Source organism: Mustela putorius, unplaced genomic scaffold (assembly GCF_011764305.1).
Source record: "Mustela putorius furo isolate JIRA1106 unplaced genomic scaffold, ASM1176430v1.1 tig00003869_pilon_pilon_pilon, whole genome shotgun sequence".
Classification (NCBI taxonomy): domain Eukaryota; kingdom Metazoa; phylum Chordata; class Mammalia; order Carnivora; family Mustelidae; genus Mustela; species Mustela putorius.
In genome coordinates this window covers 24,241,671-24,313,759 of record NW_025422021.1, presented here as the reverse complement: position 1 = coordinate 24,313,759, position 72,089 = coordinate 24,241,671, and positions in this window count along the sequence as shown.

Genomic DNA, 72,089 nt, shown 5'->3' with positions numbered 1-72,089 from the left:
AGACATAGGTCTATGGAGAACCCAACATTTTGAGAAAAAGTTTCATCACTTTTTTGCAAGATTTTGTGTTACAAAACAACATAAAACTGTATTGAGAAAAATTTTCAAAACAGAAGAATATAACAAAAGAAGAAACTCTGCAGTTTTTCTTAACAGAGATCTGGGAATTCCACACCCCTGAGCATGAGTAAGTGGATTGATTTCTATTCTTCCTTAACCCACTTCCTCAACAGTGAAACATGAGTTCTGCTGAAAACAATAAAAAATCATTAAAACGTTAAAAAGTATTTGAAGTATTATATTACGGCATTCACTGTAAAGATTTAAAATATATGAATTAGCTCTGTATTTGAAGTTCAAAATAAAATTATATAAAATGAGTTATCAGTGCATGAAAAAAAATGAATTAGGTTTACTTTCTATTACACGAGAATAAAAAATATTTTAGAATCTTTGCATACACACACACACACACACATATATACACATCTATAATTTATTTTTGGTCATATTCATCCAAATTATTGGATTTTGATTAACTACATTGTGGTCTTGAGCTATAAGTGATTTATTTTTTTGACTGTAGATATATCCTCCAGAAGTTTGTTTTACATTCAACACTTTTGATATTTTCACACCATTTAAGCTCCAAGTCGGCATAAGTAGTGATACTCTCACACCGTTCTATCTTAGAACTAGAATTTCACAAAAGAAAAAGATGTACCAACTTCCTGTTTCTCTAAAGAAGTAAAAAGTAAAAAGAATTGGTGATGTGGTAAGCAGATGTTAAGATTATGGATAGAAGGGAGAATGTATTGATATATTAATAGTCCATCCACCAAACATTGTTAACTTCTTCCTTGGCATGATAATCTCAGTTTATTTCCCTAATGATGTCCAGTGCATCAACAGGTCAGAAGACTGGACAGGCAGATCCACACAATAACAAGACATCATCACTGGTGGCAAACTTGGTAGCAACTGATGACAACAGGCCTAGGAAGAATCCCAGAGGCAGGCAAGCAAAACCACTAGGATTGTAGATTGGGTAACTTTACAGTTTATTATCCAAATCACGGCACTTTTAAGAGAGAAATGGTAGGCTAATTACACTAGACAACAAGTGAATCCAAGACTACTGCACAGGGCAACCCATATGGATGATCTTCTCAGCAATAGGCAATAGAGAAAAGAAAGGCAAATGGTTTCACTTATTTGTGGAGCATAACAAATAGCATGGAGGACATGGGGAGTTAGAGAGGAGAGGAGAGTTGGGGGAAATTGGAAGGGGAGGTGAACCATAAGAGACTATGGACTCTGAAAAGTAATCTGAGGGTTTTGAAGGGGAGGGGGGTGGGAGGTTGGGGTACCAGGTGGTGGGTATTATAGAGGGCACGGATTGCATGGAGCACTGGGTGTGGTGCAAAAATAATGAATACTGTTATGCTGAAAATAAATAAAAAATAAATTAAAAAAAAAAAAGACAAATGGTAATATAAAGGAGTCAGAATTCCAACCCACCAAGTTAGAGCACTCAAAAAGAGCTCTCATAAGAACAAAGAGTGCTTTCTGAATGATATTGCTATACTTTGATACCCGACCGAAATCTCAAACTCATCTTTTCATGCTAAGTAGCAAGGTACTTGCTAGAGCTTAAAGATCCTGAACCAAAAATGGAATCATTTTGGAAGAGCTAGATATGGTTTTTCAATAACAAATTTTGAGACTTTTAGGCCTAAATTTAGAACCACATTTTTTTTTAATTTTTAATTTTTTGTAAACATATATTTTTATCCCCAGGGGTACAGGTCTGTGAATCACCAGGTTTACACACTTCACAGCACTCACCAAAGCACATGCCCTCCCCAATGAGAACCACATATTTTTAATCAATTTTTCCCCAAGCACCCTCTGAAATAAACTAGGCCTGAAAGATGTAACATGTTACAGAGGAAAGAAATGATCCCATTATTAAATACATTTGGGAAATTAATGGATTAAACAAAATTAATGCTATTTGTGATTGCAGAACATTAGTCTTTAATACATAAAGTTCATGGACTCTCCAAGGGTAGGCAGTAATGGGCAATTTTTGGTTTTGTTTTTGTTTTTTCTCAAATATATTTGTCTTAAGTCTGATCTCCCAGTAGCAGAGCTTGAGACAGACATTCTTGTGCAAGCGATTTACTGAGAAAGTGCTTTCAGGAGCAAAATACAGTTTCAGCTGAAGAGGAACTTCAGTCTGATCCCCTGGAGAACATAAATTATACCACAAAATCGGTCCCATTTTGTGCAGGTGGCTAGCTTGTTTGTATTCTTTTTTAAGTCAGTCATTGGTTATGTGTTGCCTGGATTTTCAAGGTAGGGGAGATGCTTCCTTCTATGCTAGACAGCTATTATTTAATAAAAGATAATTCTCTAGAAAAAAAGAGAAGTGGTGAGCTGCTGAGAGATAGTTGCTCCTGACAAAAAAGGTGATCTGGGTGAGGCTGCTATCCTCTGACCTAGTAACTATGGTTTTCCCTAAGTATCCAATGAGAGAAGTGTTCTTTTGATACAGTGGAAAGAACATTGCTTTGAGGAGAATATGCATCACACAGTTTCTCTATTTTGCCTTCTGTTATGTTAAGCTTTGGGACATCCGTTCACATTCTGACAGGAAGATCTCAAACCTCATCATCAAATAGTCTCTGAACAAATGAAAACCACAAGCACATGGAGCAGAAATCTTGACATCTGGGATACTGACAGCAAATTCATATAGGAAACTAAGCCCAACTTATAAAAGTCTAAATTTTCAAATAATACAGAATCATCAATATTTTATTTTATTTTTTTAATTGAAAGGGGCTATGGAAATCTCAAAAATTCCAGGACAGTTTTTAGATTGAATGTCTCATAGTTTGAATGTATCAGTAATTAGAATTGCTGTTTGCAAAACAAAAACAAAAACAAAACAATTCCTTCTCAACGAGAATTTATTATCTGTTAAAAAATATTTCCAAGGGCACTTGGGTGACTCAGTCAGTTAAGATTCTGCCTTCAACTCAGGTCATGATCCTATGGTCCTGGGATCAAACCCCACATCAGGCTCCCTGCTCAACAGAAGAGTCTGCTTCTCCCTCTCCCTCTGCCCAACTTGTGCATGCACTCTCTCTCTCTCTCTCTCTCTCTCTCTCTTTCTCTCTGTCAGATGAATAAATTTTAAAAAAACTTAAAAAAAAAAAAAGATGTCTCCAGTCTTAACCTGATTCCCAACTTGATAGTATTTTTACAAAATGAAATATTCAAAATAGTATTCCAGTGTTTTCATTGCATCTACAATACTAATTATTCAAAAACCAATATTATGGGTGCCTGGATGGTTCAGTCGGTTAAGCAGCTGCCTTCAGCTCAGGTCATAATGCAGGGTGTTAAGATCCAGCCCTGCATTGGGCTCCCTGCTTAATGGAAAGCCTGTTTCTCCCTCTCCTTCTGTTGCTCACACTACTTGTGCTCTCTCTCTGTGTCAAATAAATAAATAAAATCTTTTAAAACAGCATTAAATTATACAAAATTTCTAGAAGATGGAAAAATTTAATTGAATCAGAAGATCTTAGATTTTCAAATAAATTAAAAACTAGTATTATTCAGTCAGTTGTACAAATAATAATAAAGTAGATTTCAGTATAATAAACATAATTTTGTATTTTTTAAAAATACTACATTCTTCCACACTAACTACCCAAAATAAGTTTATTTGAGGACATCAAAATTTACCATTATCAAAGATACTATTTTCTTTGTATAAAAAATACAGAATGATATTTACAATATCCTTTTCCTTTTATAAAATATATACTTAAAAGTCATATGTTTCCAATCCATAAAAAACTTTTGACAGGTTGGACTTCTTCATAATTAAGCATTTCTTAATTTCAGAGGGGTGTTAAGATAATTAAATGGTAAGACACAAACTGGGAGAAAATATTTGCATATCACATACCTGATAAAATAGATTATTCAGAATATATATAAAGAACTCTTGAAACTCAATAATAAGAAAATAAACAACTCAATGAAAAATGGGAGATTTTAACCTACTTCACCAAAAAAGAAAGAAAGAAAGCAAATAAGCATATGAAAGATACTCAACATCATTAGTCACTAGAAAAATGTCATTCAAAATTTAAAACCAGGTATGAACATGGAGCAACTGGAACTCCATACATGGGTGGTGGGAATACAAAATGCTAAACCACCTTTAGAATACAGTAGCAGTTTCTTACAAAGTTAAAAACATAACACTTACTACATAACACAGCCTTCCTGTTTATAGGACTAATACAGTATAATAAAAATTTATGTTCACAAAAAACTTGAATGCAATTATTTATAATGGCTTTCTTAAAAATCATCAAAAACTAGGAAATTGAAAAAATGGACCTCTGGGGCACCTGAGTGACTCAGTCATTTAAGCATCTGCCTTTGACCCAGGTGATAATCCCAGGGTCCTGAGATTGAGCAGGGATACTGCTTCTCCCTGTGCTTCTGCCTCCCTCTCTCTCTGTCTCTCATGAATAAATAAATAAAATCTTAAAAAAAAAAAAAGTGACCTCAATAGGACAATGAGTGAGTAATATTGCAATGGACTATTACCTGGCAATGAAAACGTAAAAGCTACTGATACATAAGATAACGTGGATAAATCTCAAATGCACCATGCAAAATGAAAAAAAAAAATATGAATCAAAAAAGGATACATGCTCGATGGTTTTATCTCTATAAAATTCTTGAAAAGGCACCACTGTAAGGATTAAAAAACAGATCAACTGTTGCCTAAGTTTGGGTTGGAGGAAAGAGCTGACAGAGCCATGGGCAAAGTTTGTGGATTGATAAAACTTGTCTATATCTTGATGTGTTTGTGATTATAAAATTCTATGCATTTGTCAAAATCACAAAATAGTACACTAAAAGGTAAATTTTATAATATGTAAGTTGTGCCTTAATAAGAAAAAGTAGAAAGAAGTAATATATATCTATTTAATAAAGTGATTTTTCTTTTTCCTTTTAAAGATTTATTTATTTGAAAGATTCAGAGCACACAAGCACGTGAAAGCAGGGGAAGAAGCAAAGGGAAAGGGAGAATCTCCATGCAGACTCCCCACTGAGCAGAGAATCCCACCACCTGAGATCATGACATGAGCCCAAATCAAGAGTTGAACACTTAACTGGCTGAGCTACCCAAGCAACCCAATAAAATGATTTTTCTTATCAAAATATTGTGATATCTAATTTCATAGTGGTGCTCTAGCTTGAATGGAAATTATATGCCATCTGCTGTACTATCCCATTAATGAGGAAACATCACCTAAAGAAGAGGGGGAGTCTTTAAAACTGACACTGGTTTGGTTAGCCTCTGAATAAAACTTTAGTTCATTCAGTTTTTAAGAGTGTACCACAATCTATATTTTCCTATTTATATGTGAATTACTTTAAAAACTCCATCATACAATTTATTCTAATATTTTAATAGAATCTAGAATATTTTGTCATATTTAAATGATTATCCTCACTAAAAAGTTTTCTTTTAATTAAAAATATCTTACTTGTTGAGCTTTGTTTATTAAGAAACAAAACTGACTAAATTCGAAGACTTCAAAAAATAGTAAATATTAATTCCAGGTATACCTAAACAAATTAACAGTAAATCTTCATAAATAGAAATTGCCCTTAAAGCATGAAGTTAGTTAAAAACATTTTTACTGTTTTGGTGAAGTTCACCAAATCTACTCACAAAGAGAAAAAAAAAAAAAAAAAGATAACCCAAGATGGTTACTTACATAAAATTCAGCTTGAGCTCTCTCAGACTTCTTTGTCAATCAGACTCCATGTAAAGGAGAAACTCTGGAAATGTCCCCAGAGCATGGTTCATGGCCCTCTAGTATTCTGTCCTGGTTTTGTAAATGAAAAATCTTGTCATCTTATCATAGAGTCCCAGAAAATTGTGGCAACTTTATTGCTAAGTGAACCTTAATAACCCCAAGTTTAACTTCAAGAAAATTACTCTTAGAAGCATTTCACAGTCCTGCAGGTTGCTGAGGATACAAAACTTTCCCCTCTCCCAGAGTTATTAACCCACACAACAGATTCCCTGAGACCTTCACAGTACTGGTTCAAAAATATTCAATTACAATAATCACATTTTTTCCTTTTCTTACAAAAGTCGTTCCTCCAGATTTTACATAGCAAAACAAATGGGTCAAAAAGCATTAACAACATTTTCACTTCGCAGCAGGCTAGTCTTTAAAATGAGATTTACTATTTTACTGACACTGTGGAATACACATGAACCCTCAGGATATGTTTTATGAGGTATATGAGATGTACTTGGGATTTTTTTTTTTATATGATTTTGGAAATCTTCTCAGAGTATCATGAATTCACAGAAGTAATGGAAGGCATGCCTACCCAAAGGGCTAAAGCTTTTCTTGAAAACCAATTCTACTCAAGTTGCTTTTATTGGAAGGTCATGTTTCAAATATTGAGTTTTAGCTTTCGGGAATCTATTCTGGAAACTTACAAAGGAGGAAGAAGCAACAATCAGTCTCTGTAGATACTCCACCTACTTGCTAGAAGCTGCAACAAGTTATTGGATTTAAGGAAATGGCGGGTATGTCCACCCACAGGCATAATGAAATCCAGACTGGTGTTGTCAATATCAATCGCATGTTGCAACCTTCCTTTCGAGGAACTCCCTGCACCCTGTAATCCAAGCAACTGAAAATCTTTCATACACCTTGTGAAACAACCTCTGTGGTTCTTCTACTGAGAATATCCTTCCTCCCTATATCACTGGGCCCAAATCCTACTCATTCTGCAAGGGTCACGTCAAATGTACATCACTACATGTAGCTTTCCTTGACCATACATTGGAGTAATTAATCAGATCCCTCCTTTATTGAAACTCCAAAAGCACTTCATTTATAACTAATGACATTTAAAGACTATACATTACAACAAAGTTATTGATATATGTGTGTTTACTTCCATACTTGATTATAATATTTTAAGAGTCACGAAATTTTTTCTGGTTTATATTTAATCTGCTCACCCTTATCGTATACCCAAATCTCAATAAATAGTTGACCAAATGGAAAAAGGGAGGGCTACTTCATTATTTCAAAACAAACTTATTGTATTGGGCATTGTAAATACAATGTTGAGAATAGAGTTCCTGTTCTCAAGACACTTCTATCCTCAAGACAAGACAAAATCTACAGATTTCTTGAAACTGGGGTGCCAGAAAGGTAATAATAAAATATAATGTAACAAAAATTCTGCTAGACATTAACACAAGGTATTTTGAAAACACACAGCAGAACATCATAACTTTGAGTGACAAAGCAATCTTCCCAATAAAAGGACAGTGTAAGCTGCATTCTCACATTTCCCAAGCAAAAACTGAGAGTAAGGACAAGGTTGTGTAGGTTAAAAACATCCAGAAGTAAGGTGGGGTGTGACCCCTTCTGAGGCTACAAGTATTTCTGCCTAGAGAGAAGCACAGAGATAAGACACTGGAGAAACTACCTGAAACAGCCTAGTCCCATTTAAAACGTGAGGAATCCATGGAGGCCATGGGATGGGCTGGCCAATGACTGTCCATCTTTCTACTACCTTCCTTCCCCAACATGTAGGAACATTTTGGGGTCATTCTCTATTCAACAAACTATCTGACACTTGCTTTATGATACAATTTTAATGAAAATTCTATATTCTGTGTATTCTGCAGTGGCTGGGTATAGGGTTCTGCAAATGTTAATTTGCTCAGTTTGGTTAAGGTTGTTCACATTTTCTGTAACTTCTATAACTGAAGGGTCATGTGTTTGTTCTCAAAATTACTGAAAAAGGTATTATAAATCTCAAACTATGATTGTAGATTTGACTATTTCTCCTTTTTTATTTCTCCACTTCTGCCTTTATATATGCTGTAATTAGGTGATTCTTGCATATACATCCAGTATCCTTAGGTCTTCCTGCTGAATTTAGTATCACTAGTTCTTTCACAGACACTTTGAAATGTCCTTCATCATATATGATAATTGACTTAAGTCTACTTTATCATTATAAACATAGTGAAATAGAAGTCTTTTCATCTTTTTACTTTTATATACTTAAAGATGTATATACATAGCACTTAGATCTTATTTTATATTTTCTGACAAAATCTTTTGATGAGACTTTTTTTTCTAATACCAGATGTTATTACTGTGTGGCTGAATTTCAATATATTCTGCTATTTGTTTTCCATTTGCTCATCTCTTCTTCACTGTTTTCTTCTTCCCTTGCTTTCTTTTGGGTGAATCAACAATTTTTTTGGAATTCCATTTTAAATCTTCTACTGGCTTTTGGTTACAACTTTTTGCATTTTTAATTAGCCACTCTAGAGATTAAAATATGCATCTTTAACTAATTAGAATTTACATCAAATAAGTATTTTATCACTTCATGAATAATGTAAGAACCTAGCAAAAGCATATTTTTATTGAGTCTCTCCTCTTGCATTTTGTGCTGTTGGGCATTGGATTTTACCTCTGTATATGTTATACACCCCACAATACATCAATACCTCTGTTGTTTTACATAATTTCTTTTAACTTTTTAAAATGTCTCATTTATTTTTAATTTTTATTTTTTTAATAAAATATAATGTATTTTTATCCCCAGGGGTACAGGTCTGTGAATTGCCAGGTTTATACACTTCACAGCACTCACCATAGCACATATCCTCCCCAGTATCCATAACCCCACCCCCCTCTCCCCAACCCCCTCCAGCAACCCTCAGTTTGTTTTGTGAGATTAAGAGTCACTTATGGTTTGTCTCCCTCCCAAGCCCATCTTGTTTCTCCTACCTTCCTAACCCCCCACATTGCATCTCCACTTCCTCATAGCAAGAAGATCATATAATAGTTGTCCTTCTCCAATTGACTTATTTCACTAAGCATGATACCCTCTAGTTCCATCCACATCGTCACAAATGGCAAAATTTCATTTCTTTTGATGGCTGCATAGTATTCCATTGTATATATATACCACCTCTTCTTTATCTATTCATCTGTTGATGGGCATCTAGGTTCTTTCTATAGTTTAGCTATTGTAGACATTGATGCTATAAACATTCGGGTGCACGTGCCCCTTTGGATCACTACGTTTGTATCTTTAGGATAAATACCCAGTAATGCAATGCTGGGCCATAGGGTAGTTCTATTTTCAACTTTTTGAGGAACCTCCATGCTGTTTTCCAGGGTGGTTGCACCAGTTTGCATTCCCACCAACAGTGTAGAAGAGTTCCCCTTTCTCCACATCCTCGCCAGCATCTGTCATTTCCTGACTTGTTCATTTTAGCCATTCTGACTGGTATGAGGTGATATCTCATTGTGGTTTTGATTTGTATTTCCCTGATGCCATGTGATGTGGAGCACTTTTTGATGTGTCTGTTGGCCATCTGGATGTCTTCTTTGCAGAAATGTCTGTTCATGTCCTCTGCCCATTTCTTGATTGGATTATTTGTTCTTTGGGTGTTGAGTTTGCTAAATTCTTTATAGATTTTGGATACTAGTTCTTTATCTGATATGTCGTTAGCAAATATCTTCTCCCATTTTTTCAGTTGTCTTTTGGTTTTGTTAACTGTTTCCTTCGCTGTGCAAAAGCTTTTGATCTTGATAAAATCCCAATAGTTCATTTTTGCCCTTGCTTCCCTTGCCTTTGGCGATGTTCCTAGGAAGACATTGCTGCAGCTGAGGTGGAAGAGGTTGCTGCCTGTGTTCTCCTCAAGGATTTTGATGGATTCCTTTCGCACATTGAGGTCCTTCATCCATTTTGAGTCTATTTTTGTGTGTGGTGTAAGGAAATGGTCCAATTTCATTTTTCTGCATGTGGCCATCCAATTTTCCCAACACCATTTATTGAAGAGGCTGTCTTTTTTACATTGCACATTCTTTCCTGCTTTTTTAGTTGACCATAGAGTTGAGGGTCTATTTCTGGGCTCTCTGTTTTGTTCCTTTGATCTATGTGTCTGTTTTTGTGCCAGTACCATGCTCTCTTGAAAATGACAGCTTTGTAATAGAGCTTGAAGTCCGGAATTGTGATGCCATCAACTTTGGCTTTCTTTTTAAATATTCCTTTGGATATTCGAGGTCTTTTCTGGTTCCCTACAAATTTTAGGATTATTTGTTTCATTTCTTTGAAAATATGGGTGAGATTTTGATAAGAATTGCTTAAATGTGTAGATTGTAGACATTTTCACAATATTTATTCTTCCAATCCAGGAGCATGGAACAGTTTTCCATTTCTTTGTGTCTTCCTCAATTTCTTTCATGAGTACTTTATAGTTTTCTGAATATAAATTCTTAGCCTCTTTGGTTAGGTTTATTCCTACGTATCCTATAGTTTGGGGTGCAATTGTAAATGGGTTTGACTCCTTAATTTACCTTTCTTCTGTCTTGTTGTTGGTGTAGAGAAATACAACTGATTTCTGTGCATTGATTTTATATCCTGATGCTTTACTAAATTCCTGTACAAGTTTTAGCAGTTTTGGAGTGGAGTCTTTTGGGTTTTCCACATATGGTATCATATCATCTGCAAAGAGTGACAGTTTGACTTCTTCATTGCCAATTTGGAAGCCTTTAATTTCTTTTTATTGTCTGATTGCTGAGGCTAGGACTTCTAGTACTATGTTGAATAGCAGTGGTGATAATGGACATCCCTGCTGTGTTCCTGACCTTAGCAGAAAAGCTTTCAGTCTTTCTCCATTGAGAATGATATTTGCGGTGGGTTTTTCATAGATGGCTTTGATAATATTGAGGTATGTGCCCTCTATACCTACACTTTGAAGAGTTTTGATCAGGAAGGGATGCTGTACTTTGTCAAATGCTTTTTCAGCATCAATTGAGAGTATCATATGGTTCTTGTTATTTCTTTTATTAATGTGCTGTATCACATTGATTGATTTGCGGATGTTGAACCAAACTTGCAGCCCTGGAATAAATCCCACTTGGTCGTGGTGAATAATCCTTTTAACGAACTTTTGAATCCTATTGGCTAGTATTTTGGTGAGAATTTTCGCATCTGTGTTCTTCAAGGATATTGGTCTGTAGTTCTCTTTTTTGATGGGATCCTCCTCTGGTTTTGGGATCAAGGTGATGCTGGCCTCATAAAATGAGTTTGGAAGTTTTCCTTCCATTTCTATTTTTTGGAACAGTTTCAGGAGAATAGGAATTAGGTCTTCTTTAAATGTTTGGTAGAATTCCCCTGGGAAGCCGTCTGGCCCTGGGCTTTTGTTTGTTTGGAGATTTTTGATGACTGTTTCATTCTCCTTACAGGTTATGGGTCTGTTCAGGTTTTCTATTTCTTCCTGGTTCAGTTGTAGTAGTTTATATGTCTCTAGGAATGCATCCATTTCTTCCAGATTGTTAAATTTCTATGAGCATAGAGTTGTTCATAGTATGTTTTTATAATTGTTTGTATCTTTGGTGTTAGTTGTGATCTCTCCTCTTTCATTCATGATTTTATTTATTTGGGTCCTTTCTCTTTTCTTTTTGATAAGTCTGGCCAGGCGTTTATCAATCGTATTAATTCTTTTAAAGAACCAGCTCCTAGTTTCGTTGATTTGTTCCATTGGTTTTTTTTGGTTTCTATTTCATTGATTTCTGCTCTGATCTTTATGATTTCTCTTCTGCTGGGTTTAGGCTTTATTTCTTGTTCTTTCTCCAGCTCCTTTAGGTGTAGGGTTAGGTTGTATATTTGAGACCTTTCTTGTTTCTTGTTTCCTCTCAGGACTGCCTTTGCTGTGTCACACAGATTTTGAACTGTTGTGTTTTCATGATCATTTGTTTCCATGAATTTTTCAATTCTTCTTTAATTTCCTGGTTGACCCATTCATTCTTTAGAAGGATGCTGTTTAGTCTCCATGTATTTGTGTTCTTTCCAAATTTCCTCTTGTGGCTGAGTTCTAGCTTCAGAGCATTGTGGTCTGAAAATATGCAGGGAATGATCCCAATATTTTGATACTGGTTGAGACCTGATTTGTGACCCAGGATGTGATCTATTCTGAAGAATGCTCCATGTGCACTAAAGAAGAATGTGTATTCTGTTGCTTTGGGATGAAATGTTCTGAATATATCTGTGATGTCCATCTGATCCAGTGTGTCATTTAAGGCCTTTATTTCCTTGTTGATCTTTTGCTTGGATGATCTGTCCATTTCAGTGAGAGGAGTGTTAAAGCCCCCTACTATTATTGTATTATTGTTGATGTGTTTCTTTGATTTTGTTATTAATTGGTTTATATAGTTGGCTGCTCCCATATTAGGGGCATAGATATTTAAAATTGTTAGATCTTCTTGTTGGACAGACCCTTTGAGTAAGATATAGTGTCCTTCCTCATCTTTTATTATAGTCTTTGGCTTAAAATCTAATTGATCTGATATAAGGATTGCCACCCCAGCTTTTTTCTGATGTCCATTAGCATGATAAATTGTTTTCCACCCCCTCACTTTAAATCTGGAGGTGTTTTCGGGTCTAAAATGAGTTTCTTGTAGGCAACATAATGATGGGTTTTGTTTTTTTATCCATTCTGATGCCCTGTGTCTTTTGATTGGGGCATTTAGCCCATTAACATTCAGGGTAACTATTGAGAGATATGAATTTAGTGCCATTGTATTGCCTATAAGGTGACTGTTACTGTATATGATCTCTGTTCCTTTCTGATCTACTACTTTTAGGATCCCTCTTTCAATATTTCCTGTAGAGCTGGTTTGGTGTTTGCAAACTCTTTCAGATTTGTTTGTTCTGGAAGCTTTTAATCTCTCTTTCTATTTTCAATGATAGCCTAGCTGGATATAGTATTCTTGGCTGCATGTTTTTCTCGTTTAGTGCACTGAATATATCATGCCTGTTCTTTCTGGTCTGCCAGGTCTCTGTAGATAATTCCGCTGCCAGTCTAATATTTTTACCATTATATGTTACAGACTTCTTTTCCCTGGGCTGCTTTCAGGATTTTCTCTTTTTTGCTAAGACATGTAAATTTTACTATTAGGTGATGGGGTGTGAACCTAATATTGTTGATTTTGAGGGGGATTCTCTTTACCTCCTGGATTTTGATACTTGTTCCCTTTGCCATATTAGGGAAATTCTCTACAATAATTCTCTCCAATATACCTTCTGCTCCCCTCTCTCTTTCTTCTTCTTCTGGAATCCCAATTATTCTAATGTTGTTTTGTCTTATGGTGTCACTTATCTCTCGAATTCTCCCCTCATTGTCCAGTAGCTGTTTGCCCCTCTTTTGCTCAGCTTCTTTATTCTCTGTCATTTGGTCTTCTATATCGCTAATTCTTTCTTCTGCCTCATTTATCCTAGCAGTAAGAGCTTCCATTTTTTATTGTACCTCATTAATAGCTTTTTTTATTTCAACTTGGTTAGATTTTAGTTCTTTTATTTCTCCAGAAAAGGCTTTTATCTCTCCAGAGAGGGTTTCTATATCTTCCATGCCTTTTTCAAGCTCAGCTAGAACCTTGAGAATCATCATTCTGAACTCTATATCTGACATATTACCAATATCTGTATTGATTAGGTCCCTAGCCTTCAGTACTGCCTCTTGTTCTTTTTTTGTGGTGAGTTTTTCAGCCTTGTCATTTTGTCCAAATAAGAGTATATGAAGGAGCAAATAAAATACTGAAAATGTGGCAAAGACCCCAGGAAAATGCGCTTTATCCAAATCAGAAGAGACCCCAAATCATGGGAGGAGAAAGGGGATAAAAGGAAGTTCAAACAAACAAACAAACAAATTTTAAGAAGGAAACAAATTAAAAAATATATAAAAAAGAAAATATATATATATATATATATATACATTAGATAAAATAGTTAAAAACCATTAAAAAAGAAAAGGGTTAAAGTTTAAAAAAATTATTAGAAGAAAAAATTAAATTAAAAAAATTTTAAATTAACCACAAGACTAAAGAATCATGGGGAGAAAGCCATGAGTTCCGTGCTTTGCTTTCTCCTCCACTGGAATTCTGCTGCTCTCCTTGGTAGGTGAACTTTGTCTTGACTGGATTTCTTGTTGATCTTCTGGGGGAGGGGCCTGTTGTAATGATTCTCAAGTGTCTTTGCCCGAGGCGGAATTGCACTGCCCTTATCAGGGGCCGGGATAAGTAATCTGCTCAGGTTTGCTTTCAGGAGCTTTTGTCCCATGAACACTTTCCATAGAGTTCCAGAGGACGGGAATGAAAATGGCAGCCTCCCAGTCTCCAGCCCGGAGGAGCCGAGATCTCAGGGCCCCACTCCTCAGTGATCCCTTTCAGAAAGTCGTCGATTTTCTGTTTCCTGAATTGCTGTTCTTCTTCTCTTCGATCTCCCGTTGGATTTATAGGTTTTTGCAATGGTTTGATGAGCTATCTAGCTGATCTCCTGCTATCTGATGTAGTCTCAGCCTGCTACTTCTCCGCCATCTTGACTCCTCCTAAATGTCTCATATTTAATCAAAGATTTATTCTATTTCTTCCTGCAGTCAAATACTTTTCTTTAAAATATTCCCTTTCAACCTGAAAATCATCCTTTACTATTTCCTAGTCTGTGGATCTTTTAGCAATGAATTCTCTCATTTTTAAACTTTCTTCAGATGTCTTTATTTGGTTTCATTTAGTTATTTACCCCAGAACTTTATAGCTACTATACTGCTGCAATTTTGGCTTCTATAGTTTGTGTTTAGAAATTATCCTTCAACCTTATGGTTACTCCCTGAACACACTGTATCTCTTTTCTCTTGCTGCTTTTAGGATCTTCTGTTTATCTTTGATTTTCAGCAATTTGAGTACAGTGTGCCTAAGTGCAGCTTCCATTGTGTTTATCTGTCTTGGAGTTTATTGAATTTCTTAAATATGTAAGTTGAATTCTTGTTAACAGTTTCAAAGAAATTCTTGGTAACTGTCTCATCAAAATTGCTCCTGGCCTCTTCTTGATCTCCCTTTTTGGGTTTCTAATTACACCTATGTTAGATATTTTGATGGTGCTCCACATCTCTCTCACACACTGTTCAGTTTGTCAGTTTTTTGTTTTCTCTCCGTGCTTAAGACTGAATCATCTTTTAAACTTACTGAGCATGTTGTCTGTTGCATTCAGCTGTTGTAATTTAATGCAAGTAAGTCTTCATTTTAGATGTTGTATCTTTCACTTCTACTAGTATTCTTCACTTCTTTTCTTTTAATTTCAAAACTCTTAAACGTTTCCATCATTTTTTCAACTTTAAAAAAAATTATAATATATTTATGACAGTTATTTTATTTTATTTTATTTTATTTTTATTTTTTTTAAAGATTTTATTTATTTATTTGACAGAGAGAAATCACAAGTAGATGGAGAGGCAGGCAGAGAGAGAGAGAGGAGGAAGCAGGCTCCCTGCCAAGCAGAGAGCCCGATGCGGGACTCGATCCCAGGACCCTGAGATCATGACCTGAGCCGAAGGCAGCGGCTTAACCCACTGAGCCACCCAGGCGCCCCATGACAGTTATTTTAAATTACTTGTTTGTTTATTGCAACATTTACATCAGGTGTTTCTGCTTCCATTGAATAGTTTTTCTCTCCATTATATGGGTCAGTTTTTTCTGCAACTTTCCATATCTCATAATATTATTTTGTGCCACAAATTCCATATTTTAAAATATTAGACTAAACACACACATGTACATATGTGTGTGTGTGTATATATATAATCTGTATGTTAATATATATATTTATCTAAAATATTAGGTTAAACACACACATACCTCTGTGTGTGTGTGTGTGTGTGTGTGTGTATTGTGTGTGTGTGTGTGTGTGTGTATCTCCTTCTTCCTATGGCACAAAGATTATTTCCATGTCTCTTGGTTATTTTCTGAGAAATGGAAAAGATCATATCCACCACTAGCTGATGCTTGCGAAGAGCATGGCTTAGCTTAGGGACAGCATTTTTACCACTGTTTTTTAAAAAATCTATTTAAAAAAATTTTTGAAAACAAACAACTCTACAACTTCAAATCCAAAGTATGGTTGCCATTTTTTAAGAAGTTTTTCCAAAAAATATATATTTAATTAGATGCACAAGGGCATAAAGAGAAGTAGACACTTTTACTACACTAAAGGGGATGTCTTAAATAGTTGATGACTTAGGAATACTAACAAAGTTTCAGAATTATTATAAGTAAAATCTTGATTTTTTCAAAAAAAATAAAACTGGAAAATAGTATATTTTCTTTCTTTTCTAAGATTTGTGAGCATGTGTGTGTGTGTGTACAAATATATATGTAATGTATATATTTCAAGACAACTTAGTTCCCTCTAATAGTTAAGCCATTGACAAATGCTCTCTTACACTAGAGTCATTAGAGGGTCTTTCTCTTCTAAGCACAAGAGTTTCCTTCTTCTTCTTCTATTCCAAAGAATAAGATCTTTTTCATATGTCTATGACAGAAATTAGCTTTTTAATTTATTTTAAAAGTAAAATTTTCCTTTAAATCTTCATCAAATTAGATTTAATTTCCACAATAATGAGAACTAATGTAACAGTCTAATATTCCATCTCTTTTCCAGGGGAGAATTATATATTATAAATTGCCTTTTTCATACAGAAGTGTTAAATAACCATTTTCACTAAAGTTTCCTTAGTTTGGATCAGAACGCTGTATAAAATACAGTACAAAATAACTCATTTCTAAATGAAGATATGGAAAGATATGACTAGGGGGGAAAAGAGATTCTTTTATTACGTTTAACATCCTGGCAATTGAAAAATCAAACATATCACTCAAAACATAAACTTAGAAAAGAAATTCTTTAAAAATATACTCTAAGCTTTTATTATTTCCCATGCATCATTTTGGAGAATATAAATATTAACTTGGTACTTTAAATATAATAAAATAATAATGATTGGTTGCCAAAATGATAGGATAACATGAGATGAAGAGAAAGTTCACAATTTGATATGTCAAATGAGTTCATTTTTGTCACAAATAAGGTCACAATTTAATCTGTATTTAAACTCTATTGGTCATCAAAATAGTCTCTTTGGGCTATATGAGAAATGACTTTAAATAATGGCATGTAGAATATTCTTTTTTATATTATATCTTCATAATTTATATTTATATTTACATATCTATATTTAAAGCGACTTTCTGAAAATTAACAAAAAGATAGACTTGTTTACTTAAATAAACAATACATTTTACCCTTGCTTGCTTCTTAATCTAAAAGATTAAGATCACACTGCCAAAGAAACATCAAGATATTTCACATTTTAAATTCTAAGATACAACTGTCAAAATAGAACTATAGTCATTTAGTGATGATAATATGCCACTAAGTAGATACTTAATTTTGTATTTTAAATGTAATCTCAAAGTTGCATTCCTTTTCTTCATAACTCAAGAAGAACCATGCCTTTATCATTTAATCTTTCAAAAATTTAAATATATGGTGGAAGAAAATGAATGTGTTCTAATATAAAGTAATCAAAGTGACATAAGAATAAAAGAATATCATACCACTGGTCAATGCCTACAAAATATTTTTCTCTGATGATGATTCCAAGAAATCATTATCATGATGTCTAAGGACTAACTGCTATTTTAATCTTACTTGTTTATTTTTTTTAATTTTTTTAAAGATCTTACTTATTTACTTGTCAGAGAGATAGAGAGCACAAGCAGGGAGCAGAGGCAGAGGGAGAAGTAGCCTCCCCAGCCCCCGAGCAAGATGCCCGATGTGGGATTCAATCCCAAGACCCTGAGATCATGACCTGAGCTGAAAGTAGACATTTAACCAATTGAGTTACTCAAGCATCCAAGTCTTACCTGTTTAACTAAATAAAATCCTGGAACTGTGTTGCCCAAAACTGTGTTGCCCAGACTTCTGTTGCCCAAAACATGCACGTGTGTGTGTGTGTGTGAGTGTGCACGTGCGCACGTGTATTTTTTTTTTTTTAAGATTTTATTTATTTGAGAGAGAGAGAATGAGAATGGAGGGGCAGGGTCAAGGGTAGAGGGGAGCATGGAGCCCAACTGGGGGCTCAATTCCAGGATCCCAGGATCATGACCTGAACTGAAGGAAGGCATTTAACTGACTGAATCACCCAGGCACCCTTACTATATACACTTATATGCATAATTTTATCTCAGATCTTCTGCATTATACAGTTTAATTCTATACTATTTCTTAACATTACAAGCATATGGTCATCCCATACAAACATAGTAGGGTGGCATTTACACTAACTACAGTAGTGTGTGATTAAATGTGCCATTTAACTTACCTGTAAATAAGAGGGCTTTATTGGGCTGAAAAATATCTGACCAGTTCCTTCTAGCACTACCGTAAAAATGTGTGTATTGTCCTGCAGTTGGCTGAGGGTTTCCCATGCATAAAACAATGTTACTTTTTGTCCAACACAGGGTTCCTCATTTCCTCTCTTCTTCAGCATTTCCATATCTACATAACTCTTACACCTTTGTCTAAAGACCAGCTTTTCATGGACTCTCCCTCTAAAATCCACTACCACCAAGCATTTGGTGATTTTAATAGGTTTTACTGCCCTTGGGAGGGAGGGCACACTGCATAGCCATCGGGCAGCCAGTCTTTCTATCACTTTTGCCTACTAGATCTCTCCCCAGAGAAACAAATGCATTGTCTTCTTCCCACAACTGCCTACACCTCAACCCTGATATCCCATTGAAGTTTTCTCTCCTCAGTTAAGGCCCTCTTTGTTTATATCCTTTACCCCAGAGATATTTATGAAAGCATTTGCTTCCAAAAAGAATGGCGCTCACTTCCCAAAATGGGTTATAATAATAAACATTTTATTTCTATTTTACTATCATTTGATTTGACATGAAACATCCTTCAAAAACAACCCATTTTAATTTTCATGAATTACATAAAATAATAATAATAATAATAAATCTCTTCCTCATTGCAGTCTCATGATTTTGTTAATATTTGATCATTGCTTCTCTTAATCTCCATCTTTTCAACCTCTATGTTTAGTTAATAGGATTAAGGACATTTCTCATTTCTCTTATTTCAGGACTGAGGTTTCTTTAAATCATTTTTGATTTGTGGCTATGAGAACCAAACACATTTGGTCATTGTGATTACTTTCACTTTGAAGAAAATATACTTCTGTGCCCTTCTTGAATATGACCAATACCAATAAATTAAAATAGGAAGATATATTGATCAGGACTTGGAAAAAAATGGCCTAAAACTCAGTACCTTCTAAGTAACTGCCACGAAGCAAATATATTTCAATATTGAACTCAGTCACTTAACAGTTCAAGATTTACAAATTTAGACAAATGAAATATTTTGCAGCCTATTTTGCATACTTTATTTTTGCAAGTGATTTTTTTTCAACACCTAAGCATTGACCAGGAAAAATTATTACAGGAAACAAGTTATTATATCCAGATAAAATATAAAATGAACTCTACTTTCAGCGGAATATGCTTTAAAAGGAATAAATATTGCAATATAAATTGTTGAATGGGATTAAAACAATGGCAATTCAATTTTAGGCAAAGATGGGTTAAGATTTGCAGTGTGCACCTTTGACGTCACCACGGAAATATAATGCCTTTATTTTAGTCAGAAACAGACAGGTATAAATTCACGGTATATAGATAGCATTGGCATCTATAAAAGCTTTTCAACTATCCCTAAAAAGCTGCTCCACTAGATATAGATTGAAAGAATCCATTATTAAAAGAGGGATCAAAACAGGCTGCAATTATGCCCAGTTAATCCCCTGAAAACAGTGTGGTATTTCTTCATCAGAGTAATTATTTGCACAGGAGAGAAAATAACCACCATATAGGACAAATTAAAACTTTACCTTCAGATGCTACCTCAATTGTTATGCACGCTTCACTCTGTGCATTCAGTGACCAGCAAGAGAATCAAATAATAAGATTTTTCTTCTCTAATCAAAATATTTTAATGTTATTTATTCCCCCAATAGTTGAAAATGGTTATGACATTTCCCAGATTTCCCCTTTCCTATTACGGTATACATCTGAGCACACTCAGAGGATGTCTTTAAATGCCCATGTATTAAAAGGGTGAGCAAATACATCAAGCATCCTTAGAATTTCTGTAGGCTGCACCTGAATGCATGTGCAAACACACATCAAATGACCACTGCCGTGTACAAACTGCTTGTTTAGGCTTTTTTAAATACGACGATCACATGTTTAAATGTCATGCTGGGATTTAGTTAACTAAGGTGGCAGGTTCTTAAGATGGAGAATTTATTATGTTGAAATTTTCCAAATGCAGGACTGAAAAGGAAAAAAAAAAATCTGTCAACTTTTATTTATCTCCTATATAAATACAGGCAATTTAGTTCTTCCCCAAAATACAGGCGGATTAGATGAGTAAGACAGTAGTCAATTCATTTTGCATAGGAATGGCTCATTAAAAAAAGGGCCCTGCATTTGTATTAAGCTCTGATTGGACGGAGCACAGAATGAATTTACAGTGTCACTCAGCGATGTAGCAGGACTAATGAGGGAGGAATGGTGCGGCGCAGGGTGGGGAAAGCTGTGGTGTGTTCATTCATTCCTTCAGCTGGTACCGCTCGTGAAACTGAGGTGTCCCTCATTATGCATGTGTCCCAGGGGCATTCTTTAATATTTTAATAAATAACAACATCAGCCCAACAAGAAATTAATGAATAGTATCATTAATAATGAGCTGGAGTCTTGTAGTGATAGGACAGATATTAAATTGAACCACTGTGGTGCTATCTCTAGAGACTTGGGATATTTCCAGTGGCAAACAAGGCGCCTGAATGAAGCAACCACCTCTCTGTGCCAACAGCTTTTACAACAGGTTGGGAGTAATAAAAGAGGATTTTCTGCACGATAAAGTTAAGCCCTAGAAAATCTGCTGGTGTAGATCGGTGTGAAAAGTACTGCCAAACGTGATCCTTAATTAAACTTTAATTAAGATAAAGCTTTTATTTTTTTCTCTTCCAGAAAAGTAGCAGCCAAATGGGCCCTGGCTATTTTCTACCAAAATCGAACTTAAAATCATTTTGTATTATACCATAAAAATTATGCTCAAATAATATTAAATCCACCAAATGAGGATATTATTAGGAAGAGTTGAAATGGCGTAATTGCCCACCACAATGAGGAGAACATGTGTGCAAATCTGGAGTTGTATGAACAATGAAGGGGTTCCCAGTCTCAATTTTTCCCTTTCTACTATTTTCATATTTAAGCCAGTTTATATTTTTGTAGTTTTATGTCACAATATTGAAAAAATTTTTACATTGAATAGAATGATATGGGGTATATAACTTTTCAATTAACCTTGAGTCTCAGATTATGTTCAGATTGTATAAAATTGCTCATAACTTTAATTTTCTCATTAAAAAAATGTTTCAGACACTAAAAAAATTCTTAACCCTAGCTTTCATCCCTCTAATTACATGACCCATTGCTGATAGCTTTATAGCTTTATTTGCGGTAATAATTTTCTTGCTGTGTTTTTTGCAAACTGAGGCTATATAACTTGGTTCCTGCTTCTCAGCAACTCTATAATTATGCAAAAAATATATGCTATACTGATAACCAGATACAGTATTTGGAATAATGTTAATAATGATTTTATTCAAATATTTTACATGTAGCATTGCATGCTATTGCTGTGGAACTCCTATTTTCTACTTACCTAATTTTTCCACATCATAGATGACTAAAATATGTGATTTTAAAATTATTTTTATGGAAATTTGAAAATCCTTTCTAACACAAAAGTTCTACAATTGCTATTTTAATAGAAGAAAAATGGTTACAAGTTACACACATTGCTGCAATTCTCTATGCTTTTTACCCATATGCAGTTATACACTTGATTACATGGTGACAGATTTTAAAGTTTGCCTCTTTTAGTAGACACTTTCAGATTTCTAAGAATTCTGATATAAAGTGCTTGAAGATAATCTATGCTAGTTTTATATTATCTTTGTAGTCTACCACTAATTACTTATTTAAAGAATAGTTTCCAGATTTTTGTAGAGCCAATTTCTGAACCAAGGCACAAGGTTAAGCCCATAAGTTAACTCCATAAATAAGATATCTATAAAAGGTATCTGGGTTTTAAGTGCCATATGGCCTTCGACCAGCATGGGCAAGGGGGATCCAGAACTAATGAAAACTTTTCCCAAGGAAGATTTTGTAAAGGAGATCCACATTTTTGCTCTGACCATCTTCTTCATTTTCTTCTTTCCTGTTACTGTGTTGATACAGTCTCTAGGAAAGTTTAGGAGATAGCATACCTCCAGTTCTGAATAGTGGCAACTGGGTAGGATAAATTCACTTGATTTTCTGTAAGGGGAGCTATAATTTCATGTTAAGTGTTACATCCTTACAAATAGTCTAAGACAGATGGAGTAGTCCTGTCAATTTCTGGCTTAGGTAAGAATGAAGGCTATAGGGCTCAAGGTGTTAAATAAGTAGAACACCTTGTTAGTTCTTTCTGATGTGTGGAAGTAGTGACAAGGTGTTGCTGAGAGGAAAGTGAGTCAATGACATGAAATGAAGTTAGGGTTTTTAAATTTAGCAAAAAGACAATTGCTTGTGACCCTATCTATCCTATTTTATTTGATCCTGAATCAAGTTAATTGCACATCCTTTTTACTACATCCATACACAGAACTTAAGTCAAATAAACATTTAAATTAGGTGTACTCTAGAGAACTTTGAGCCATTTCCAACTCAAAAGCTATATACTTTACTTGAGAAAGCTTAATCTTTTAAATCGAATTCCATTAAATGTTGAATCAATAAGACTTACTACCTCAGAACTCAATTAATCTGTAGTCAATTCAAAGAAAAAAATGACAACGGCATTGTATTCGATGTTATTATGCTTTTAATACCAAAGTGTCACTGTTGTCTTTACACCTGACAAAAGAATATTCTAGGATGCCTGGGGGGCTCAGTGGGTTAAGCGTCTGACTTTGGCTCAGGTCATGATCTCAGAGTCCTAGGATGGAGCCCCACGTGCTTAACAAGGAGTCTGCTTCTCCCTCTCACTCCCTCTCTGTGCTCTCCCTTCCTCTCTCTCTCTCTTTCTCAAATAAATAAATAAAATCTTTTTAAAAAAGTTGTTCTAATAGTGCAGTTGAGACTCTACCATTTATATCACATACTCTTAGAATATAATCTTAGTGTATATATATATAGATATAGATATATGCTAAATTGTAATCCTCATCTTTTTGCCAATAATTCATATGGATCATAACTGGATCCTCCTAGAGAAGAATAATTCTAAGTGCAAAGATGTTCACTACAGAATTACTTATAATAGAAGGAAATTTGGATCATCCACAAATTATAACAACTGAATATGATAGACTATTAGATAGCAATTTGGTTGCAAAAATAAAAATTAAAAAATAACTAATAAGTTAAATATTTGAGTCATGAGGTAAAATTTAAAGCTTAATTTCAAACTTATTATAAAGGAAAAAAACACGTATAGGAATATTCATAGAAACATTGCTCACAATAGCAAAAACTTAGAAGTTTGAAGTCCATCAGAGAAGGACAAATACATAAATTTGTGTTTCTCCATATTAGAATATTATGTAGTTGTCAAAATGACTTCCCAACATAGACATGCAATGATATAGTTGAATCTGAACATTATTAAATATGAAAGTATGTCTAAAATAATTAGGTTCGGCAAAGCATAGTAATTATAATATGAGACTCAGTGAGATGGGATGGGGAGAATCTACAGATAAAGGTTTTTGTTAAATTTCAACCTAGATGTTAGATTCATGGGTTTTTATTACATGCAGATTTTTGATGATGGTGAAGACGATGAAGACAGAGAAATAGATAGATAGGTAGAAGTAATAGATAGAAAATAGGTAGACACACAGACACATAAATAGAAAAATATGGAAAGACTAAACTGAACAGAGTATCACTGAAGATTGATTAATCCATTTCTCTATACCTAAATTCTGAGACAGAATGTGAGAGTGAAAAAGGCGATACATTTTAATGATTAGGAGCATAAAAATTTCAACCAGGCAGACTTGGGTTTGATTCCCAACTTAACCACTTAAATCATTTGAATAGAAGAATTATATAATCTAAGCCTCAGCCTCTTCACATGTAAACTGGGATCAATTAACAGTATCCTTCACACTATTTTGTAGCATCCATATATAAAGCACTTTACCAAAATGCATGGGATAGAATGGATCCTCACAATAAATATTAGGATCATTATAAACATATAATTTAAATAAAACAAACATAGAAAAAGACTAGAGCAGGATATTTCAAAATCTTGACTTTGGCTATTTTTAAGCAGAATGACAAGAAATTTGTTTTATTTTCCTTTTCAGGATTTATTGGTAATGTTAGGACTTTACAAGGTAGTTATGCCAGGAGCCAAATGAGTGGGGAAAACAGACTAAAGAAGGATGCTTCAGTCCCTTATTTGAGCAGTCTGAGACTCATCACAAAGATGAGTCTTGGAGAACGTATAATTTAACCAAAAGAGATAAGAAGGTTGAGCATCCTAAGCAGGACACTGGTGTGAGAAAATGACATGAGGAAAAATATAGCTGTTACATTTTGTAAATAATGAGTGAATCATTTGGTTAAGAAAATAGTTTTGTAGAAGCAAATGGAGACAAGATAAATAGAAAGTGACATGTTGGGTAAATCTTAATTTCCAAAGCCAAGAGTTTGTATTTTGCCTTGTGTGCCTGGGACCTATGAAAGATTATTGAATATACATATATACACATGTGTATATATATGTGTGTGTATATATGTATATTCAATAATGTATATTGAATATACATATATACATAATGTATTCAGTAATGTATATACATATATATATGTGTGTGTGTGCATACATGAATTTATAAAGACGTTTAGAAAGATTAAATTGTTGTAGAATGTTGTCTTCATTTGTGCTTCTCCAAAAGGAAGTGGGGCAGAGAAGGGACAGAAGCACTAAGGGTGCATTAATGAGTAGACTAACCCTTGCGCAGTTGGGTGCATTAATGAGTACACTAGCACTTAAGAGTTGTGGAACACATCTCATAGTCATGCCTACTGAAGATGGGAAGGCTGGGGCATGTATTCATACACTCTCACCTCTTACTGATTAAAGTTGCTCTTGAAGGTATTAACTCTTGCATTTTCAGATTGCCCCATCTGTGGGGCAGCTCCTGGGGTAAAAGAGAAAGCCCTTAGGCAGAGGCGAAGAGAGCCAAAGGCAATTGAGCATGCCTGAGACTATCCACCATGCATAATGGTGACCTCAGGAAGATCATGGGGAAATGGGACCAGACACCACGAACAGATACATTGAAAAGAAATGAATCTGGGAGAAGAGAACACATTTAAGATAATATTCAGCATTTGGAAATCTGTTTCAAAAGTTCTTTTAAAACAACCAGAATCTATACCTTCAAATTCCATTTGAGTATCTATTCTTAAAAAATAAAATGTAAATAAAAGATTGTGCAAAGACATGTTAATCAAAGCCCTATATAGATGGCTGAATTTGGATTGGAGGCAATTGCTGCCCAAAGGCATTGGTCCTGCTAGTGGTGATGATGATAATGATGATGATGATGATGATGATGATAGTGGTGGTGGTGGATAGTGATAATAGTAACTAAATAATAATCAAAGTAGCTAACATTTATTGAGTAGTGAAAAGACGCCTGACATGACTCTAAGTGTTCCACAATTAATAACTCATTTGTTTTTCACAATAATCCAATGGTATAGGTTTCCCCATTTTATGGTTTAAGAAACTGACACAGAGAGATTAAGGACCTTATCCCAAATATTCAAATTATGAAAGAATTCTGACTCTTAGACACAGAACAATATAAAACAATGGACAATGAGAATTACAAAGAAATTTTAGGCATTTGAGAAGATACTTATAATGTTAAGCAAATTTAAAGAGTATACAATTGTGTATACACATATATAAACTTGGTTTTTAACATTTTGAATGGAGTCTCTATAGAGTTCTCTCCAACTGCAAGTACATAGAAATGCTGGATTGTCACAGCATAAACACCAGTAGAAAGAGAAATTCCTGAGTGCCAAAGCAAAAATGAAACTTAAAGCAGGATGTTACCACAACCAGGGCTCATTGAAGTACTCAAAGCATGAATCATGGAACATTACATCAAAAACTAATGAAGGTCTGTGTGGTGACTAACATAACATAAAAAAAAAAAAGAAATAAAGTTGAACACATTCTAAAAAAAAAGAGAGAGAAATTAAAAAAAAAAAAAAGCAGAATGGTACTAATACCAGTCAATGTTATAGGAGCAGAGGTGACATTGCTCCAAAATTTAGAACTTATAAATTAGGGAATACAGTTTTAAGCCTCCACAAAGCTTAGAAAAATAAAATAAATAAACCTACTGGATCAGGAAAGGTTCGGGCATTATTTATACCCAAAACATCTAGGTAGGAAAATAAGAAGACATCAAAATCAAAATAAAAAACACAAGCTCATAATAACTATGAATGTGGAGTCAAAATTCTACTACATGTACTCATTCAACAAACATTTATCTTGTAAAATAAAACAATTATAATGGTAGGAATTCACATTTGGTGGGATGAAAAATAAGATGAAGCTGAAATATAAAACAATAATATCATGGAAATGAAAATGTTAGGGGAGAGATTTTAGTTAAAGTATGCTGGTTATTATACGGTATGGAGAAGACAGACATGCAGCTGGACTTGACAGGTAAGGCGTGCCTCCTAAAACTCCATCGCAACCTCTCAAAGACAGTATGAATGAAAGAATAACTTCCAAAAAAGTGGACGGAAAATGCTTTGTGGCATGGGGGAGGGGAAGGTAAAAAAAAAAATCAATAATGTAATAAAAAGACATTTGGAAGAGAAATAAGTAAAGCAAGAATATTATAAATATAACTCATAAAACCATAATTCATATATATGATTTATCTTTATAAATGTAAAATGATAAAACTTTCCTTTTAAGACAAAGTTTCTAAGGTTAGATTTTTAAAACTTGCCCACATGTTCTTTGCAGAAGACACACCTACAGCTGGGAAAATACTCCCAAAGTTGCTGATATATTAGCAATATTAGTATGAGGCAACTGGGCTTTAAGGCAAAAGTAGTTTAGCAGGAAAAAAAGGTCATTCAATTGTAATCAAAACAACAATTCATCAGGAAGGTATGATAATGCTAAAACTCTTTGAGCCTAAAAACAGCTTCAAGACATGTAAGAGAAAAACTACTAGAAAATTTTGAAACAAAAATAATCAATCATATTGGGAGATTTTAATTGACCACTTCCAGGAGCTAACAAGATAAGCAGAAAAAGTATTGTTAAAATTTTGCTTATTGGAATAACTACATGAACATTAAAGAAGATATTAATGAAAGTAACAAAAATTCTGGAAATATCACGTTTCTTGACGAAGAATCGCAATACAACTCAGTGGTTTGTTCTGCCAAAAGAAATACATAATATTAATAAAGTCTCAATTACACTACCTTTTATTTAATCACTGCTTTCTTATGTTTTCTGAAAACATTTGATAGTTTTTAGCACACCTAATAGTTCATGGGTTGGTTCTCAGATAGCTTTATAGATTGGAAGTACTTCATGAAGATGTTTCATTAATTCCAGTGTAAAATATTAAAAATATGATAAGGTAATGAAACTTTTGAGGTTCATTTTAACTTTACTGAATTTGTTGTAAATAATAAATATTCTACTGTTTTAAAGTAATTATGTGCATATGCATGTGTTTTTAAAATGCACATTTTTTAAAAAGCATGCTGATGTGTATGGTACTAAATAGAGTGGTATTTATATGCACTTAAATGTGTATGGACATCTCTAGAAGAATATACAAGAAACTTGCAAAAGTGATTACCTGGGGAGGACACCAGTTAGCTGGATGATACACTTTAGAGGAAGCTGATGTTCACGGCATGTCTTGTGTTCATTTTGACCAAATTCATGTTTTACTTATTTAACTTGTTTTTAAGATTTTTTTATATTTTAGAGAGAGCAAACACAGGAGTGGGGTAGAGGGGAAGAGGGAGGGAGAATTGACTCCCCGCTGAGCAGACAGCCCAACTCAGGGTTCTATCCCAGGACCCTGGGATCTTGTCCTGAACTGAAGGCAGATGCTTAACTGACTGAGGCCCCCAGGTGCCCCAAGTGGCAACATTTGAAAAGCATCTAATAGTTGTTCAGAGAGCATTATTGCAGGGGTCTCTGAAGGCTCTCCTTAGTTATGGTTGTTGGAACGTCATCAAATATACAGAAGAAATGCTCATTTATAGAGACCTTTGTCCACCATTTTGACTAATAATTCCTTTTTTTTTTTTTTTTGAAGTAAGCTCTAGGCCCAACTTGTGGCTTGAACTCAGAACCTTGGAGTTAAGAATCGCATGTTCTAATGACTGAACCAGCCAGGTGCCTCAACTAATACTTCTTTGCATTTGGAATTATAACTGCCTTTTTCCTGCTATGGTCTGAATATTGTGCCTCAACCCCCCACCCCACCCCGCCAAATTCATATGTTGAAAATCCTGACCTCAAAATAATGGTGTTAGGACAAGGGGCTTTTGAGAAGTGATTAGATGATAAGCAACCGGGATTAATGCCTTCATCTAAAATAGGTTCTAGGGAGTTAACTAGTTCTTTCCACTAAGTAAGACCACAGCAAGAAAGTGATATCTATCAACCAGAAAGTGGGTCCTCACCAGACACACAATCTGCCGGTGCCTGGATCCGGGACTTCCCTGCCTTCAGAACTGTGAGAAATTGTTTATAAGTTACCCAGCCTCTCATATTTTGTTATAGCAGCCCAAACAGCCTAAGACACCCCCTTGCAGGCAGGAGTAGTTTTGCCATCTCGAAATAGTCTTTGTTTCTGGCCATGATTATTTGTGCTTTCCGAATTCACAGCCTGGCTGAAAAAGAGTGTGTTGACACTGACAGCTAGATGTTGAAAGAGTTTTCCACTAGACCTTTGACTCATGCTCTTTGTGCCAGTTTCTGCACCCAGAATTATGTGTAGACACAAATTGCACCAAGGATCTAGAAACTGTGAGCCCTTATACTTTCAAAATGAGGTCAGATGGCTAATTGTGCTGGCAACTGGTCGTCTGTTGGCATAACTACCTAACTCCAGCACAGTTGTTTGTATTTGTGATTTGAGGTCCAAAATGATTGAAGCCACAACTGTAGATATTGAAGAAACGGACTCATTGCTTTTAGATCTCACCCTCCATCTCTTCTTCTGTCAATTAAACAGCCTCTCCATCCTCTCACAAATAGGATGCTTATTTTATTCTAGCAATAAGTACTGGGCAGGATATTCACCATACTGATAAATTATGGAGTAAAGATATTACTTTTATTGAAGTGTATTATTAATTAGGGCATAATGAAATAGCTAGGTGGCCTTTTCAATTGACAGCTAGGAGTTAAAATTCGAAAGAGCTGTTTATTATAGAGTACAAATGGCATCAAGATCCCAAAGTCGAGTATGAGGAAGGTACGCCTGCCTATGTATGCACTAAATGTTCTCATTTCTGGTAACTCTACCATGCAGCTGTAATACACTAGCCACCAAGGTTTTGTTTTGTTTTGTTTGATGGCTTTCTCTTAGCTTTTCATTTCCTCTGTCGGGGAAAGATAGTGGGAAGTCCTCCATTTCTGACCCAAGTCGCTCTACACTAGAATGATACAATAAAATCATACTAGTGATCTTTGTGAAAGTCAAACTTTGTTCAAACAACAATCGCATCTTCTGTGCCCCCACTCCAAAAAATCAAGCCTGAAAAATGAGAAGTGATCTTCATACTTTGAAATTCCTGTATTCAGGGAGAATATATGCTATGATGGGATGTAGCATTATATACTATGTTACACCAATGCTATTACCTTATTTACGTGCATCGCTTCTATACCCATATCCATTTAAAGACATGTGTATCTGTGATTCTGTGTGTATATACACAACGGAGAATGCTATTTAGGTCTCTAAATGATTTCTCCCTGCCCTTAATCTGTATTTAATCAGGAAACCATTCTGTAATGAGAAAACTGTTCATTTTAGTCTTTTATGTTTGCGATCCCAAGGTTCCTCCTTAGTGATTACATTTAGTAACTCCCTTTCGCTGTCTGAAAGCACAGGCAGTTTTTCCATAATAAAAACTGGATTAGCATGTATCAGGAAGAGACACCACCAGCTGTCACTTTGAAATCAGACCACTCAGCCCTATTTGAGATGACAATGGATAAACCGATAAATGACAGGCAGTTTTCCTATATTTATCTAGTAAGTGGTTAATATAGGCTAACACTTTCTGTAATAAAGCTATAAAAAGGGTCAAAGCAGAAGAAAGTTCCATTTGAATGTGATAAACATTATTGGTTGAGAGAAATTCACTATAGGGCATTATACTACTTAATTTATTCAGATGAGCTATTAAAACCGTCATTAATATCTCTACTTCTCTTTCCTTATGCATTCGATAATATTCAGTTACAAGGCATTTGCTGTGTAAATTCAAAAATACATTTAAAGACAAAATTCAAAATGATTAAAACTTTAAGAAATAATCTTCTTAGGACTTCTGCAAAACATCGTGTTTCAGAGACTTTTCTGAAACCAAAATTAGTGGAGGAATTTTCAATTCTCACTATATTTAGCAAATAATATGCTTCAAGCAGATCCCAAACATTGCTTAACACTGTTAAACCGTTCCTGACTCAGGAAGACTAAGGTAAAGGACGTAGGAGCAGTGTGGACCAATGAGAAATCTAGGAAGTCCTTATCATTGACAATGACTCTCGGTACCCTGGAAATTAGGAAAGTGTAATGCTCTGATCATCAGCATTCAGAATAATGGTTTTGGAGATTTAAATAATGAATGTTGGCTTTGGGGTCTTTTAGTTAAATAATTTTGTTTTCCATTTTATGATTTAATTGCTTAAGTCCTAAAATAAGCATACTCTGTTCAAGTATTGAAAAAAATATATATATTCAAGAAAAAGCTAATAGCGCTCCTCCCTTAATTTCCACCCTTTCAGCTAATTTAAGATTAGATCTATATCTATCTTTGCATGCCTTTCTCCATGTGTCCTCTTGCCCACATTACAGAGATCAGCAGAGAAGTTAAGTAACTTGCAAAACAAGAGATAACTTGCAAAAAGAGAAAACTTGCAAAGAGAGATAATAGAGCCAAGACTTCAACAAAGGCAGTCTACATTCAACACCTGGAGCCAACCCTTGCATTAAAAGGCTACTTCTGGGGTACCTGGGTGGCTCAGTGGGTTAAGCCTCTGCCTTCGGCTCAGGTCATAATCTCAGGGTCATGGGATCGAGTCCAGCATCGGGTTCTCTGCTCGGCTGGGAGCCTGCTCTCTCTCTGCCTGCCTTTCTGCCTACTTGTGATCTTTCTCTGTCAAATAAACAAATACATTCTTAAAAAAAAAAAAAGGCTGCTTCTGTTACATTTGGTGATTGAATGAATCAATGGGATGAGGTAAAAATTAAAGTTGATTCCCAACTTTTGGGCAAGTGTGCCCTGTCATTAACAGATTGATAACGGTCACAAGGTGAAAAAGGAGGTTTGGAATTGGAGTGAAATAGTAAGTCCATTTTGTTGAATTGAGTTACATTCTAAAGGACATTTGGGCTCCAGATGTTGCTGAGATTTCCAGCTGCCAATGTGCAGCAGCCACAGTGGCAAACAAAAGGTGTCTGTGTATATTCATGGAATCAAAAGCATCAGCATCCATGTCCTGTCCATAGTCCCATGTGAGAAATAGCAGATCACCAATGAAGCCTTGCCAGTTCCAGAGAACAAAAAAAAGAAGACTGAAAAGAAGTTCTCAGGAATTTAAGACCAAAAAAGGAAAAGGAGTCACAGAAGCCTGGGGAGTCAGGAGTTCCACAAAGAATAGTTAAAAATGTCTATCACTTCAGACAGGCAAATGAAAGGAAACAAAGAAGACAACATTTGGTGTAGCAATTGGAAAATCATCCCATGTTTTTGCAAGAATAAATAGTAAAGAGGAAAATAAATTGCGATGGTGAAGGTTGAAGAAGCTTTCGTAAAGCTAGCTGGGAGAGGGATTGGTAGCCCAAGGGCATCGCAGGGTCAGTGAGGTTTTGTTTCTATTGTTCTGATTGGTTTTGTTTTATTTTAAATAGAAGAGATAATTGTATATATTTACAAGCTGCTGGAAAAGAGTCAGGGTAGGTAGGGAGAGTGGAAAGAATAAAATCTATCCTGTCCTTCATTTTATCCCCAGTATCTCCCCACAGCTTCTCCTACTGACTGATGTGAGGAATAATAAATGCACAAGTTGTTCTCAGGAGAATTTCACCCTCTGGAATTTTCATTTAATGTAAGTTATATGTTACTCTGAAAACTGAAAAGCTATATAATGACTGAGAATCTGGGAAAGGATTAGAAAGTCTCTAACCTCTCATGTTCTGGTTAATACCTTCAACCTTCACCTCCCTTTTTTGGGGACTAGAGCTTCTGGCTTCTACAATTTTCATCAGTCTTAAAGGTCCCCATCGGTGTCCTGGGACACTGTCATGCCATTCGGACCCAGACACTGGCCTCACCCCTCTCTGTGACACACAACATGTGATGTTTGATAAATTAAAAGACTGAAGGGTCTGTTGGCATACACGTTCCAAAGTAGTGACATTGTCCCCATGTTTCTCCAGCTCTAGCCCTTGGCAGACACTGTGCAGAGCTGGTGAGACTGCCATCCACTGCTTTGCCTCCAGTGACCAGTGGTTGAATGTTCCCAGAGACTCCACTAATTCCAGAGACTCCTCCCAAATGCTAAGATGCTAAAATATTTTAATTTTCAGGTTCATTATTTGGTGCCAGAATTTATACTGTGCATGGTGCTCCTTGAGGTTGCAGTGTGATACACACACACACACACACACAATGTGTATCTGAGTGCATTAAAATTTCATATATAGGATGTTAGAAAATATAATTCCCTAAAGTTACTATCATGCAGAAATGCAAGGATTTCCCAGGTGAACACAAAATGGTTGTATTTGTTAGTAATGCTGTTATAATCTTAACTTTCAAATTTAAAGTTTTAACATTTAAATCTGGAGTGCTCTATTAAAGATTTTTGGACATAAGGTATGTTTAGGAAGGAGGGGATTCAATGAATAGAATCACACACACAAAAATACTGTGCTTTTTTAGCAAGAAAATAAGTGAAAGAACTGTCTGAACTCTCACTTCAGTGCTTATTTTGAATTTATGTTTAATTAAGTAGGCCCTTTGGAGTCTCAGCACTTTCACATATGAATATCTATTTAAAGAGATCAATGAACAATTTTCCAACATTATGCTTTGTTATTTTACATTCCCTTCATGTGTATTATTTGGCCAGCTTCTTTTGGTTACCTTAATGTTTTTTTTTTCTATTTTTTTAAGATTATAGATACACTCGCAGTCATTTTTGCCATTATTTATAATACCCCAAAATAACATGAATAAGGGGTTTTTCCTTTGCCATTGTTTCACTCAACTGAGACTAAACTTAAGCTTATAAATGTGGAAAACCTTAAATAGAATAACTTATCACAGGGGAGTAAAGGTTTTTCTAAAATCTTCCGTATATAATTGCTATCGGCCTGCACTTGATGTGCTGTTTCAGTAACTTGTCTATTTAGATTTGATATAGAAGTATGATGACCAATATGGATAATATCTTACATGTCTATCTCAAAACACTTCTTACTTTGGAAAAGAAAAAAAAAGTTCAAAATAAGTATTTTAATCTTTCTGTTGCCAAGTAACATAAAAGCATTCTTAAAATTATCAGAGACCTGAAAAATTTTCTTTTTGATTGTCCATTAGCCATTCACTTCCATTCTTTGTGGAAAAAAACTCTTTTTGCTTGGGTATGGGGCCATCACATGCTTTAGAGAAGGCTGGGAATTTCACCAGACCCATGGGTGAGTCTTGATTACTGAGAGTCAGTTATGGTAAATCTGATCTCCACAACCACGGTTGTTCAAGAATGGGTTTGCAATGGAATTCTGATGGAGGAGCCTTTGGGGAAGAGAATAGTAGATAAATTTCTTGAAAAGAGGCACCAGAAGAAGCATCTTCTCACCAAAGCCTTGAATCAGGTATGTTTGAGGGTGAGAATATGAAGCTTGGCATCTTCACATTCATTTCATGACTATGATAATATAAATCTGAGGTCAAAAGGTAACATAATGAGGACAACAGAGCTGAGTTACGAAAAATATCCAGATGCTTGATCATACAACCGGTAACCAATCTTGAAATCTCCCTGCCTCTTTATGAGTTTAGCAAGATCGTAAAATACAAACAAGGTCAATATAAAAAGTGAAAGGTATTTCTATGTATTAGTAACACACAGTTGGATTTTTAAAATGTCATTAGATAAAATATTTAGGGATAAATTTAATTAGCTATGTATAATACTTATACACTGAAAACTATAAGATTTTGCTGAAAGAAAAGAAAGAAGACCTAAACAAGTTGATTTATAGATTTCAAAGCAATATCAGTCAAAATGCAAGCAGAGTTTTTGGTAGAAATTACAAGCTAGTTCTAAAATGTATGTGAAATGAAAAGACTTAGAATAATTAAAATAATTTTGAAAAAAGACAAACTTGGAGGACTTACTCTATCCTATATCAAGACGTACAATTAAGCTACAGTAAGCAATGTGGCATTGGCAAAAGAATAGACATTTAAGTCAATAGAATCAAGTAGATGAAAAATAGAATTATACATGTAAGGTAAACCTATTTTGACAGCTGTGCCAAGATAATTCAAGGATCAAAAGTAATCTTCTAAAAAATAGTTCCAGAATGGTTGGATATTTATATAAAAAATAAGTAAAACTTTACCCTTCCACACACCATTTACAAAAACTAACCTGAAATGGATCACAGATCTAAATGTAAAAACAAAACCTGTAAAGTGGACAGAAGGATACAGAGGAGAAAATCTTCATAACTTTAGGACTGATAAGGTTCTTAGATATTATCCCCAAAGCCAAATTCATAGAAGAAGAAAACTGATGCCCTGGACTTGACCCAAAGTTAAAAAAATAAATAAATTTACTCTCTTAGAATAAAAGAAAGAAAGAAAGAAAAGAAAAAAGAAAACTTCAGTCCAGGGATGCCTGGGTAGCTCAGTGGGTTTTGCATCTGTCTTCGGCTCAGGTCATGATCTCAGGGTCCTGGGATCCAGCACCACATCAGGCTCTCTGCTCAGTGGGGAGCCTTCTTCCCCCCCTCTCTCTGCCTGCCTCTCTGCCTACTTGTGATCTCTCTCTCTCTGTGTCAAATTTAAAAAAAATAAAATCTTAAAAAAAAAAAGAAAACTTCAATCCAGAATATGTGAAGCCTTCTTAAAACTCAGTATTAGGAAGACAAACAAACTCCTTTTTAAAATGAACAAAAATTCAAAAATGAGAAAAAAATTCAAATGCATCCCAATGAACTGCAAATAAGCATATAGAAGTCAACACATCAGAAAAGCATAAATTAAATTCAGAATGAGATAATCCTATATACCCATATAAATGGGTAAAATGAAAGACACTAACCATACCAAGTATTATTGGGAATGTAAAACTGGAACTCTAATACATTGTTTGTGTGACTGCAAAATGGTAGAAGCCATTTTAGAAACAAACTTGTCAATTTCTTATGAAGTTAAATACACGCTGACTGTATGACCCAGTCATCCCACTCCTAGATATTCCCCCCAAAGAAATGAAAATATATGTTCCCACAAAGGCATGAACTCAAATATTTATGAAGTCTTTATTAATGACAAACAAAAACTCCGTTGTTTCTCAATTGATGAATAAATAATTTGTCAAATATCCATAGATTAGAATACAAGTCAACAATGAAAAGTAAAAAACAAAACAAAACAAACAAAAAATGAATGATACACAAAACTATATGAAATTCATATAGATGAAATTCAAAATATTATGCTATATAAAAAAAAAAAAACAGAAAGAAAAGATTTCATACTCCATGATTTTACTGATACAAAATTGAAAAAAGGCAAAGATAGAAAACAGATCAGTTTTGCCAAAGGTTAGTGGTGGGTTGGCAACAATGGAGCAAGAGTGAGTTTATCAGAATGAGGGAGAAATATTTGATATCATGATTATGGTGTGGCTTATACAACCATACACATTTCAAAATTCATTGAATTGCACAATTACATTTTTGAATTTTTTTAACATAAAGTATACATCAATAAAGCTGATTTTTTAAAGTATCCATATTTTGCTTGCTCTGTATACCCTTTTCACCTTTCTTTGTCACCTCCGAACAGGGTAAAAATATATCTAATTTTTGATCCTTTGAAACTCTGACCATTTTGGACAGTGTAAACACTTTGAAAAATGTTTTAAACTTTTTTTTTTAAAGAATTAGGAGGCAAAAGCTCCTAAATAGAAAAACATCTAATTCTAACTTTGAATAATAATATCTGTTCCAGGTATTACATCTCCTTAGGGTTAAAGCACTGGATTAAAGAAAGGACCATTTTGTTTCTTGTTGCAACATATAAGATGTCACTGAAATTCAGGCTACAAAATTAAATAAGAGACAATAAAATGTGGTCAGTCTCTTTTCTCCTTATGCCCCATGATCATGTAAAGTATAGTACATAAAATTGAACTAGTACTGGTCCTCACTCTTGATATCCCCCTGAGTCTCTGAATACATTTGAAAAAGATTACCAGTCATTTTTTAAGTCTGTGCTTTCTCTCTGTCTCTGTCTCTCTTTAGCAAACCATAAAGTTCTTCATATATAAATTCCATTTTTACTTCTTATAATTAAGAAAGTTTGCAGCATTTAAAAGTGAATTAACTACAATCTTATTCTAAAATTCAAATTAAAATGCTTTTGAAATGTGGATATATTTAGTTAACTCTTTATTGCCACTTTTTTTGGCAGACTATGATGAAAAACAGTATTGGTACGGCATTTATAATGTTGCTACAGCCAAGAAAAGTGAACAATTTTCTGACAAGAGTTCCATCCTTATGCCTCAACAAAAGAGACTTAAATAAATCTCAGTTCTTAATCTGAAATCTCAGATGATTAAACCAAGAAAATCACATTTGGCATTTTAACACTTTCTAGCTTTATTTTTTTTTTCCCACTTCCATTGTGTATTTTAGCCATTTTTAATGAAATTTTATTTTTGTACATTTTTAAAATTACTATTCTCATGGGAAGCTAAGTGGTTAGCAGCAACAGACAGGTTTGAGAGACACAAAGGTAAATTTGATTCTCTTCCAACTCCAGGTACTAATTTCAACAATTCCCTATGTTATTATTTAGTTTTCTCAAATATAAAAGCTAATAGTCATGTGGTAAGAATGACAGATCATCTAAGCATGACAATCACAGATTACCCAACAATTATCCATAACTGTATAGATAAAAGAAAACTCAGTAAGTTTTTGTTTTGAGTCTATTTTCTTAGATATATTTTTGTAAAAGATCAATCTATGTTCTCTATTTTCAAAGAAGACAAACCTGTCTCTGACTGCTGAACATCTTTTATTTGTTCATATGAAGGTTGCTTCTGGAAACTCTACAAGTATATCCAAGCTATTTTCACTCATTTCTTTAATTAAAAGTAATAATAAGTGAACTTCAGGAAGATGATAAATAAGCAAGAATCCAAATATTGAGAATCACTGTTATCTTCTCAGATGCATATAATTCTGGTCATAACTTCTAATATGCTTTGAAATCCAACAAAATGTCAAATCCTAGAATCAAAATCTAGTAGTTTCATGATGATCATCATCATTATTATTGAAATCTTGCAACTTTCAGCTTTTTTTTTTTTTTTGTGCTCATGAAAAAAATAAATTCCATATTTTCTGGAACTATGTGAAGATCATTTAGTAATAAGCTGCAAACACTTTTAGCTGGTGGAAAAGCTGGTCTCACAGTGCAAACAATACTTCTTGGTTTGAGAAGAGGGGGAGCTAAAGGCCAAAGGGTAAATTCCACTTGTAGCTTGTTGCATATTTTTGTGGGCAGAATCAATGCCAAAATGTTCAGCAGCCTTTCCACCACCAGACTAGCTTGTTGCTAATGGGATCAGCTTCCCTTAGATATGACAGAAAAGTTGTTTTGAAAAACTAAATGTATTGATAAGCCATGAAAAATTTACTATGTCTGATTTTTGTTAGATTTATAATTTCTACAATTGCTTCATGAAAATTCGCTTTGTGAGGTTTGGTCTTTGTTTTATCCAGAGTGTAGGAAGAGAAGGAGGATGTGAGAAAGAAAAAGCCTGTGAAAGAGTTTGTTTATAACATTTGTTCTTATTGTTTAGAAGAATTTTTAAGCCATTATGGAAAAGGCCAAAAATAAGAAGAAGGAGTAATTATGAAGACAGTATTTTTAAGATTCCTTTTGAGAATAGGGGTAAAGAAAAAATTAAGCCAGTTATTAAGAATGTCTCCCCAAATCCAGGTTTCCTGTCTAATTAGATCCTGGCAGAAGTTATATTCTAAAGCATTCTTCAAAACATTTGGGAATTTTTGAAAATCTCTCTACAGGGGGCTGTATTGGCAAGCACAGGCCCAACAGTGAAGAAAATGAAGGAATCAATAAGACATCCCAAGTCAAAGAGGTAACATTCTTGTACTACACCTCCCTAGGAACGTGTCTTTTACATATTAACTTGAAGAAATAAAAATTCAAGAGCAAAAGAAGACTACCAAATGTAGTGAAATATACATCATCTTAACTCAAAGCAATTCTTATTATGTTCAATAGGTGTTGATAGTATTTACCTGTGGAGGTAAAATATTGGGGGCAGAGTTCAAACATAAGCCTCTATTATCAAAGTATGAAATTCAAAGGACATTGAGTGGGGACTATATACATTCTCTTTTTTCCCCCCTGCCTGTTCAGACCAATAAATGTGTCAAATGAAGGCAAAAAGATTTTTAAAGATTTAGAAAATTAGGGAAGATCAGTTTCTGATCCACACATCAAGAACTTAGAAGTTGCCACTCCATCCTAACAAGAAAAAGCTGAACATACGGAAACATCAACAACTTTTCTTGGATCTTCAAGAGAGAAGAAAATACAGGGCAGACTGTTGCCCTTCCCCAAGATTAAAGAGACAAACAGGTGAAGACGGGGACTCTCTACTAACTGTGGAGGGAAACAGTGCCAGCTGGGAAAACCTGAATTGTGATTAATGAATGCCTGGAGGCTCAGTATGGATAAGAAAGAGAATTAAAAACTCCAGGAGGGATCCAGTCATAGGGAAGATCCCACAGTACTGTGAGATTTACCTCCAGAACTTTGACTAGGGCCCCACAGTAAATATCAAAGAAAAATATCCTCTTGCTTGCAGAAGAGGGAGAGAAAAGGAACCATTTTGAAATATACCAGGCCATTCTGTTCTTCTAAAAAGTCCTGCCCTTGGTGGAAACTAGTTAACTGGAACTTAAACTCCTGGAGTATTATTAAAGTTTAACTGACCTAAGAAAAATAAATACTCAATTCCAGCCCACTCTAGTTATTTTGTCCTGCCTAAGGAAAAAGAAAACCTGAGAAGCACTTGTGACGTTCATAGTCTAGAAGCACAAACTGACTAAAAGACCGAGACCTATTATTGTAATATAAAACACTTCTCCCCCTACAAAAATCCTGCAGCTCATATGATACTTAATGGTGACAAACTCAAAGCTTTCCCAGTAAAATTAGGTAAAATGGAAGGGTAACCCCTCTCAAAGGAAGCTAGACAGCCTCAACAATACAATAAGACAAGAAGAGGAAATAAAAGGCATACAGATTGAAGGAAAAAATAAAACCATCTTAGTTCACAAATGACATGATTATCTATGTTAAAAATTTTAAAGAATTGATTAAAACACTCCTGGAAGTTATAAGTGATTACAGGAAATTTACAGAATACAAGGTTAGTATACAAAAGCCAAAAATAAGTAGAAGCTCTGTATGAGGAAAGCTACAAAACTCTGATAAAAGAAATCAAACAAGAACCAAATAAATGGAGATTCTATGTTCATGGATAGAAAGACAATATTGTCAAGGTGTCAATTCTTCCTAACTTGATCTATAGATTTAATGCAATCCTAACTAAAATACCAGCAAGTTGTTTTGTGGATGTTGACAAACTAATTCTAAAGTTTATATGGAGAAGGAAAAACCCAGGATAATGAACACAATATTGAAGAACAAAGTTGGAAAGCTAACATTATCCAACTTCAAGACTTACTCTAAAGCTACAGTAATCATGATGGTATGGTACTGACTAAAAAATAGACAAATGGGGCGCCTGGGTGGCTCAGTGGGTTAAGCCACTGCCTTCGGCTCAGGTCATGATCTCAGGGTCTTGGGATCGAGCCCCACGTCAGGCTTTCTGCCCAGCGGGGAGTCTGTGGCCCCCTCTTTCTCTGGCTGCCTCTCTGCCTGCTTGTGATCTCTCTTTCTCTGTCAAATAAATAAATAAAATCCTTTAAAAAAATAGACAAATAGATCAACAAAACAAAATAAAGAGCTCAGAAATGGATTCACACAAATATAAACAACTGATTTATGACAAAGGAACAAAGGCGATACAGTAGAGCAAAGATAGTCTTTTCAACAATGATGCTGGAACAACTGGTCATCCACATGCAAAAAAAAAAAAAAATACACAGACCTATACCCTTCACAAAAAATAATTCAAGATGGATCATACCTAAATGTAAAACACATAACTATAAAACTCTAAGATGATAGCATAGGAGAAAACCTATTACCTTGAGTATGTCAATGACTTCTTAGATACAACCCCACTGGCATGATTCATGAAAGAAATAATTGATAAGCTGGACTTCATTAAAAGTAGAAACTAGTGCTCTGGGAAATAGAATGTCAACAAAATGGGAAGACAAGTCACAGACTGGCAGATAATATTTCCAAAGACATATCTGATAAATGACTATTATCAAATTATATGAGGACTTCTTAATAATCAACAATAAGAAAAGAAACAGCTTCATTTTAAAAATGAAGTAAAGACCTCAAGAGATATTTCACCAAACAAGGTATACAAATCATAAATATGCATATAAAAAGATGCCTTCCATTATAAGTTATTTAGGAACTGCAAATTATAACAACAATAAGACACCTCTAAACACCTATTAGATTGGGTAATTTGCAGAACACTGAAACTAAATGCTGGCGAGAATATGGAGGAACAGAAACGTGCGTTTATTGCTGGTGGGGATGCAAAATGGTATGGCCACTTTGGAAGACAGTTAGTGTTTTCTTAAAAATCAAGCACATTTTTATCATATGATCCAACAATCACACTCCTTGGTATTTACCCAAAAAAGTTGAAAATTTAAATCAATGAGAAAACAGGCTCACAAATATATAAAGCAGTTTTATTTATAATGGCAAATAATTGGAAGCAGCCAAGATGTCCTTCAGTTGGTGAATGTGTCAATAAACTGGCACATTGGACAATGATGTATTATTTAGCACTAAAAGGAAATGAGCAGCCAAACCATGTAAAGACATGGAGAAAATTTAAATGCATATTACTAAATGAAAGAAATCAATCTGAAAAGACTACACACTGTATGATTTCAAGTATATGACATTCTGGTAAAAGCAAAACTATGGAAACACCCAGAAGCTTCTAGGGGCTCAGGGGAGGAGGAGTAAATGGAAAGATGAATAGGTGGAGCATAGAAGATTTTTAGGACAACAAAAGTACTCTGATACTATAATTATGGATACATGCCATTATACACTCAACTAAACCTATAAAACGTACAAGAGTGGACCTTAATGCAAACTATGGGCTGAGGGAGATTATGATATTATGATGTGTCAATGTAGGGTCATCAGTTGTAACAATTGAACCCCTCCAGTGAGGCATATTGTTAATGGAGGAGAATATGACTATCTGGGGAAAGGAGCTGTATGAGAAATCACATAATGTGCCCCCAAGTTTTGCTATGAACCTTAAACCTTTTTTAAAAAAAATAAATTCTCAGGGACAACTGGGTGGCTCAGTGGGTTAAAGTCTCTGCCTTCTGCTCAGGTCATGATCCCAGGGTCCTGGGATCGAGCCCCACATCGGGCTCTTTGCTCCGCAGGGGGCCTGCTTCCTCCTCTCTTTCTGCCTGCCTCTCTGCCTACTTATGATCTCTGTCTGTCAAATAAATAAATAAAATCTAAAAAAAATTTCTCAATTAAAAAAATAAAATACAAAAAATATTTAGTCAATAATTTAATACTTTATCAACATGTACCTTCAAAAATATTCCTTTAAATGTAACTTGGAAGTCATTAGTTACAAAAAATTTGTTGAGGACTTCTAGTGAAAAGGTTTATGTGTAAAGAAATTTGAGTTAAGTGTCATCCATTTTTTTCTATGTTGGTTAATGGACAAATCACTTTGCAGCTCTGGGATTTAGCTTTTCCATCAGTAAAATGAGGACTTCCTGATTTACAAGGTTTCTTCAAACTCTATGAATGGCCCTGTTATTTTCCTATAGGTGGCTTTAAGCACCAGCTGTATGCCATCACTAATCTTCCTGACATATTCTGCATCAATGCTTTCTGTTCCATTCAATCACAGTTCATCTGAGGAGTTCATTCTACATGAAGGGTTGAAGAACAAAGATGCATTTTTACTTCATTTGATCTTTCAGATATCATTAAGAAAACAGAAGTCTTAAACCAAAATAATTATCAATATATTGACAAATTTCTGGTAATGTAGCTGGTCTAGGGGAAAGTAATATTTTGCAATTCATTACTCTGCTTCTTAAAACTGTCTCCCCACCAAACTTTCAGTATCTTGTATGATAAAGTTTTAGTTGGCTTGGTCTGTCATAATAAAATATCACAGACTACATGGGTTAAATAACATAATTTATTTTTTAACAGTTCTGGAAGCTAGAGCCCGAAGATCAGGGTTCTGGACTCTGGTTTCTGATGAGAAAATTTTGGTTTGGTTTCTGGTGAAAGATCTCTTACTGTTTCGCAGATGGCCACCTTTTCCTCACATGTGTCCTCACGTGACAGAAAGAAAAGGAGAGAGAGGATAATCTCTCTAGTGTCTCTTCTTTTCTTCTTATTATTATTAATTACTACTACTACTACTACTACTATTATTAGTCACCATACCGTACATCATTAGTTTTTGATGTAGTGTTCCATGATTCATTGTTTGCATATAATACCCAGCGCTCCATCCAATACATGCCCTCCTTAATATCCCCATCACCAGGCTAACCCATCCTCTCACCTCCTGCCCCTCTAAAACCTTTAGTTTGTTTCCTGGAGTCCATAGTCTCTCATGGTTCATCTCCCTCTCTGATTTACCCCCCTTTATTTTTCCCTTCCTTCACCTAATGTCCTCCATGCTATTTCCTATGTTTCACAAAGAAGTGAAACCATATAATTGACTTTCTCTGCTTGACTTATTTCACTTAACATAATCTCCTCCAGTTCATCCATGTTGATGCAAATGGTGGGTTTTCATCCTTTCTGATGGCTGAGTATTATTCCATTGTATACATGGACCACATCTATATCAGTTTATCTGTTGAAGAACATCTTAGCTCCTTCCAGTTTGGTTATTGTGGACATTGCTGCTATAAATATTGGGGTGCATGTGCCCCTTTGGATTACTACATTTGTTTCTTTGAGGTAAATAACCAGTAGTGCAATTTCTGGGTCATAGTGTAGCTCTATTTTTAACTTTTTGAGGTACCTCCACACTGTTTTCCAAAGTGGTTATGCTAGTTTGCATTCCCACCCACAATGTAAGACGGTTTCCCTTTCTCTACAACCTCTCTGGCATTTGTTGTTTCTTGCCTTGTCAATTTTTGCTATTCTAACTGGCATAAAGTGGTAACTCAATGTGGTTTTGATTTGAATTTCCCTGATGGCTATTGATGATGAACATTTTTTCATGTGTCTGTTAGCTATTTGTATGTCTTTGGAGAAGTGTTTATTCATTTCTTCTGCCCATTTTTTCACTTGATTATTTGTTTTTTGGATATTGAATTTGAGAAGTTCCTTTTAGGTCTGGATACCAGTTCTTTATCTAGAGTGCCACTTGCAAATAGCTTCTCCCATTCCGTGGGAGAAGTTTTTGTTTTGTTGACTGTTTTGTTCCTTTTTATTTGTTTTGTTTTGTTGACTTTTTTTGTTTTGTTGATGGTATCCTTTATTGTACAGATGCTTTTTATCTTGATGAAGTCCCAAAAGTTCATATTCACTTTTGTTTCCCTTGCCTTTGGAGATGTATCTTAAAAGAAGTTGCTATGGCCAGTGTTGAAGAGGTTACTGCTTATGTTCCCTTCTAGGATTTTGATGGATTCCTATCTCACACTGAGGTACTTCATGCACTTAGAGTTTATCTTTGTGTATGGTGTAAGAGAATTTTTCTGTAAATAGCTGTCCAATTTTCCCAGCACCATTTATTGAAGAGACTGTCTTTTCCCCATTGGATATTTTTTCCTATTGTCAAAGACTAGTTGACCACAGAGTTGAGGGTCCATATCTAGATTCTCTATTCTCTTTCATTGACCTATGTTTCTGTTTTCATGTGTACCATGGTGTCTGGGTGATCACAGCTTTGTAATATAGCTTGAAATCAGGCAACATGATGTCCCCAGCTTTGTTTTTCTTTTTCAACATTTCCTTGGCAATTTGGGATCTTTTCTGGTTCCATACAAATTTTAGGATTGTTTGTTCCAATGCTTCTGGTATTTCTTCTCATTGAATCAAGGACCCAACTTTTTAACCTCATTTAAGCTTATTACCTTCTCAAGACCCTATCTTCAAATATACTCATACTGGGGATTGGGGCTTCAACATATGAATGTTGGGTGAGACAGGAACATTCAGTCTGTGACACTTAATATTAACATTTCTCCTGGCTAGCCAGGTTATAAAGAGACTCTTCTCTCACTTTTTTGGTAATTAAATTAGATGGAATTCTTCTTCGAGGTGTGTTTTAAATTCTGCTTCTTCTTCCCTCCTAAACACTTCCTCATTTTTGTTGCATTTTTCCACACAGATACAGTGAGTAATTAAGATTAAGAAGATGAGGAAGAACGAGCAAAGACAGATAAGGAGTAGTCTCAGAAGGAAGGGAAAACCACACAAGTGGTTATATAACCCAAGAACGTGCTGTGTGATCTATAAGCTGACAGGCACAAACCCCTGCACAGCCTTTACTAGCTGCTGGAATTTTACTGGGTGCTATTACAATGAAGGCTGAGAATTGACAATTGGGTTTAGCAATATAAAATATTTAGCAATATGTCAGGTTCACTGGTGAACCTGATGAGCACAGCTTCCCTAGAGTTGGGGATATAAAATTTTTGATTGAAGCATGTTCAAGAGAAGACAAGAGATGCTAGAGTAGAGAGAGTAAATACAATTCTTTCAAGGAATTTTGGTGTAAATGAGTGAAAATTAAATGATAGTGGAAGGGGAAATGAGGCCAAGAAAATTATTTTTTTAAGATGGAAGAATTTGGTTTTGTTTTTCTTTGTTTTGTTTTCTGTTTATTTGAATTTCCCAAAAGAAGAGGAAAATTAAATATGTGTTAGGAAAAGGATGGGTGGAGAATTGAAGGAGAAGTGTCCTTGAGTAATAAAAAGGAAAAGAATTTAACACATAATTGGAAGATAGAGCTTTGGTTAGGAGCATGGACACTTAATCTCCAATAGCAGAAGAACAGCTAATGTATGGGGACAGAAAAAAGTAAGCAAGTAGATGTGGTCATAAAACATTGAGAATATTCTCTTTCAATTGTTTCATTTTAATCCAAAAAAAAAAAAAGTGAGGATTTTCCACAACAGAGATTGCGAATTAAGAGGAGCTCTGGGAGATCTGAGGTGAGTAGAGAAGTAATAACACTCATTTAGAAGGGTACGAGAGTGAATGGATTGTGGAAGTGTAGGATTCTTGGACAGCTCTAAAGTTCCATTGGAATTCAAGAGTTATGAAATTGCAATGAAAATAAAAATGATATGACCCAGATGTGGTTAACTTGAAATCCCCTCCCAAGGACCCCGTAACTAGAAAACACTTAAATATAATTGGGTTGGGTTTTTTTGTTTGTTTGTTGGTAATCCTATGTGTTATGATCATATGTATTTGTGTGTGAGATAAGATGCGTTTAACTATTTTATTTTTTTCTGGGAGAGGGTACAAAGAACTCACCGGACCAACAAATAGCACATACCACAAAATAAGGTAAGAATCTCTGTATTCTAGGGAGTAGAAGCCAGGGTCAGTTGGAGAAAAAGAACATTAAGGAAGACTCTCTTGCTTGACCTTTCCTGATAGAGGCATAGCATTCTGCTGAGAAGCAGTCTTACTCCGCACAAGGATCAACTGAAATTTGTTGAATAAATGAATATACTCACCCCCAAATCTGTGCCACCCATTTTTGAAGATAGATCCTTAAGTGTTTTACAATTTCTTCTATAAATATTAGTCTCTGTAGGTTTCTGAAAACTCTTTTTTGAGGCAATTTTTAAAATTTTATTTTACCTTCCCATTCATATTTTATACCGTCTATTTTGTCCAGATTATATAGTCTACTGGGTGGAGGATGGGTATTAAGGAGGATGCTTTTGGTGAGCAGTGGTTGTTATATGTAAGTGATGAATCACTAAATCAATTCTAGTCCTGAAACCAATATTACCCTATATGTTAACTAACTAGAATTTAAAAAAACAAAAACAAAAAAAGCTTGAAACAAACAAAAAATATTTTTTCCTTTAGATTTTATTTATTTATCTGTAAGAGAGGAGGCACACACAAGCATGAGGAACAGCAGGCTCCCTGCTGAGCAAGAGCCCGATGTGGGACTCAATCCCCAGACCCTGGGATCATGACCTGAGCCTAAGGTAGTTGGTTAACCAACTGAGCCCAGGCATCCCCAAAAAATAATTTAAAAAAATATATACTGCTATAAAGTTGGGTATGGTATTCTCATAAAAAATTTAAATTCTGACCCATATCTATAATTTTACCTTTTTATTCCTAATGCTTACTTTTGCATATTCTTTATTTTTCTTCTTTATCAGGCTTTCTATGAATTGCATTGATTTAGTTGGTCTTTTTAGATTTGATGGTGCAGCTCAGTTGATTTAACTTCTTATCACTGGGTTAGAATGAGTGCCAACTTCTCCAGCTTGATATCTAGGTAACCTCAGGCAACTCACTTAAGTTTCTTGTGCTTCAACTTCTTATTTATAAAATAGCAATAATTGCCTACCTCAAAGAGGTGTTTTGAATGTATTCGAAATGGCTCAAATGTATTCGAAAATGGCTTACAACTGTGGCTGGCATGTAGTAAGCCCTCAAGGAACACTATGTTTCTGTTCATTGTTTTCTCTATTTTCTAATATAGAACATATTAAGTATTTCCACTTTTCTTATTTTTTTAATAAGCTATTATGGTGATAAGTTGTATTTTCTGAGTTTTGCTTTGGCTTTAATTCACAAGTGTTGATATGTGCAAGTACTCTTTTTGTCATTCATTTCAAAATTGTTTGCCATCTCAATTGTGTTTTTATCTTTATACTCAAGAGTTTTGTAGCATGTTTTCTTAATATGTTCCGTTAGATAGGTTATTGGGGTCATGCAGCTTTTTTTGGTGATTTATTTGTAAATTTACCATCATCTAGTGATCAAATATATAGCTTACCTTATTTTTGTGTTTTAGAATTTTTTAGAGTTCTTGTAAATTGCCCATGGTATTTTTTTTTTTAAAGATTTTATTTATTTACTTGACAGAGAGAGATCACAAGTAGGCAGAGAGGCAGACAGAGAGAGAGAGGAGGAAGCAGGCTCCCTGCAGAGCAGAGAGCCCGATGCGGGACTCGATTCCAGGACCCTGAGATCATGACCTGAGCCGAAGGCAGCGGCTTAACCCACTGAGCCACCCAGGAGCCCTGCCCATGGTTTTTAATTCAACAATCTTTGTGATTGTTTCTTTGAAATTTGAATGTAATATACTTTACTAGTTTATTTGGTTCAGATAGATAGATAGATACAGCTATAGAAAACAGTATTATTTAAATGCACTTCATTGTTATTTATATGTATATTGTTGATTCATTTTGTCTATTTCTGAGAAAGAGAATTTATTGATTATAGGTTGTCCATTTCTTCTTTTTCAACAGCCTATCTAGCTTTGTATTTTGAAGCTGTTATATTATTAAGTGAATAAACACACGTAACCACATATGCTCTTGGTGGAGGATGCTTCTTTTTATTCTGTAATATGCCTCTGTCTCATTTAATGCATTTTTCGTTTGACTTTGCTGCCAGAAATCATATTATGTAAGTAATGGCCTATACATATTTTTAATTCTTTTATTTTCATTTTTCTATGTAATTTCATTTTAAGTGGGATTCTTATGAGAAATATAATTTTTTAAGACAAATCAAGAGTCTCTATGTTTAAAAATATTGCTTAACCCATTAATATTTATCGTGATTTACTGGTCTGTCTGGGATTATTCGTGCTATATTTTTTTAGGTGTTTTATTTACACTGCTTTTTTATTCTTGTATTTCCTTCCCATTCCTGCCATTGGTTGGGTTGTTCAAGCTTTTCTCTATTTTTTTTTTTTTTATTTATCTAGGGTTTTGGAAGTTATATGTCCATTTCTAGTCTCCTGTTAAATTTTTAAACAGTGTATTTAAACTTTAAAAAAATGATTTCCAACAGTTAATCCATATCATATTGTTCTCTTGAATGAGACAAATATAAATAAATAAATAATCATGCTTTTAGATATTCCCTCCCCCCAGCTTTTATATGTTAGGACACATAAGGATAAGATTTTTTTCTTTCTTAATTTCAAGCCCCATTCTTTTGACTTTTGTCATCTTTGATCTTTCACTTGGATAGAGCATTTAGTATTTGTACTTCAACTCTTCAAGAGATAGAATTTATAATCAAATATGGTACTACTCCATACTGTCAGCATTTTATTATCATAACATAAAATAAAGCTATAAAAAAAACTTAGTGTACATTTGTTGCAGAAATATTTACATAGCTCAATGAGGAGAATAGAGAGTTCAAAAAGAGATAAATGCCCATGTGAACATTTAAGAATTTTAACTATTTAGGGAATATGAGTTATTTCATGGATGACCACATAATTAGTTAACTATTTGAAAAACATAAAGTTAAATTCCATATGCTCATACAAAATACTCAAAAGTGTATTTCAGATATGTAGAGAGACAAATGTAACATTTTAAAAACATGACACATGAGAAAAAAAATTGAAAATATTTTAATAGTCTCAAGATGGAAAAAATTTTCTTAATCAATTACAAACTTCCAGATCCACGAAGGAAATATTTACCATAGACGGCCATTTTGCATATTTTTTTATTTTAAAAAACCTTATTACCCAGGTTCCTGGGTGGTGTAGTCAGTTAAGCATCTACCTTCAGCTCAGGTCATAATTGTGGGGTTCTGGGATCAAGCCCCTCATTTGGCTCCTTGCTTGGTAGGGAGCCTGCTTCTCCCTCTGCCTGCCATTCCTCCTGCTTGTGCTCTTTCTCTCCTTTCTGTCAGATAAGCAAATAAAATCTTTAAAAAAATAAATATATAAAATAAAATAAAAGAACTTATTGCCAAAGATAAAAAGCAAAACACAAAGTAGGAAAATAATCAACATATACCAGAGTCAAAATATTTGTAACTGAAATATAGCAAAAAAATAAACAAAAACAATACGATAGAAAAATGAGAAAATTAAAAGCAACTCAGGGAAGAGTTATAATTAGCTAATAAATACACGTAAATATTTCAACCTAAGAATCAGGCTAAGCCAACTTAAAAATAAGATTTTATGTTTCATCAGAAAAATAATAAAGGCATTTTAAAGATTTTTTTTTATTTATTTATTTGACAGAGAGAGATCACAAGTAGGCAGAGAGGCAGGCAGAGAGAGAGGAGGAAGCAGGCTCCCTGCTGAGCAGAGAGCCCGATGTGGGACTCGATCCCAGGACCCCGAGATCATGACCTGAGCCGAAGGCAGTGGCTTAACCCACTGAGCCACCCAGGTGCCCCAATAAAGACATTTTAAATGATATTAATAACCAGTTTCGGTAGAGACAAGAAAAATGTACAAGTTCCCAAATTTTTAGTAAAGCTTTGCAGGGGAGAATTTACATTTTTTTCTTCACCTCTAGGACTCTATTTTAGAGAAATGTAAGCATGTATAAGTAAAGAAGACTATGTAATGATATTGATGATAGTATTGATTATTTAAAAAAAAAACTGTTGAGGCATCACACTGTCCTTCACTAAAGGATGATGAAAAAAATTATGATTCATTCATACCATAAAACACCTGGAAGTTATTCTTAAAGTTTAAATTAGAACTAAATACACTGATATGTAAATATTTTAAAGCATGTTAATAGTATAAAGCAATTTGTATATATTTACAAATACATATATACTGCATATATGTGTTATACACTATATATTTGGCATGGAAGAAAGTACACAACAGAAAGAGAGACAGAAAGAGGAGAAGGAAGAAAAAATGGAACCAAAGAAGGTAGAAAGGGAGGGAGGGAAGGAAGGAAGGAGGAAATGCACTTATGTAGGAAATATCAGGTGAGCATATATTATATGCCATTCTTTCTTCCATGATAAAGACTGACAAGATTAGCTCTTAAGGCGCTCTTTTCCCAGAAGCTGACAAAGAAATGGAAACAAGTGCATGAACAAAAAATAACTATGCAAGGAAGTTATTCAAATAGCAATGATTTACAAATTAAGAAGTACTGTACAGTGGTGCCTGGGTAACTCAGCTGCTTAAGTCTCTGGCTCTTGATTTGGGCTCAGGTCATGATCTCAGGTTGGGGAGATGGAGCCCCGCACAGCTCCACACTCAGTGCAGAGTCTGCTTAAGACTCGCTCTCCCTCTCCCTCTGTCCTTAGCACACAACTCTCAAGATCTCTCTTTCTCTCAAAAAAAAAAAAAAAAAGAAGAAGAAAGAAGAAAAAAAGAAGAAGAAGAAATAGAAATGTTATAAAGACAGAAAAAAGAAAGAGACAAATACCATATGACCTGACTCATATGTGGGATTTCAGAAACAAAACAAATGAACAAATAAAGAAAAAAAGAGACAAACACAAAACAGACTCTTAAATACAAAGAATTGGGAGTTGCTGGGGGCAGTGACACAGATAAAGGGGATTAAGAGGAGCACTGAGTAATGTATAGAATTGTTGAATCACTATGTTGTACACCTGAAACTGATATGACACTGTATGTTAACTACACATCAATAAAAAATATTTTAAAAAATTGTTGTAAGGAAAATAATACAGAGAATACCATAGAGTATGAAAAAGAAGCCATGGCAAGTAACAGATTTCCCGTGGTTAGTGACAGCCACATGGAGGAAGGCCCATTTAAGTGAAAACCTGAAGGGGGAGAAGAAGTAAACCAGAGAAGGGAAAAGGGAATGTCAAGCCCAGAGAATGCCAAGGCCCTAGGTGAAATGAGTTTAGAATGCCACATTAAGGAAGACAAGTACCGCCACTGGCCTGTCATCAGCACAGACAGACAAGTGAGACCTGACACAGGGAAGTAGACAAGGGCCAGACCGCAGGGGGCCCATGGGCCACAATGATTCAGGATGCAGATTTTAAAAACATGGGTGTCAACAATTGCAGATAAAATCAGAAAAGTTTGCAAGAAAGTTGAATGTTTTGGTTTTTTGAACATAAAAGAAATTAATTTCAAATATTCTCGCAAATTTTGCTCAGACTAATGGAGAAGGGAAAGGAGAAGAGAGAGTGGTTACATCAGTTTCCCTTTTTTTTCTGCTAAAGCCAGGTAATATTTGTACACTCTACCCCTAAAATGAAGACTTGGGGAAAGTTAAATGATATTTTAATGGGGTTAAAAAAAATTTTATAACTGTAAACCACCTATTTAGAATATCAAAGTTCTTGATATTCTTTGAGTTTTCCAGTTTTATTTGGCTCTTGAAAGAGAACTCATCCATTCCATTGCATATATATATATGTATATATATTTGAGAATATATTATATACAATATATACTTGTACATTTGTATGTATAAGTATATTAATAAATATATTTGTTTACACTTTGTTCTAAAGAATTGTATTCATTGTATGGCAAACTGGAATAGGAAGCTTATGTTTGCTCCTAAAACCTATAGAAGCCATTAAAAGTCATCAGTGTTTCACTAAAAAGACTGAACATTCATTCACAGTCCACCAAGCCTCGTTCAGGATAAAGAAGCTAAAGAAGTCAAATTGATCTATTCCTAAGACCTTTACCATGACTGTTTTGTTGGTTTTTTTCCTGAACAAAACAGAAGAAAAAAACATTTCTTCACTCCCATTGTCCAGTCTTGGGCAACACTCAGCCAAAAGCATCTGACAGCTCTGTCGTCTTCCTCAACCAGTGACAAATGATTTGTAAAAGTATTATTGTAATCTGTGAAATCACCAGACAACAGACAAATAATGCCCTTCCCATACAACACCTCTCGAAATTTCTAATCAAAATTTTGTATCTGGAGCAGCTTAGGTTTGACAGAGAACCCCACCATGAAATGCCAATGTTTATTCATTCAGTCAACGCCCTCCTGCCTTTAAAAGAAGATTCTGGCTTTGTCTTCATGCAGTGAAGAGTGTGCTCTTACATTTTCAGACAACATTTGACAAAGTTCCACATCAGAGATCAAGGTCTTGGTAGAGAGATTGAGGTCTACAAAAGGAGGAAAACAGAATGGACATAAATGTACATGAAATGGATTGAATGTTGGCTAAAGGGCAGATGAGGGTATGGTCATAAATAAAAACTTTTCACGGTGGCAAAAGGTAACTGGAGAGAGATTATTGCATCAGTACAAGGAGTCCACTTACTTATTAACCATTAAGGTGGATTTGGCAATCAAATTGAAAGGAAGTTATCTGATTCTCTAAACACCATTATATTGGAAAAATGAAGAATAATATTGAAATTTTATTTCTTGGAGGAGAAAACAACACCGAATTGTGTTATATAAAGTATATTATATAAACAGATACAAATTAATAAGATTTCAGCTGCAGCATTAGCCCATGTCTTTTGTGTATTCTACCTCCTCACTATTATAAAGATGGGCAAGTTAGGCAAACTGAAAGAGAAGAAAAAGTAGAAAGTCAAGAGTCCACAAAAATAGATATGGAAAGAAGGATTTTTCTTCAAGAGAACCAAGAAATTACAGACTCAGCACTGAGCTGTCATTGTTTGTGGGCCCTTTTCCCCTCTAACAGAACATCCACAATTTGATTGTCAGATAAAATACAAGACTTTTAGTTAAATTTGAATTTCTGATAAACAAATAATAAATAGTATAGGTATGGCCCATGCAATACTTATGGCATATAATTATACTAAAATTTATTTACTGCTTATCTGGAATTCAACCTTAATGGGTATCCCGCTTTGTTCTATTCTTGTTGTTGTCTAATCTGACGATGAATACCAACCAACATTACTAAGGTTTTGTCAGCCCTCCAGGGAAAGAATGGGAACCTGGGACACACTGTTTGGAAAGAAAGCCTTGTCTGTGGTGGCAACGGAATGAGAAAGAAACAATTATCATTATTAAAGGAGACTTTTGTGTGAATGTCCTTTGAATTGTATCTTCTTTAAAGAAATGTACCTCCTGCTTTACTTTTCCTGCCCTCTGCCTTTTGAATAAGATAATTTGTATGAAGTAACATTTTGCACAGCTAGCACTAATACTCTTTTACATTTTGAGGATATTTTTGTGTTTTGTCTTCTTCTAAAAAAAAAATTATTTTAGATTACCTTAACATATCAAGGCAACTTTAGTCAACATGAACCTAAATCAAGTTCCTCAAAGCTTCTATCAATGCAAAGTAATAATAATAATTTTTACAAAGCCACATAATATTGTCAGGAGAGACATGAAGATTAGCTTCTGTGGCTCCCACTAGGGAGTATTGTACCTTTAGATAAGGATGTGACTTGTTTGGGTCTCAAATTACTCATGTATAAAAAAACAAAGTTGAAATAAATAATTAGCTTATATGAAAAGTAGGGCTTTTTTTTTTTTTAAAGTCTTAGGACTTTTTAAAATTTTAAAAATGAGAAATAAAATACATTTGACCCTTGAGCAATGTGAGGGTTGGGGCAGTGACCCCTCACTGCAGTCAAAAACCTACATATCACTTTTGACTCCCCTGGAAATGTAACTACTAAATAGATTCCTGTTGACCAAAAGCCAAAAGATACCTTAAAAAGTTGATTAGCACATATTTTGCATATTATATATGCATATTATACACTGTCTTCTTAAAATAAAGTAATCCAAAAAAAAATGTTATCCAGGAAATCATAAGGGAAAGAATACATTTATACTGTAGATTGAAACTTTAAAAAATGTAATTTCTCCATTACATTGGACCCTTCATACATTTATTTATAGTTATAGAACCAATGCAGCTTGAACTATCTGGCATAGTCCAACTTCAAAATTCAGTTCCAGGACTTGCATTTCCAACAGTACAACTGACTGATGACTATGAAAACTCTTCTATGAAAATCTAATTAAAGTGTATAAAATATAACATAAAGCCTTTAATGTTCATGATAGAGCTCACGAGACAGTAAGAGTTATCTCCAAGGGTAGAAATTGAGAAAAATTGAAAGTAAGAAATGGAAGTGAACTCAAGGACTTAGCTCTACTTGTTGTGAGTACGGACAGAGAGGCAATCTGTGGTTATTGCTCATCTTGGTAACCAAGGATTTGAGATTTAATAGACATTAAGACACAAAAAGCCTGGATCTATGTGAGCTGAAATTTGGAAATGAACACCTACAGAAAACCAAGATCTTCAAAAGGATACATCCTCAGTGAAAGTATGGGTTTTAAGTACTTCCTGGCAGAGAGAGATGAAAAAGAAATTTACTTATCATGACCATGACACTTGGTAAAAAATGAATTCTCCTTAAGAATTATGTACATACAGGGGTGCCTGGGTGGCTCAGTGTGTTAGGGCCTCTGCCTTCGGCTCAGGTCATGATCCCAGAGTCTGGGATTGAGCCCCACATTGGGCTTTCTGCTCCACGGGGACCCTGCTTCCCCCACCTCTCTGCCTTCCTCTCTGTCTACTTGTGAGCTCTCTCTGTCAAATAAATAAACAAAATCTTAAAAAAAAAAATTATGTATACACATCCATTCACTATACACATACACACACACACACACATATATTTACACACACTGTGAGTGTATGTGCATGTGTGATGTGTGTGCGTATTCCGCCAGAAAGCAAAATTAGGATTTAATCAAGGAAATTTCTATACCCTCAAAGAAGACCTTTCTTAATGACTGTCAGAGGGATTTCATAATCACTATGAGCCAGCAACTGCTGTGTCTCTTGTTTTTCTCCTTTCCGGATGAGAACAATTAACTATGGTTATTTTATTTCTGCTCTATAATTGTATTTTAGTTTGATAGGGGAGGAAGAGGGTAGAAAATTAGTCTTTCTAGTTCATAGGCCATTGGATCATAAAAATGTCATCCAGACTTGATGAAAAGAACTGCACATTACCTCAGGATTTCAGCTGGATGTAGGATTGTGTCTCTTGGTGAGGGAGCATGTGATCTATCTTTGAAAAGAAGAGTTTGATGGATATCATAAAAAAATAAACTCTGGCAAGAGTAGTCTACATGTCCACCAAATAATTGTCGTTTTTTTTCCTGGTCACATTTCGACGTCATCTCCTAGTCTCCTTGTATTCAAGTGTGGCCCTATCATAACTTTGGCCAATGGAATCTGATAGAAATGCACTGTATCTCCAGTATCTAATACCAAGCCTTTAACATAGTGAGTGCTCAATGAAAAAGAAGGAACAACCTCCTTTACTGTCTCACACTTATTTTCAATTCAGTTACTCAATACATACTGTCTGAATGCTCTCCTCCTTTGGCCTCTGGGGTCTCTCTCACTTAGGGCTTGACCTAAGACTTCTCTCTTCAGTATTGGCTTATGAGCCACAGTATTTCATACGCTCTCACTACTATCAGAATTTTATTTCCCTTTTTCCTGTGTTTTCCAAAGTGACATCAACTAAACTGTTAAACCATTATGAGGGCATTCTCAGAGGTTTCTTTTGGTTGTAATGCCCTAACCTAGGAGACACACATTAGACGAGATCACTCAGGTTGTACGTTAGGTTAGTGGGGATTTGTCCTTTTTGATACAATTTTCCCATAGGGGTTGCCCTATTGCCAGAATTTGACAATTAACCATTGAGAAAAAGTTTTATGAAAATGGATCACTGTACATGGTAGCTTCTGGGCTTGTATTAATAAGGCCTTGATAGCTTGATAAAAGCCCAACTGAATGAGTGATATCTAAAGTGCCTCTTTGGAAAGCAAAAGGTTGCATGACTAATTGTTAAGCCAATTTTAAATTTTCTGTTATCTGAGATATCTTCAGAATAACAGCGCTGTTTATCTTCCCTTTGTGTCATCCAAAATTATCTGTGAACCATCTACAAAGAATTCTAAAATGGTAAATATATGCATTCTTTGAAACTAAACAAACACTTTTCAGACATGACCAGTTGCTTAAACACACTATCGATCATTATAATGAAGACCCCAGTTTGTTACTAACACACAAAGCATAATCATTTGGCTTATGAATTTGGCTGTGAAAGAGCCCTTCCCCCTCTCATTTTGTATGGTCTTTGAACGTAATTCCCCTACACTTTTATGTATGTAGACTAATTAAGAGAATAATATTACATTTGATTTTCCTATTTTTATCAAAAGTGATTATCTTTAACAAATTCTTTAAATTGTTCTGCTTTTGTATCAGTGATTAATGTATTGTGCCTGGTTCTTCTTGCCCGTTAATTGTTTTATACAAGTGGATGCTAATATAAGCAATAAGGCTTTATTAATGTCCCAATCAAATATATTGAAGCATATATGTGTTAAATACACGAGTGCTAAATAGGTGATCTTTCTTAAAAGAACATTAGGTTTTGAACATTGATCCATATTTATTAATTAATGTCTCTTTCAGAGCTTTCCTGCAAGATGATTAAAAATTGTTTATACTTTATACAACACAGTATATCTATTAACATATAGATTTATTCAGAAAGTATAAGTGAAACTACAACCCATGAAGATACAAATCTGAATACAGACATATTTTCAGTTCAAAATAAATCATCTTTGAATAATCACTTTAAAATAGAGTCTTGCTCTGATGAGTTATAAAAATAAATTTCCTAGAATTAATAAAATATAGTCTTTTGAAATCTGAAAAAAAGAGTGAAAAAAAATGTATCTTAATTGTGCTACTTTGATACTATCAAGTATAGTTTGCTTTACCAAGAAATACTCCAAAAATTTAATTTGAAAAAAAAGGGGGGATCATATCAAAAAATATTTACCTCTTTCTTCCCTCAACTTTCTAATATCTGTTACCTTGAAATCTTTATTATCATGTTTGCCTGTTCAACCTTCAAATTAAGTTGCCACCCATGAGTGAATAAAATCTGGACTTAGTCTCTGAAAATTTATTTAGTTGAGCTTTAGTCACTTTTTTTTAAATGTGATTTTATTTTTTTTTAAGAGAGAGAGAGACCAGAAGCATGCAAATGTGGGGGCATGGGCAGATGGACAGAAAAAGAGAGAATCTTAAACAAGTTCCATGCCCAGTGTGGAGCTTGATCTCACAACCTTGAAATCATGACCTGAGCCGAAATTAAGAGTCAGACGCTTAACCGAGCGACCCAGATGCCCCTGAATGTGGTATTTTTATTTTCAAAAATAGGATCTGTAGATGACAATCTGACCACAACAATTTGTGACAATCATAAGGTACAAATGGTTCATTGCCATGATAAGCAAAGACTAAAAATTGATAGGAAAAAGACAAAGCATCTATGATAGTTTTAAAATACTGGGCTTAAATTCTTTGTTTAAAAGACTGACACTTCTCTCCATGACAGAAAGGCTTATGTATCTCCCCCTAGAGTCTGGGCAGGTTTTTCACCGTTTCAGCTACCAGAATATGAGAGAGTAATATGAGAAAGTGTCTCATATTGTGACACAATACATACAGCTTCACCAGAACACACACTCTTGGTAACTGCCCACCTCCCCTGAGGACCCTCTGCTCTGAGGAAGCCACAATGCTTGGAGAGACGGCAGGCAGGTGTTCCAGTCAGCCGTTTTCATCTTTGAGTCAACCCAACCCAGAAATATGAGTGATTTTCTGAATGTATTAGTATTAATTGTGTGTATTAATACAGGTGTGTTTTAGTTTCCCATGCTGCTATAATAAATTACCACAAATTGTTTTGACTTGAAGCAACACAAATTTACTACCTTGTTGTCTGGAGGTCAGAAGTCCAAAATGGGTTTCACTGTGTCAAGTCAATGTCAGCAGAATAGTGCTCCTTCTAGAGGCTTTAAGGTAGAATCTGTTCCCTTACCTTTTCCAACTTCTGGAGGCTGCCTGCATTTCTTGGCTTCTAATTTCTTCCTCTATCTTCAAAGTCAATAAAGGCTGATGGAGTTTTTCTTTCATTATTCTCACATTCACTCTCCTACCTTCCTTTTCACTTACAACAACCTAGATGATTACTTCAGGCCCAACAGAATCATCCAGGATAATCTCCCTACCTGAAACTCCTTAACATAATCATATCTCCAAAGGCCTTTAACATAGAAGGTAACAATTTCACAGGTTCTGGGGATTGGAAGGTGAGCAGCTTTGGAACCCATTATTCTGCTTACTACAGGATGATAGAGCCAGGACCAGCTTCCTAATCTGCAGAGCCCATTGTGAAATGAAATGCAGGACCCCACAATTAAAATTTATTAAATCTTTCAAGGGCACCTGGATGGCTCAGTCAGTTAAGCTTCTGCATTTGGCTCAGGTCATGATTTCAGGGTCCTGGGACAGAGCCCTGCCTCTGGCTTCCTGCTCAGCGGCAAGTCTGCTTCTCCCTTTCCATCTCTCTCTGTGCTCTTCCTCTCTCTCAAATAAATAAATGAATACATAAGTAAAATATTTAAAAATAAAAAATATAGAAAATAAAAATAAAATAAATTTAAAAAATTATTAAGACTTCCGAGATGGCCACAGCAGAGTGTTAGAGCAAGCCTGGGGCCCTTCTAAGTGCAGAACCCCATGACATTGCGTGGGCTGCACATCCACCTGTGAAACTGGTCCTGGAAACAGCTCACAGGCATCTCTTCACTCCCAGGGTTTTAGTTCCTCCAGCTGAGGCCCCAGACATTATGGAGCAAAGACATCCCATGATGCCTTTTGAAATTGTTGGCCCTCCAGAATTCAATAACATAGTAACATGATTCTTTTAAGTGCTACATTTTAGGACACAACAACGGTAAATAAAACACCGTCCAGTAGAAATAAAATCAGTGACGAAGCATCACTTTTCAAAAGCAAGATTGCAAATAAATAAGCCAATATGTGTGGAAAAATCCTACCATCTTTTTTTTAGTCAAAAATGCAAATTAAATTATAATCATGCATCAGTCTGCCCCTTTCATATTGCCAACAGATTGAAACATGCCACGTTATTGAAAGAGTGAAGAAATCTTTGTGTGTTTATAAGTTTGTCCAAACATTTTAGAAGAGCAAATTGTTAACATCCAATGATGTTTTAAGCGAGTATCTCCTTTGACCCAATAATTCTACTTCTGCAAGTACTCTCAACGTCTGCTCAGTTACTAATACAAAGATTTTCACTGGAGCATCATTTGAAACTGAAAAAAAATACATATGTAAAGTACATGTATAATATAATATGTATGTATAATGTGTATATATATATACATATATATACACAATGAGAAAAAGGTTGCATAAATTGTGATACAATGTTATTATGAAATAGGATTCAGCCAATAAAGATAGTTATTGCAGTAAAAATTGATATGGAAGTATATCACATAGTGTTAAATTTAAAAAATAAAATCTACACAATTGTTCCCACTTGATCTTGCTTTGGTAAAAAATGTGTGTATTTATGTATGCATAAAAAAAACTAAAAGTTTCAGTGTCATCTCTTGCTTCTCTCCCCAATTCGTCCCATGTTGTCTTTACTTATGCACCAGCCCTACTAAGCACTGGTTTTTTGTCTGTCTTCATGCCTGCATCTCTACTTTCTCTAGCTGGGAAGTTTTCCTCACTCTAATGAGCCTGATTCGCAGATTCTCAACTAGAATCACCACAGGAATTTGTTGTTGCTATTTGTTTTCTCTCATCTTGCTTTCATACAAATATTCAAGCCGCTTTCAAGGGACCTACTTATTCAGATAAGATAAAACTGTAGTTTTAAAAACATATGCAAGTGATTTTTAATGGGACTAAAAACCAATGACCTAAGGAAACAAAGTGATTTCTCCTGACAGTCATGACCTTTCTGCATATATACCTAAGAGTCATGTTTATGTATATGTATTTATCATAATCGTTCCTTCATCTAATCAGTTACAAGTTTCAATTCATATAATTATGTCCTGAAATATAATTACTCCCTTACTATATTTGTAAACTCCACCCCTTTCCCTTGTCACTGCCTTTATTCAGCATACAGACCGTGGCAGTAGCCTCCGGTCCTGACTGCCTTCTCTCCAGATTTCAACAACCAATCAGAGGGATCTTTAAGAAAAAATGAATAAATATCTGATGTTAACTTATCTGGTTAAAACACTTTAGTAGCTTTCTATAAAGTAAATGTCCAGAGCAAAGATCAGTTCCTTCAGAGTCTTCAGAAGCTCTCTCTCATCTGACTCCACATCATCATCCTTTGTTTGCCTAATCCACTCTCCAGGTCCCAATTTAAATGTTATATCATTCCCTTAATGCTGCCCCGCACATGCACGAATGTGTGCCCCTAAACTAGGCCTTCTTTTTATTTGTTATCAGGATCTTCACTCATTCTTTTTGTAGCTGGCATCCTGTTCTTAATTGATTCACTTCCCAGATATACTGTAGACTCTAAGAGCAGGGGCATACCTGCCTTCAGAGTAATTGGTGAGAACTCAACATTTAGTGAGTAAATAAATGAATGCACTTTAAAAAATGGATTAGGGACATTTGTTTCCAGTACCCAGATGTTTTGTTTTGTTTTGTTTAAACACAACTTTAATGAGAGAATGCCAAGATAAATATTTTGATTTTATCTTTAAAAAAAAAAAAAAGAAAGCTTCTTATGTTCTCTCTACAGATGCTTAAAAGCTTTAGATGAATATGTTCATTATTTGTAAAATATATAGTTTTATATATAAAAAAACACAGTTATACACTCATGGATAGTGTATTAGTTAAGGAATAGGCAGGATACACATGGTGCATCCCTAAAGAGTATTCAGTAAAGGGATCTTTGTCTAGGTATGGATGGTGTAGGATAACCTCAATGCAAGATTGCAGCACTAGCTCACAGCAAGCCTACCACCATCACTTTCTGGCTTCTAATCTCTCATTGCACTTCCATTGGTGGAATCCAACTGGAAGCCAAAGGGCAAGGAGTTTAGGAGCCCAGGTTAATTTCCTTGGACACAGAAGATGGTAAAAAATGTGGACAATGGGTATCTGGGGCAAACCAAGACCATGTGGCTCAGTGAAAGAAAGAGGTATGGCTACATGCATAACCCAGACTTTTTATTAATTCTAGGCCTTTATCAGAACTATCAGCAAACATTACAACACTTTGGTTAAAGGAGAATGATATATTTTTCTCTTTCCCAAAACGCAACAACAATAAAAAAAAATGTTGACTATAATAACTCTCAAGGATTGTAACTTTACCTCTGGGAGAGAGTAAAAATGGGAAATGGTGAGGGTAACTCTAAGTACAGATTTTCATGGGATGCTTCTAATAAAACCCTGTTTCATTTCATTAGTAGTATCTCTTTTAACTCTCAAGAGAATCCTAGTTTGAATATCAGATTATGTGGTTATACTATCAAAATGCATAAAACAGAAGTCTTAACAATAAGAATAGGAACGGCCAGGGACAAAATTAAAGTAGAAGTACCCACCATATTTTGCTTAATCTTTGACCAATGGATTGTGAACTACCTAAGTTAAAACAGAGAGTGTTTAAGTAATGTACATTAAAAACATGAATTCTAGTTTTAAGTAAATTTCTTTCTACAGAGTTTACCTTGCTGATAAAGATCAAAAATAAATCTGAAAATAAATAAGCGTATAAGAAATTAAATTGAGTGCAAAACAAGAAACGAATTTTGAATGCATTTTCCTACTCATGGTGCCATAACTAGAAATGAATTATAAAACTTAAGATAATTACAATAATAATAATAATATTCTCAAAAATTATAATCAAATTATATTTCTCTTAAATAATATTATTATAGAGCCAAAGAAGAAATGAAAATTATAGTTAACACACTGATCTGGAAAATAAAAAAAATAAAAACCATACAATCAGGTCCATGGAATTCAGTCAAAATGCTGTTCAGTGGTAAATTCATGGCTATAATGTTTTTATTTCTAAAAATAAAAAAAAATCATATATATGTACAGCTCTAGAAGGTAAGAAGGCAATATTAGCCCAACGAATGTAAAGAAAAATAATAGTTAAAGAGAAAATCAGTGAATTGGCAAAAAAAAAATAATTTCATTACTCAACACATCCAATTCCTAATTCTAATGAAATAGATTTGTTCTTCAAGATTCACTAATACCAAAGAGAAGAAAGAAAGAAAGAGAGAGAGAAAGAAAAGAAGGAAGAAAGAAAGGTTATATTAAAATTGTAAAACTTTTTAGTCTTAACATTTATTAAAATATAGAATATAAAAACATTATTATTTAGAGTTATGGAGGGACTTTTTGTTGTTGTTTTATTTTTTTGCTTACATTTTTACTTTCACCAAAATAACCTTATTTTACTAATGAGTTCTTTCAAATTTTCCTGAAATAGGTCTTAACCATTGTTCTCCCATGTGTAAGATGAGCTTACATTCATTGCATTAGGAACTCTTCCATTCCAAAGCATTAAAATTTTGCAAAAACAGGAAACCTAAGCTGTCTTTACTTCTAAGCAGAGATAAGTAATGCTAAATAAAAGAAGAGCAACTAACTTTACACAACACTAAGAGAATTCACCACAGCCAAATAGTATTTATGTGCAATTACCATTTAATATTAAAATTAACAAACCATATAAACTTCTAAAAAGAAACATGCTTATCTCAATGAATACCAAAAAGGAGAATATTATTTATTTATTTATTTATTTATTTATTTATTTATTTATTCATTTATTGTAAGCTCTAGGTCCGACATGGGGCTTGAACTCAGGACCCTGAGATGGAGTTGCATGCCTCACTGACTGACCCATCCAGGTACCCAGTTAAGCAGCTTAATAAAATACAATACCAATTCTTGATGAAAAATATAAACAAAACCTAGGTACACTAGAAAGAGTTCTCACCTGTATGATAAATCATTTAATATATTAAGAAATATTATTAGTAAAGAGGAGATACCACTATTTGCAGATAATATGATTCTCTTCAGAGGCACTGCAGATAATTTAGACAAGGCTCTGCTCATTTCTGATGTCGGAGGATTTAGAAACTCTCCTACCTTCTCTTTCTTTCCTCCTGGAACTTTCTACAACCAAAAAGTTCAACTCCTTGTTTCTCTGAACAAATAAGAAAAATCCCTTTCCTGGGGAGAATTCCGCTGTCTCTTGCTAAGTGAGTTTACCTCATTGTAATATGTAATTACTTATGCATATTATCAACACTATCAACTTGAAAAACAGTTTTGCATAGAGTTAAAAATCTGTCAGATTGCTCTGGGCCGAGTCCAGAATTCGCCACTCCTTACCACAGCGCCACCACAGGGAGCAGATCAGACTCTTTAAACCTTCAATTTCCTCATCCATGAGAGGCCATAGAAAGACCAACTTCAGAGGGTATTGTGAAGGCTACATGAGGTAATCATTAGAAAACATTTACTGTAGTGCTCTTAGTAAGCCCCAAGTTAATATTTTTATTAATATTAATTTTATAGTTTGCTGCTTGAACTTACTTTTTATTTAATGGAAGTGTTTTTATAATTATAATGCTGAAGAGCGACAAGTACATAAGTGCCTTTTGAAGTTGATATTTTTTTCTCTTATAATATCAAAAACCAATTGCAAATAAAGGCATGAAATATCCCACTCAAAACAGCAATAAAAATATTAGGGGTAATTCTAGCAATGAAAGTGAAGGGGTGGGGCTTCTGGGTGGCTCAGTTGAAGCAACCAACTCTTGGTTTAGATTTAGGTCATAATCTCAGGGTCCTGGGATAGAGCCCTGCCTCCAGCTCCCCGCTCAGTGGGGAGTCTGCTTGGATTCTCCCTGTCCCCCTCCCTCCGTCCTGTCCTTCTCCCCTGCCCTCACTCTCTCTTGCAAATAAATAAATAAATCTTTAAAAATAAAAAGTTAAAGGTTTAAGAAGGAAATTCGAAGTAAAGAAGCAACCTGGCGAATTTCTCAGTAAGAGGACAGCATTGACTAGATGAATAATCATCTACGTTTTTGTTTTTTGGTTTTTTTTTTTTTTTTTTTACAATTTTATTTTGTTTATTTGACAGACAGAGATCACAAATAGGCAGAGAGGCAGGCAGAGAGAGAGAGAAGGAAGGAGGCTCCCCGAGGAGCAGAGAGCCGGATGTGGGGCTCAATCCCAGGACCTTGGGATCATGACCTGAGCAGAAGGCAGAGGCTTTAGCCCACTGAACCACCCAGGGGCCCCTCATCTAGGTTTTTAAAGTAGTTCAAATAAAAAAAAAAAACAAAAAACAAAAAACAAAAAAAAACAGTAAATTTCCTTTTTTTCTTTTTTAACTTCAGAAAATTATTCTAAATTTCATCTAGAAGAATCAACAGGCCAGGAGAGCTAAAAATTCTTAACAATATTGTATCTCTATTGAGAACAATTTACTGACCATTAAGAAGTTATTAGTTTTTCTGTGACTCTACTAGGAAATAACAACACTTAGAGGCAATAGCATACCATCCTTTCCTGGGTGAGCGCAGAAGTGCATTGTTGCAAACCTGATGTTTGTTTATTTTAAGACAACTATGTAGGAAAACAGGAAAAGAGGCTTCTAGCAGACTGCCCAACAACACAATGTGTCTACCAACTTCCTTCCCTAACAGATGTTTCTCCCTTTTTCTAATCTCTTAAGAATAAATGTTAAGAACATTAAAAAATTTTTTTTAAATACATAAAATAAGACTTTTTAGCTTCGGTGTCATTGTATGAACAACTTTTCCAGGCTGAAGAAATTATATTATATTTCTGTATTACATTCAAATTTTCACCCTCTTATTTTGACATCAAAGGCATTTGTGTTCTTTAAAGCAAAAATATACAATGATAGAACTAGCTTTTGCTCTTTTCTTCTACTGGACTGAGACTTCACTCTTGAGGGCACCTATGTTTTTCTTCCTTCCAAGAATGCCATTTTATTTTCAAATAAACAAGAAGTGAATGCTTTCTGAGTGTAGGAAGACATGGCCTCAGAGCATTCTACTGCTTACCAGGTTGTTTATATTCCAGCCAAAAAATGGACTTATTATGTTTTGAGTCTCTACTCAACTTATGGTCTAAGTTGGAGGAGGAGAGAGAGAGAAAGAGAAAGATATCGGTTAAGAAGAAGATGGAAAACCTGCCTAAGGGGAATTGAGCGACAATGTGAAGAAAAATGTCTCAGGTCATTGGTTCTTGTTAACCACTTTTTTTCTGCTATGTAGAAATCATAGAAATATCATAGAAATCATAATCAAAATTATGTGAATAAACTTTGTACTCAGGAAGCTTGTTCTATTCAGTTATAGAGTGCCACAAAGAATAATGACCCATTTATGAATAAATGAATTTAAAAAAGAAAACTTCACCTTGATTATTTGATTATTTATCTTCCTCATTTCTTACCCTTTTTATTGTTTCTGAATCTTGGACTATTTTCACTAAGCTTCCTTAAAAATCCCTCTGTTCTATTCTCTGCCACAAGTAAGGTTACCTGAGAAAGACTTCTTTTCATCCTGCTATCTTGGAAAGGGATGGTTTCCTGAAATTCTCTTCTTTTCCGTTCTCTTCAGGAAACACAATCATTTATATTCCTGCAATTACCACATTTATGGAACTGACTCTCAGATACAACTTTTAATTTCTGATCCTAGTTCCCTGGTTGTAATAAAATATTGAACATTTCTACATTTTATTTTTACATCTCAACCATGTTTTCAGATTCTTTTTTTTTCTTTTAAGATTTTATTTATTTATTTGACAGAGAGAGATCACAAGTAGGCAGAGAGGCAGGCAGAGAGAGAGGCGGAAGCAGGCTCCCCGCTGAGCAGAGAGCCCTATGCGGGGCTCCATCCTAGGACCCTGGGATCATGACCCAAGCTGAAGGCAGAGGCTTTAACCCACTGCCCCGTTTTCAGATTCTTAAGGAAAAAAATGAGATTCATATTTTTCTCCTCTTTGCCCCTCCACTTTATAACTAGTTCCCATATCTCAATGACTTTTGCATTACCCAAACTCCTTCCCAATCTTGTAGACACCACTAAGTTGACTACTAGAATCACTGCTCACATCTTACCCTTCTCCACTCATGCTTATCTATCCTATACACTGTGGCCAGACCAATCCAGCCAAAACACTACTGAGATCCTCTCTGCCAATAGAAATCCTGATCTTTACTTTAAGGTCCAATATGAAACAATACTCTGCGGCACTTTTCTTGACAGACACCCTGTTTGTAATATCTCTCTCCTTTTATACTCCATCACATTCTGGTACACGTGCTTTTATGTCAACTGTCTTACCCTGATGGCTATTTCTGTGGGAAAGCACATAGAAAAAAAGAATGCAAAACTTTTCCAAAAACCAACATGCCAGAAATGACTCTAAGTCTCCCCGGGGTGATAGTTGCATTCTTGGTTTATATAAATGTTCAACAAAGGATTAATTTGATGCCTCTATTTTTCAACATTCTTTGAAATCTGATTCATTCTTTTGATTGTTAGGCATCCAAACTGAACACGCTTAATGAATCAAAACCTGTGTCATCTAGGAAGGTTTTTAGCATTCTATAAAATGGTGATTTGGTACAAAACCACTGTAAGTAGAAAGAGTAAGACAAGACACAGAACTTAATCTGTATGTCCTATTGCAGTTTTGTGAACTTCATATTGAATTCCTGAAGAAAAGCAGCTCACTTTTGGGTGATGCGGACCCTGAGTGAAACCCCAGGAGCCTGTGATTCCTAGAGGCCACACAAAAGCCCAGCCGTAATGATAACACTAGCCTCCACTCCTTCTGCTTCTTGGCCTACTGTCACTGACAGCTTTTTAAAAAATTATGAAAGTCACCATTGCCCCACCCCCAGGAAAAAAAATGTACTTCTAAAATCAAGATATACCTAGTTGTTTATATAGATCAGAAATATCAATATTCTTTAAAGCTACTTCTCATCCCTATAGATAGAGCATCAAAAAAAAAAAAAAAAAAAAAAAAAAAAAAAGCTAGCAGCCCAAGAAAATTATACCTTCTTTTTTGGATTTTCAAAATTTTAAAATTACTTTCATAAGTGTGGCCATCTAAAAGATGGGTTGTCTAAAAACAAAACTAAGCAAAACAAAACAAAAATACTGCAACTAAAAGTTAGCTACCTTTGGCACATTTGGAGACCATGTGTGATCGAGGTCACAATAATGTACAGATTGCTTGACCTTATCCCCTACTCCTTTGTTTTCCCTCAGAAGAAAAAAGTATGCTAATTAAAATTAAATATTCAAATTAAATACCTTAAGTAAGAAATAGATAGGTCTTGATCAGGAGACAGGGAAGGTTGAGTAGAAGCAAGAGAGTACTTCTAACCAAATGTTTGCATGCACAGTTTCAAAAACAAAAAATCAAGCAAAATCCAGTGTCTGTAAAGCTTCATAATAACAGTGCCATCTCCTTTCACTTTTTTGGGAAAGAAACTGAAGGCTTCTTAGTTACTTAATTCTTTGAGGTGAATATTTTATGACAAAGTGGGGCTTTCACCTAGAGGTAGAAATTCTTAAGGTTTTTGGACTACAGAAAAATCTGAAGTCATCTAATATTCCAAGGCAGTACAAAATGCAGAATCCCTCAAATTCTTTCCTACAGTTTGTTCACTCTCCTAATAAGATTTCACCAGATTTCTGCAAATCCCAACTAGCCCAGTCAAAATTTGAGTTTTTCATTTACCTCACTAATATGTTTGTATAATATTTATAATTGGTAGAGTGATGAGATGTTGGGTAAATGACACATCAGATAACATCAGACTTAAGTCCTAGAACGTATACTCAAAGCAACGGAAGTTGGGAGAATCTGAACTTCACTCATAATAGAATTCTTGCTTAAAAATAAGCTACGCCTCTCCCTCTTTTTCTCTCTCTTGTAAAACCCACTCTGAAAGCCACGTTGCTTTGTTAACTTTCATAGCATGTCTTCTACCACAGCCTTCAACACCTGAAAAATTAGTGGAAGAATTTGACTGATTATAGAGGCTGTTTTCCTTGTTCCAAGGCTTGTTCTAAAAGGGATACTCAGCAGAACTTGCATTTTTTTCTTTCATTTTGTGCTGTCTGCATGAGTAATTACCTCCCTGATTTCTGAGATGCAATTGAGTAGCTTCTACATTAGAAAAATCCAAAGATTGATAGAGGCATCGCTCCTAAAGGATTAGTTTGCTGCTGTAATTCCACGGAGTAGGTCATTCAAATAGCAAAATGCTACAAAGTTTAATTTCTCCCGTTTTTAAAAGCCAGATATTGTTACCAATTTCAGGGAAACTGGAAAGGTCCCATGGGTCTGTTAAGCCAGTGATGATCTTTCAAATTCCCTGGAGGGGTTGTTTCTGACCTCAGGGAATATGTTATCCCAGAGTGGGGCTTTGCAGTAACCAAGGCAGAGATCACTTTCTTGAAAGGTAAAGCTGAGGACAATTAATTTCCTCATCTGTAAATTACAATTTCTAAATATCTGTCCTGATAATTTCATAGCAAGCTGAAATCAGCTATGCAAATCCCTTAGCACTTGAGCTGTAAGAAGCTATATAACCTGGTTTAATAAGGAAGAATTGCTTCTTTTAAAACAGGTGTCATCATTGGGTGAGGCAGCCTACCTTGGTCCCTTAGTGGGCTGGGGGCCGCCCTAATAAAATATCATAGACTGGTGTTGAAGGGTGGCTTAAACAACAGAAACTGACTCTCTTACAGTGTGAAGGCAGGAAGTCAGATCAGGGTGTCCATGTGGTCTTATGAAAACTCTTATCCTGGCTTTCAGATAGCCATCTTCCTGGGCTGTTACATGGGGAGAAAGTGAGATTTCTAATAGCTCTTTCTTTCTTTCTTTTTTTTTTTTAAGAACCCCATTTCTTTCAGATCAGACTCCACCTTCTGACCTTATTTAGCATAAATCACTTCCTCGAAGGATCTACCTCCAAGACTGACGTGAAGGGTTGGAGTTTCAACATGTGAATTTGGAGGCACACATTCAGCCCATAGCATAGCCCAAAATTAAAGTAAAGAATCAATGATATTTCACACATTTTATATCCTCAAAAATTACATAACGCCAAACTTGCATTACATGTGGAATCTTGGTTTAGACTCCTTTCTTCCTTCCTTCCCTTCCTTTCTTTCTTTCTTTCTTTCTTTCTTTCTTTCTTTCTTTCTTTCTTTCTCTTTTTCTCTTTTTCCTTCTCACTTTCTTTCTCTTGTTTCCTTCCCTCCTTCCCCCCCACCTCTTTTTTTTTTTTTCTCTTCTAACCAATCAGTCTGGTGTTCCCTTATATCAGGCAGATATCTGACACATATACCAGAGAGATTGCAAAAACCATTACAAATAAAATTATTTATAGCTAGCCAAAGAAAAAGGAATCAAGTTTGTTTATTCCCTGGTACTTTTCAACTTAGCTTATTTATTATATTTACAAGCTTATTTAATTTGTTGCAGATGTTCAGGGGAAGGTTTTGTAAGCATTCACTGTTAGAATGTTCTTTTCATTAAATCCATTCTCCAAATGTCTAAATAATGACAAAAGACCTCCTAGCAGAATATTAAGCCAGGAAATTCATCCAAACATTACAACTGTAATCATAAATGGTATATGCTATAGTTGCTATCTGATTAATCTGGGCTCAGTATAATGTTGGAATGATTACTTTTGACTCAATTTTTTTCTCATATAAAAGCAGACACTAAAGTAGAGAAGACACAGGAAGAAATGGTGGCCTCTTAAACCAAATTCTTAATGAAAACAAAGAATTGAGTTTTAAGGTAACCTTACTGTTTTCTTCTAGTGATACTGAACATAGACTCCTACTTTCAAGATAGAATGAAGTGTTTTTTTTTTAATTATTATTTCTTTAAATATTTATTTTCATTCTATTTATGTAGGTTGGGATATTTGTCTTTTTTAAAGTTTCCCATTATACTATTTCTTCTTGGCTTTTAAAATTAGTTCTGCTCCATAGTCATCAGTTTAAGCGAGAGGCGAGATCTTCGTAAGTGCGCTGCACATTTCATTAATTGAAATGCAACCTCCTAAGACAAACCGCAGATGCTCAACATATTTAGCACAGTATCTTCTAACCAGCTGTACTAATCTGGGCAGTAACACTGCCCTGTAGCTAAACATCTGGACAGAACTAGAAACCAGAATAATAAATACTTTAAGAATTCCATCATACAGATGCCTACAGGTGACATCACAAAACAGAAAATCAGAAAAAGAAAAAGATACACATTTGTTGCCAAATACAGTAGTATAACTTGAAAGACATCATGCAAATTTCCACTACTGCTCTCTACAAATTTGACTTAAAGCAAACACATTTTCCATTCTATACCTAACTGTCAGACTGCATAGCACAAAATCTTAGAATTCAAATGGAGATGAGGTAGTACAGTTATAAAAATTGCACTGCATTTTGAAGCGGTAAAGGCCCTGGTTCTTTCACCATTTAGTACTTGCATCAGAAATAAAGTTAAATTCCCTAGGGAACCTCATGTCAAAAAAATGCTCCTGTGCCCTAAGTCTGCCCATGCATTAAAGCACTGTTGAATTCACCATAAGGATTTTGAAAACGAGTCACTTGCCTCTAAAGAAGCTATCACGGTGGCATATTTTCCTCTCTGCACTACTGTGACAGTAGTTGACATTATTTGTTTTCATGTCAACACGGGCGGAACTTGAAAGCCTTTTGACACCACTTGCTTTGGATGTCAGGATTCCAGGTTAAGCAAGCAACTTTAACATCCATCTTCCCAGGGTGGATTTAGGAATTTTGATGTTATAATGGAAGGAGTAAACAAATGCTCCCCCTTAATTGGACATTTCCACTTCCAGAGATGATGTTGATCTGATAAACATATTTCTTCTAGACAGAGCTCAGGTGGAAAAAATCTTTCCTTGGTTTCACATTAGAGGTTGGGAACAACCATGGTGAGGAATGCCTGGGTGGCTTAGTTGGTTAAGCATCTGTCTTCAGCTCAGATCAAGATCCCAGGGTCCTGGGATTGAGCCCCGAGCCCAGAATCAGGGTCCTTGCTCAGGGGGAGCGTGCCTCTTCCTCTTGTTCTGCCTGACACTCCCTCTGCCCACCACTTCTCATGTTTGTGCTTGTGCGCTCTCTCTCTCTCTCTCATATAAATAGTTAAAATCTTAAAAAAAAAAATGTGCTACCACACTCAAATAATCTGATCCTAAAATTAACATAATGAATCCACATA